We start from the raw sequence: 65,000 nt of genomic DNA on the forward strand, positions 1-65,000 counted from the left end.
CTCTGAATTTGCTCATTGCTATTTTTATGTTTTTGTGCATTATTTGTTGCCGTCATCGTTAAACGAACAGGTTACTCATCAGTTACTCAGTACTTGAGTAGTTTTTTCACAACATACTTTTTACTTTTACTCAAGTAAATATTTGGGTGACTACTCCTTACTTTTACTTGAGTAATAAAACTCTAAAGTAACAGTACTCTTACTTGAGTACAATTTCTGGCTACTCTACCCACCTCTGATTGTGTGTGTAACAATGCAGACTTCTAAGTATAGGTCTCACTGGACTTCTGCTCGCAATCATAGCAGAGCATTCATGTCGTCAACTAGAAGTTTGGTTGCTGGCATAAAATATCTTTGGTGTTGAGTTGAAATTGAAAAAAGTTAATGAATTTTTTTTTATTTAAAAAAAAAATAATATTTATTTATTCATTTGATAGGGAAATCATAATACATGTACTGAGAAAACAGAAACTTTTCCCCCCCTGCCCCCCAATTTTTTTTTTACAAAAAAAAAAAAAAAAAATACAAGTAAAATAATAACACCCCCTCCGACCCCCCATCCTACATTTCAGTCACAGTAGGTGGCATTTTTACCACTGTGTTACATGGCCTTTCCTTTTAACAACACTCAGTAAACGTTTGGGAACTGAGGAGACACATTTTTTAAGCTTTTCTGGTGGAATTCTTTCCCATTCCTGCTTGATGTTAAGTTGTTCAACAGTCCGGGGGTCTCCGTTGTGGTATTTTAGGCTTCATATTGCGCCACACATTTTCAATGGGAGACAAGTCTGGACTACAGGCAGGCCAGTCTAGTACCCGCACCCTTTTACTACGAAGCCACGCTGTTGTAAAACGTGCAGAATGTTTCTGGGTGTTGTTGATAAATGGCTTTCGCTTTGCATAGTAGAGTTTTAACTTGCACTCACAGATGTAGCGACAAGATTTAGTTACTGACATTGGTTTTCTGAAGTGTTACTGAGCCCTTGTGGTGATATCCTTTACACACTTATGTTGCTTTTTGATGCAGTACCGCCTGAGGTATCGAAGGTCACTGGCATTCAGTGTTGGTTTTCAGCCTTGCCGCTTACGTGCAGTGATTTCTCCAGATTCTCTGAACCTGTTGATGATATTACAGACCTTAGCAGGTGAAATCCATAAATTCCTTGCCTGTTCACCTGTGGGATGTTCCAAATAAGTGTTTGATGAGCATTCCTCAACTTTCTCCGTCTTTTTTGCCACTTGTGCCAGCTTTTTTTTAAACATGTTGCAGGCATCAAATTCCAAATGAACTAATATTTGCCAAAAATAACAAAGCTTTTCCAGTTCGAACGTAAATATCTTGTCTTTGCGGTCTATTCAATTGAATATAAGTTGAAAAGGATTTGCAAATCATTGTGTTATTATTTATTTTTTTACCATTTACACAACGTGCCAACTTTACTGGTTTTGGGTTTTGTACTTGCAACGTTTAGTATTTCCCATTGGAGTATTATCTTGATATTATTTGTATTTCTTAAACACAAGTTTGCTACGAGTGTTTCGAAAACCACTAAATCGGCCAGTCTGAATAAAAGAAAGCAAATGTGAGTAAAAGTATTTACCAAAGGCAGCAATTATAAATGAATCTTTCAACGCATACACAATGTTGACATCTTCAGTTGTATTTTGATAAAGAGGGGGGGAAACAGGCATACTCGTAAACGGTGCGTACGACAACAACAACAACAAGGCAACAAACATGGCAGTAGACGCGAAGTTAAATCATGAAATGCAACCTTACCCAAGTAAAAACTATGTATATTTTTCCGGGAGAGTCTTGATACCAATTTCTTATAAACCTCCATGCTTTTCCAAGTTTTCATCTGTTTTGTCGTGTAGAATGATGTCTGGAGCACACGATAGTAATCCTTTATCACGTGACAAATCCATTTTTTGATTAAGTATAGGGATGGATTCTATGGCATGGTTTGCATTTTAGCGGTAAGATCTAGGCCCCTTGCGTACTCGGATAGTTTGCACTCTGTTTGCTGTAGCTCAGTACCCACTTCCATTCAAATGTCACATGTCCATATTAGGGTTGTACGGTACACCGGTATTAAAAAGTACCAATGATTGTCACACACACACTAAGTGTGGTGGGATTATCCTCTGCATTTGGCCCATCACCCTCACCCCCTGGGAGGTGAATCACAGAGTACTTACATGCAGACACAGTGTGTAGACAGAAAAGGGAGAATGGATACATTTTGTCTTAAAAACTGACGATAAAGGTGAAGTTATAACACTGAAACACCCTCAGGAAGAGGTGCTTTAAGACATGGCTAACTAGCAAGCAGCTAACATCCATCTGCAGTCTGCAGTGTTTTAGCTACTTTTAAATCACTAATCCTCATCTCCATGGCGACAAATAAAGTAGGTTTCTTACAAGTATCATCCCTGCAGGACGAGGAATAGCTAAACATGCTTCACTACACACCGTAGGAGGATACAATAGCTCACCGGCGTCACAATGTAAACAAATGCAATGAGTGGATCTACACCTGACATCCACTGTAATGATACCAAGTACAGGAGCATATTTAGTCGATACTACTATGGTTACATCAATATGTTTTAACATCACAAAATCTTTTTTCTTTTTTAAAAAATTCATATGTTTATAAACTCAGGAAATATGTCCCTGGACAAATGAGGACTTAAATTATGACCAATGTATGATCCTGTAACTACTTGGTATCGGATTGATACCCAAATTTAACATGCTTCACTACACACCGTAGGAGGATACAATAGCTCACCAGCGTCACAATGTAAACAAAGGCAATGAGTGGATCTACACCTGACATCCACTGTAATGATAACAAGTAAAAGAGCGTATCTAGTCGATACTACTATGATTACATCGATATTTTTTAGCATCACAAAATCTTCTCTCTTTTTTTTCAAATTCATATTATGTTTATAAACTCAGGAAATATGTCCCTGGACACATAAGGACTTAAATTATGATGAATGTTTGATCCTGTAACTACCGTATTTTCCGCACTATAAGGCGCACCTTCAATGAATGGCCTATTTTAAAACTTTGTTCATATACACACTACCGTTCAAAAGTTTGGGGTCACTCAAAAAATTTTGTGGAATAGCCTTCATTTCTAAGAACAAGAATAAACTGTCAAGTTTCTGATGAAAGTTCTCTTTTTCTGGCCATTTTGAGCGTTTAATTGACCCCACAAATGTGATGCTCCAGAAACTCAATCTGCTCAAAGGAAGGTCAGTTTTGTAGCTTCTGTAACGAGCTAAACTGTTTTCAGATGTGTGAACATGATTGCACAAGGGTTTTCTAATCATCAATTAGCCTTCTGAGCCAATGAGCAAACACATTGTACCATTAGAACACTGGAGTGATAGTTGCTGGAAATGGGCCTCTATACACCTATGTAGATATTGCACCAAAAACCAGACATTTGCGGCTAGAATAGTCATTTACCACATTAGCAATGTATAGAGTGTATTTCTTTAAAGTTAAGACTAGTTTAAAGTTATCTTCATTGAAAAGTACAGTGTTTTTCCATTTAAAAATAAGGACATTTCAATGTGACCCCAAACTTTTGAACGGTAGTGTATAAGGCGCACCGCATTATAAGGCGCATAGAATAGACGCTACAGTAGAGGCTGGGGTTACGTTGTGCATCCATTAGATGGAGCTGCACTTAAGGGAATGTCAACAAAACAGTCAGATAAGTCAGTCAAACTTTATTAATAGATTACAAACCAGCGTTCTGACAACTCCGTTCACTCCTAAAATGAATAAATAGCTGTTTTATTATTTTCCCCGATGTAAAGTCAGTGACGTGGTATTTTGTCTATCTTTAACAACAGCGAGGTATAACATGTAGTGCAACATTTATATCACATAGTGGAGGGGAACTTTTCCTCCATTCAATAAACACGTAAAAAACAGTCTGATACTGTTACGGTAAATCAAACGTTAGTGCAATCACAATATAGTAACACTCGAAATAGTGCAGAGCAATAACAATATATCAATAACTCAACGTTGCTCAAATGTTAATGTCACACAACACAACACACAAAATAAACATGTAAAGCTCACTTTATGAAGTTATTCCTCATCCACGAATCCCTCAAATTGTTCTTCTTCAGTGTCCGAATTAAACAGTTGGGCGAATACGGCATCGTATTCGAAGTCGTCATTAATGGAGTCAGTGTCGCTGCTGTTGTCTAGCAGTTCTGTGACAATTCCTGCCTTCCTGAAAGCTCGGACCACAGTTGAGACTGATACATCAGCCCAGGCATTTACGATCCACTGCTCTTTACATAAACACACAAATGGAAATGAAACGGCACGCCTCGCGCAGTCATATGTCCCAACATGCACCGCGCGCTTCGTCTTCTACGGGGGAAAATGAAGTCGGCGGCTGCTTACCGTAGTTGCAAGACCAGTTGTGGCTCAATATTGGTCCATATATAAGGCGCACTGGATTATAAGGCGCACTGTCAGCTTTTAGGTGCGCCTTATAGTGCGGAAAATACGGTACTTGGTATCGGATTGATACCCAAATTTGTGGTATCATCCAAAACTAATGTAAAGTATCAAACAACAGAAGAATAAGTGATTATTACATTTTAACAGAAGTGTGGATAGAACATGTTAAAAGAGTTGGTAAGCAGATATTAACAGTTAATGAACAAGTAGATTAATAATTCATTTTCTACCACTTGTCCTTAATAATGTTGACAAAATAATAGAATGATAAATGACACAATATGTTACTGCATATGTCAGCAGCTAAATTAGCAGCCTTTGTTTGTTTACTTACTACTAAAAGACAAGTTGTCTAGTATGTTCACTATTTTATTTAAGGACAAACTTGCAATAATAAACATATGTTTAATGTATCGTAAGATTTTTTGTTAAAATAAAGCCAATAATGCAATTTTTTGTGGTCCCCTTTGTGGTAACGAAAAGTATCGAAAGACATTTTGGTACCGGTATCGGTACCAAAGTATTGGTATTGGTAGTGTCACACCGCGGTGAGGGATGTCTTGTCTTGGTTTCTTCTGTCTTGTGAATTGCATGTTTTACTTTGAAAAGTAACTCCTCTCGTGTCAGATCACTTGCCTTTCCTTTTGTGTCATCAGTCTGACGTCATCCCTGACCTCTGATTGTTTCCACCTGTTTCCCATTACCCTCATGTGTTTTATAAGCCCATGCCTCCCCTTGTTCTGTGCCAGATTGTCTCGTGTATTCGTGCGTCTCTAGCCTCCATGTCCATGTCCATGCCTTGCCTTGCCTCGTCTTGTGTTTATATTCCTTGATCCTGAATTCCTCCGTTGCTATTTTGAGTTTTCCTTTTTTCCTCCTCAGCAGAGTGAATTTTTGTTATTTAGTTTATTCAGCCGAAGTGGTGAGTTATCAGTTTTTTCTTTCATTCTTTCCTCAAATTTTGGAGTGACATTTTTTGTTAAACTTTATTAGATTAGATAAGTGTAGAATTTTTCATAGCCATTGTTTCTTCCTCCTGTTGGAGCGTTTTTGTGTTAATAAATGTTATAGCATTTACGGCGCCAATCATAGTTCGTCTTTGTTTTTGTGTTTTCCTCCTTCCGGAGTGATTTTCGGTTCTTCCTATTTTTTGGAACCTTTTTCGCCGACTAGTTTTTTGTTAAATAGATATTGTATTGCCTTGACTCTGGAGGTGAAAGGAAGCTGTCAAAATAAAAGCCTGTCGAAGTATTCCCTACTCTGCATCCTTTTTACCAAGCCTGACAGGTAGTCCAAATACAACCTATTAGAGGGCATCCAGATGTTAAATGGCTGTCCAGCTTTGAACAAGTAAAATGCACTGCAGGACCGCTTGTATTAAAGCTTACATTGGAGACTTATTTGTTTTTTTTACTGATATCTGATATCAATACCGGATCGGGACACCCTTAGTAATCATGCAATTTGCAGTGACAGTAAAGCCATGGCTATACAAGCGGGGTAAGAAAGCCACAATCCAGAACCTCTAGTCCACTATATGTTCTCTGTGTAACGTTTCCTTTTTTTTCCTTTGTTCCAAGTTATTGCAAAAATGGAGAAGGTGTTTGGTGAAAGACGTGACAAAGTGAATCATTGTGTGTTTGTACGTCGAGTGAGCCTGGCAAAGAGAAGTCGGACACACACTGACAGTTGATCGGAGCGTCTAATCAGCATGAAAGCCGTCCCTGCCTTTAGAAAATGAAGCTCTATTAATCTGTATTAATGTGGGGCGGCTCTCAGTTTATGATCTCCATTAAATGACCGCTTGAGAACACTGCAGACAGAACGGGCCGACCAGATTTGTGTGTGCGTGTGTGTGTGTGTGTGTGTGTGTGCGTGTATGTGTGTGTGTTTGCATGCATGTGTGTGTGTGAATGTGTGTATGTGTGTGTGTTGGAGCTGCTTAAGTGTTTTTGAGGATGTGCAGAGGGAGGGAGTCTCTTGTCACACACAAAGAAGATAAACCGACTAATGGCCAGAGCTTTCTCTAATGGAACGCTGTGTGTGTGTGTGTGTGTGTGTGTGTGTGTGTGTGTGTGTGTGTGTGTGTGTGTGTGTGTGTGTGTGTGTGTGTGTGTGTGTGTGTGTGTGTGTGTGTGTGTGTGTGTGTGTGCATGTATGTGTGTGTGTGTGTGTGTGTGTGTGTGTGTGTGTTCTTGTATTTGTACCCTTCTTGAGACATCAACAAAGAAAAGTACCTTCCATATGAGGACCGGTGTGACAAGTTAAGACATAAATCATGGTCCCAATACGGAAAACCATTGCATCTAATAGAGAATGTCTCATTTGCACCCCTGGTGGTGAAATCTATCAAAATTAGGGTGATCCCAAAAAGGAGGGATTTTTCAAATTGACTGTGTGTCGGTTTTAAAAGTGCTCCCCCTCTGGTCAACATATGAAATAACAAGTGTGTGTAAAAAAATGGCAGTGCTCCCCCTCTGGTCAACATATGTAATAACACCTACTCAGTGGCCTAGTGCAGTGGTCCCCAACCACCGGGCCGCGGCCCGGTACCGGTCCGCGGACCGATTGGTACCGGGCCGCACAAGAAATTAAAAAAAATAAATAAATAAATGTTTTTTTTATTTTTTTATTTATTAAATCAACATAAAAAACACAATATATACATTATATATGAATATAGATCAATACAGTCTGCAGGGATACAGTCCGTAAGCACACATGATTGTATTTCTTAATGAAAAAAAACACCCTCCACCCCCCCGCCCCCCCGGTCCGTGGGACACATTTTCAAGCGTTGACCGGTCCGCAGCTACAAAAAGGTTGGAGACCACTGGCCTAGTGGACCTACTCAGTGGCCTAGTGGTTAGAGTGTCCGCCCTGAGATTGGTAGGTTGTGAGTTCAAACTCTTCAAACAAAAGGCTATAAAAATGGGACCCATTACCTACCTGCTTGGAACTCATCATTAAGGGTTGGAATTGGGGGTTAAATCACCAAAAATGATTCCCGGGCGCGGCCACCGCTGCTGCTCACTGCTCCCCTCATCTCCCAGTGGGTGATCAAGGGTGATGGGCCAAATGCACAGAATATTTTCGCCACACCTAGTGTGTGTGTGACAATCAGTGGTACTTTAACTTTAACTTTAACAAGTGTTTGTAAAAATTTGAAGTGCTCCCCCTCTGGTCAACATACACTACCGTTCAAAAGTTTGGGGTCACATTGAAATGTCCTTATTTTTGAAGGAAAAGCACTGTACTTTTCAATGAAGATAACTTTAAACCAGTCTTAACTTTAAAGAAATACACTCTATACATTGCTAATGTGGTAAATGACTATTCTAGCTGCAAATGTCCGGTTTTTGGTGCAATATCTACATAGGTGTATAGAGGCCCATTTCCAGCAACTATCACTCCAGTGTTCTAATGGTACAATGTGTTTGCTCATTGGCTCAGAAGGCTAATTGATGATTAGAAAACCCTTGTGCAATCATGTTCACACATCTGAAAACAGTTTAGCTCGTTACAGAAGTTACAAAACTAACCTTCCTTTGAGCAGATTGAGTTTCTGGAGCATCACATTTGTGGAATCAATTAAACGCTCAAAATGGCCAGAAAAAGAGAACTTTCATCTGAAACTCGACAGTCTATTCTTGTTCTTAGAACTGAAGGCTCAAACACAAAATTGTTTGGGTGACCCCAAACTTTTGAACGGTAGTGTATGTAATAACAAAATTTGTAAAAAACATAAAATAAATATGTATATAGAGACATACTGTAATAACTAAGTAAATAATGAAGATTAAAAACCAATTACAAACAAAACATTTTTTTTAAAGTAGTCTTTTGTCTTATAAAATTGGGAACAATTTCTCATATTCTTTCTGCTTCTGTAATATTGCAATATTTTCTCGTAAAATGATTACTTTTTAATGTAATATTATTACTTTTTAATGCAAAATGGTGACATTTGTCGTATAAAATTCTGACTTTTATCACAATGTTGCCAATTTTTTTGTTGTTCTTGTAAAATAGTGAATTTTTTTGGTAAAATTATGACTTTTGTCATCATTTTGCCAAGTAAATTATTATTGTAATATTGGCAAAATGTTAATGGTTTTCTTATAAAATTGTAACTTTTGTCGAGTAAAATTACAACTCTTTTCATAAAGTCGCCAACATTTTAAGCTTTTATTGTGAAATCGCGACTGTTATTGAGTAAAATTCCAACTTTTATCATAATATTGCACAAATGTTCAGTTTTTCTTGTAAAATTTTGACTTGCGTTGGGTAAAATTCCAACTTTTATTATAATACTGCCAAAGTTTTTCTCGTGAAATTGTGACCTTTTTCTTGTGAAATTCAAACTAATTTTTCACAACAAGCTTTTTTATATGTGCATAGTATGTATATATTATTAATGTTGTAAATACACATCTTTATATATCTAGAAAGGGTGGTCCTAAAGAGGTAGGCATTTTTCGGAGGTCTCAAGAAGCTAATAAATACAAGATTGTATGTGTGTGTGTCAACAAAGCTGCATTCAATACATCTCTTATTCATGGATGCATGACAGCATTCAGCCCTCACTGTTCAGCTTGTCTATTTACGGCAGGTTTTTCTCCGTCTGCACACATGGAAATCTCCTCACACGCTCTTACTCTTTCTTTTGTGTGTAACCGATAAAAGTGACGACTGCTGTTTCTCCCTTCGTACGACACATCGTCACATGAATATAGTGCATTTCTCAAAATACATATTTTTGCGTAACACCGTGGCCTAATACTTAACAATGGATATTATATTTCAGGGCTGAAAATAGTTACAGTTGATTTACGAACCTCTCTATTTGCTAACTTTTTGGTTTACGAACTTTTCGATCGTGCCAATTATGCCTCTGTGTGAACCACGTCTCTTTGTATGAACACTTCATTCGCTGATTGAGGAAGCCAGCAAGTTTTTAATGGTGATGAGAACTAACTTTTCTGGTGAAAGATGCCAAAGCAAACTTATTTCACAGTGCAGGAGAAGACACCTCCCTCCGTCTGTTCCTTTCTCTTGTCCCGACGTTAATTTACTCTAAGTGTGTTTTACTGTACTTGAGAACTTTCAGTTTTGCTTGATTTTGGCGGCGCCAGTGGCAGAAAGCGGTAGTGTTTTACCAGAAGAAGACCACATTTCCCATGAGGACTAGCGCATATAGCATCAAACTGACATGTCCGCTATAATATTGGCACAAATATTAGGTCTCTAGAGGCTACGCAGATGTTAAATAGCAGACACTATCAATAAATAATCTTGGATTGCGCTACAAACATGACGCTACTACCAAGAATGAAAGGAAAAGCAAAGAAAGAAAAAAAAAGTTTTTTCCAAGGAAGTAGTGTGGAACTGCAAACTATCAAGCTGGTGGCGAATGGTTGCTACCAAGCAAATTTCCGATTATTAGCATTATTATTTTGATTTGAACATCAAAAGTTACTTACTAGTTCAGCAGGAAAATCCCTCCTCATCTTTGAGGTCACGTCAGCGAGTGAAAGCCGAGACAATGTTGATCCATCACTGCCCTTTTATCCGGGTAGGCTCCGTTTGTCTTTTTTTGTCTCCTCTGACAAAACTTTTCATTTCTTTGGAACTCTGAAGAAACTTTGATCCTTTTTGCGGTTTGAATGGTTCCAACAGTCTAAAAACAACACGAGCATATGGCGTTTTTCTTTGAGAAAGGCAAAATGCAGCTTAGAACGCTTGAACAACGGACGCTCGGTGGCCCACCACTTCGAGTTCCACATTTTTACAAAGCCGGACGTGACGTCAGGTGAATACAACCTATTTCCTGTCCAGCGCTCTTATATTTCGTTCCACTTCCTGTATGCCTGCATTTACCGCCACTCCTCTGGTCCGAGTGCTGGCTCCCTCACCTGTCCCTGGTTCATACTTGCCAACCTTGAGACCTCCGAAATCGGGAGATGGGAGGGGGGAAGAGGTTGAGGTGGGCGGGGTTGAGGTGGGGGGTGGTGGGGGGGGTAGCGGGGGTGTATATTGTAGTGTCCCGGAAGAGTTAGTGCTGCAAGGGGTTCTGGGTATTTGTTCTGTTGTGTTTATGTTGTGTTACGGTGCGGATGTTCTCCCGAAATGTGTTTGTCATTCTTGTTTGGTGTGGGTTCACAGTGTGGCACATATTTGTAACAGTGTTAAAGTTGATTATACGGCCACCCTCAGTGTGACCTGTATGGCTGTTGACCAAGTATGCCTTGCATTCACTTGTGTGTGTGAAAAGCCGTTGATATTATGTGACTGGTTCGGCACTCAAAGGCAGTGCCTTTAAAGCACGCCCCCAATATTGTTGTCTGGGTGGAAATCGGGAGAAATTCGGGAGAATGGTTGCCCCGGGAGATTTTCGGGAGGGGCAACTGAAATTCGGGAGTCTCCCGAGAAAATCGGGAGAGTTGGCAAGTATGCCCTGGTTGCCAATCAGGAGGCTTTTTGGATCATTTTTGCATTGTTTTCTTTGCGCTTTATAGAACTATTTACTCTTTGTGCACTTCCCGGCTGCACATCTTTAGTTTTTTTGAGTTACCTGCGTTTTCCCTAATGAAAAGGGCTTTTTAATGCACTCACCTCCGTAGAAGCATTTAAGTCCCATCTTAAAACTCATTTGTATACGCTAGCCTTTAAGTAGACCCCTCTTGGGACGGCGTGGCGAAGTTGGTAGAGTGGCCGTGCCAGCAATCGGAGGGTTGATGGTTACTGGGGTTCAATCCCCACCTTCTACCATCCTAGTCACGTCCGTTGTGTCCTTGGGCAAGACACTTCACCCTTGCTCCTGATGGCTGCTGGTTAGCGCCTTGCATGGCAGCTCCCGCCATCAGCGCTATACAAGTATAACCCATTTATCATTTATTACCAGTTGATCTGCCGTCTCTTTTCTGCTCTGCCCCCCTCTCCTGCGTGGAATGGTTATTAGGTGACCACAGATGAGGCGCTAGCTGTACAAAGTCGGGACCCGGGGTGGACCACTCATCTGTGCATCAGTTGGGGACGCCTCTGCGCTGCTGACTTGTCTCCACTCAAGATGATCCCCTGCTGGCCCCACTATGGACTGGACTCTCACACTATCAACTAGATCCACTCGACATCTCATTGTATCTCAATGTATTCCATGGATGTTGTTGTGGCTTGTGCAGCCCTTCAACCTGTAAGACCCAAATATAGAAAAACCTAAAAAAGAAAATATTTTACCTTTCAGATGTTGTTGTAGGAGGCATTTGATGCAGAAATTGAAGAGTTAAAAAAAAGGTTTATGTATGTTTGGACAAATGTGTCCAAATTCCATCAATGTAAATGTAAATGGGTTAAAGGCTCTAATTATCATATTATAGGAAAACATGCATACCCCCATTACATCCACACATTCAGGAACATTCCTTTCCCCAGAACTGAATTGTCTGTTGATATCCTCTTTGTGGACAAAGTCATGGAACTTTAGGTCAGGCTGATCAATTAACTACATTTTTTAGAGATACAACTTTTAAATCAGTCAAATTTGACCAGAACACAACACAAGGGTAGAATGTACGCTATCCATGTATAGAGAAAATACTTCAGGCAGTGATGTAGTGGAGGGAATACAACCTGTTTGAGACCACTGCAACAAGCCAGCTATTACTACCACATTCACCCAGTGTTGTATAATTGCAACAATTATATAACCAGCTCTAAATGAAATTTGATGCATCTGTTCCACAATAACTACATATCAACATGCTCTAGACCAGTGGTTCTCAAATGGGGGTACGCGTACCCCTGGGGGTACTTGAAGGTATGCCAAGGGGTACGTGAGATTTTTTTTAAATACTCTAAAAATAGCAACAATTCAAAAATCCTTTATAAATATATTTATTGAATAATACTTTAACAAAATATGAATGTAAGTTCATAAACTGAACATCAAATCAAGTAGGCTATTCCATTCAGTACAATGCAACAATGCAATATTCAGTGTTGACAGCTAGATTTTTTGTGGACATGTTCCATAAAAATTGATTTTAAAGATTTCTTTTTTTGTGAAGAAATGTTTAGAATTAAGTTTATGAATCCAGATGGATCTCTATTACAATCCCCAAAGAGGGCACTTTAAGTTGATGATTACTTCCATGTGTAGACATCTTTATTTATAATTGAATCACTTGTTTATTTTTCAACAAGTTTTTAGTTATTTTTATATACTTTTTTCCAAATAGTTCAAGAAAGACCACTACAAATGAGCAATATTTTGCACTGTTATACAATTTAATAAATCAGAAACTGATGACATAGTGCTGTATTTTACTTCTTTATCTCTTTTTTTCAACGAAAAATGCTTTGCTCTGATTAGGGGGTACTTGAAAAAAAAAATTGTTCACAGGGGGTACATCACTGAAAAAAGGTTGAGAACCACTGCTCTAGACCAGCGGTTCTTAACCTGGGTTCGGTCGAACCCTAGGGGTTCGGTGAGTCTGCTTCAGGGGTTCGGCGGAGGTCAAAACACACCCGACTCATCGTGTAAATACAAACTTCTCCCTATCGGCGTATTACGGATACGACAACAGCTGACTGGTTTGCAGGTGTGTGATTTGTTGTGAGTTCATGCACTGTGTTGGTTTTGTTGTTTGAACAAGGTGATGTTCATGCACGGTTCATTTTATGCACCAGTAAAAAAACATGGTAACACTTTAGTATGAGGAACATATTCACCATTAATTAGTTGCTTATTAACATGCAAATTAGTAACATATTGGCTCTTAACTTGTCATTATTAAGTACTTATTAATGCCTTATTCGGCATGGCCTTATTATAACCCTAACCCTCTAACCCAGACCCTAACCCTAACCAAATAACTCTAAATTAAGTCTTTGTTACTTAGAATATGTTCCCCATACTAAAGTGTTACCAAAAACATATAACTTTGTCTTGAATTTGAAAAAAAAAAACATTTTATTTTATATGAAACTGGTGGGGTTCAGTACCTCCAACAAGGTTAAGAACCACTGCACTAGACATTGTAATAACAACCAAAAAAAATATAAAAGACATTTTACTTACTTGAATCTGATGAATCCAGTCCAATGAAACAAATAGATGTTGTTCGAAGGAAAACATGAGAGGTTGTGTGAGTTCATGGCCAGAAGGCGTGACTTATAAACAAATGTACGATCCAATAGCCTTGTGAGACTGAACAATAAGACCCAATGACTATGTAAATGTGGTAAAATAAAAATAAAAATTATAACAGATTGTTTTTTAGGATGGTTACAGGTAACGATGTACTTTTACAACAAGGGGTGTTACAGGGTTAAGACACTTGTGATTTAGGGCTATATAAATAAACTTTGATTTGATTTGATTTGATTTGATTTGATGACCTGCCTTCTCTACATCCCGGGGTCCAGACATACACCTGCACATTACAAAATGATTGTTATACTGTATAAATGTGTTTGGGTTTTAATGCTGGTTCTGATTAAGCATAGTAATGATTAGATGATGTCTTCACACAAATCTTAATGCCGCAGTGCAGTGAAAATAATAATAACAATTATTATTATTATTAATATTATCATTAATAGTAGTCGTACTGTAGTATTGTGCCTCTGTCCTCTAACATGTGCTATAGCTTAATTGTGCTAAATTTGTTTTTAATTTAATAAAGACTGATTCAATCCATACCGGTTTAGTATATTATAATATTGTTTTATGTTAGCTTAATGTGATTAAAATGTGTCCTATTGGTCTCAGAGACCCCATATTTAAAGGTGTCGTTCCATTCACTGTATTACAGTGCAGTGGTGGGTACATGTATTGTAGATAAACAGCGACCTCTGGTGGTACATTTGTGAAAATGTAATTATCCATAGCTACATTTTAGTGCAGCAGGAAGTGCTTTTATGTTTGTGTAAAACTTGAATGCGTGTGAGCTACAGTTCATAAAGTACACAAAAATGCAATCACTTCAGTTGGTGAGTGCAATTAGTGCATGCATTTATTGAAAAATGTATGCAACAGTTCATTTAAAATTAGAGATGCCGATAAATGCTTTAAAATGTAATATTGGAAATTATTGGTATCGTTTTTTTTATTATCGTATCGTTTTTGTTTAGTTTTTGTTTTTAATTAAATCAACATAAAAAACACAAGATACACTTACAATTAGTGCACCAACCCAAAAAAGCTCCCTCCCCCATTCACACTCATTCACACAAAAGGGTTGTTTCTTTCTGTTATTAATATTCAGGTTCCTACATTATATATCAATATATATCAATACAGTCTGCAAGGAATACAGTCCGTAAGCACACATGATTATGCGTGCTGCTGGTCCACTAATAGTACTAACCTTTAACAGTTAATTTTACTCATTTTCATTCATTACTAGTTTCTATGTAACTGTTTTTATATTGTTTTACTTTCTTTTTTTATTCAAGAAAATGTTTTTAATTTATTCATCTTATTTTATTTTATGAATTTTTAAAAAAAAAAGTACCTTACCATACCTGGTTGTCCAAATCAGGCATAATAATGTGTTAATTCCACGACAAACCTCTCAATTTCACAAAGCCAAATACCAAAAGATTTTAAGATAGCAAGAGTAACTCCCCTCTTTAAAAAAGGAAGCAAATTGGAACCTGGCAACTACCGACCTGTTTCTATTCTCAGTTCCATTTCGAAAGTAATGGAAAAAATAGTTTATGAACAGGTTGATAGTTACCTTGCCACTAATAAACTCGTGTACAAATTCCAATCCGGCTTCAGAACTAACCACTCCACTGACACATGCCTTCTCTATCTGACCGACCACATCAAACATGAGGTGGACGCGGGCAAATACTGCGGCATGGTCATGCTGGACCTTCAGAAGGCCTTTGACACCGTTAACCACGCTATACTGTTGGATAAGCTCAGAGCAATCGGATTTAACAAAACCTCATGGAGCTGGATGCAATCTTACTTGGAGGGGAGGGAGCAGGTGGTAGAGGTGAACGGCACCGTGTCCCCCCCCCCCCCCCCCCCTCAGTAAGCTGTGGAGTCCCCCAAGGCAGTATATTAGGGCCTTTTACTGTTCCTAATATACATAAACGACATGTCATCAGCATGCGACTGTTAATTGTTCTTGTTTGAGGATGACACTGCCTTGCTGGTATCAGACAGGGACAAGTCACAAGTGGAGAAAATCCTCAGTGCTGACTCTGTAGAAACATGCACCTGGCTCGCTGACAACAAGCTATACATACACTTGGGTAAAACGGAAATCCATCCTGTTTGGGTCCCACATCAACCTTAAGAAAGTCAGTGACTTCACTATAAAAGTGGGTGACATTGTTTTCACCAGGAAAGATGAGGTCACCTACCTACGTTCCATTCTAGAGGCTAATCTTTCCTGTGATAAAATGGCAACCAAGGTAATCAAAAAGGTCAACCAACGAACGAGATTTCTCTACAGAATCTCCTCTCTGGTCAACAAAAGCACCATGAGGATTCTGGCGGGAACTCTCGTTCAACCCTTTTCGATTACGCATGCACCTCCTGGTACCTAGCACCTCCAAAACCCTCAAATCTAAACTCCAAACATCCCAGAACAAGCTAGTCAGATTACTTCTAGACCTCCACCCCAGATCACACCTCACTCCTACCCACTTCTCCAAAGTGGGCTGGCTCAGGGTGGAGGACAGAGTAAAACAACTTGCACTGAGCCTAGTCTATAAAATCCGCTACACCTCCCTGATACCGAATTACATGTCAAACTACTTCCTTAACGTAAATGACCGCCATAACCACAACACCAGGGGGAGCTCCACTAACCACGTTAAACCCAGATTCCGAACTAACAAAGGTCTTAACTCAATCTCTTTCTATGCCACATCAATGTGGAATGCGCTCCCAACAGGTGTAAAAGAAAGGGCATCTCTATCCTCCTTCAAAACCGCAATAAAAGTTCACCTCCAGGCAGCTTCAACCCTAAACTAACACTCTCCCCGGATTGTTAATATTCAAATGTAAACAATCAAATGCAGATACTTTTTCTTATGCCTTCTGATCTCTCTCTCTCTCTCTCTCTCCTCTCTCTCTCTCTCTCTCTCTCTCTCTCTTCTTCTCTCTCATCTCTCTCTCTCTCTCTCTCTCTCTCTCTCTCTCTCTCTCTCTCTCTCTCTCTCCCTCTCTCTCTCTCTATGTCCACTACTTGCTGTCCATATCCTACCAAGTCAGACCTACACTGTTCCAATATCCATTTCTCTGTTCTCAATTGTTGATGACTGATGATAACAACCAAACCTAACCCCTCCCCCCCCCACTCCACACCCCGATTGTAAATAATGTAAATAATTCAATGTGATTATCTTGTGTGATGACTGTATTATGATGATAGTAATATACCTGATAGTATATATCTGTATCATGAATCAATTTAAGTGGACCGCGACTTAAACAAGTTGAAAAACTTATTCGGGTGTTACCATTTAGTGGTCAATTGTACGGAATATGTACTTCACTGTGCAACCTACTAATAAAAGTCTCAATCAAATCAATCAATCAAAGACTGTATATATCGGTATCGGTTGATATCGGTATCGGTAATTAAGAGTTGGACAATATCGGAATATCGGATATTGGCAAAAAAAAAGCCATTATCGGACATCCCTATTTAAAATGCACATTTTTATTTCTGAGCAAGACAGCAACATTTGAGACGCACGAATCAGAACAGAAACGCCTTATTTTTGTTATATATATATAACATTGTAATATTTTGTGTGTTTTAAACGATGTATTTTGGTATGTGTCGCTTTACGGAATTTACTGACAGCACAGATTCCACAAGCCGCACCGGGAAGTATGGGTAATGTAGTCCGAGAAGTGAAAGGAGGCCACAGCGCAACAACCAGTCGCGTGTGTCACACTACATATCCCGCCATGCATTGCTGCATTCGCCAGTGTGTGCGTGAGGTTGAGCGAAAGAGAGAGAGCGAGAGGTGGAAGAGGAATTTAGGAATTTTTTTCGTCTGCAAACTTGGAACTGCGCGGTTGCTCAAACAATGGTACGTCCACACATTAAAAACCAGGCTCTTTGGAAAACATTATCTCGCTGGCCGGGGGAAAAGCGTCGACCATCAGTCGGCAGCGAGGAGCCCGTGTCAAGAGGCGGCTTTTGGTTGTGATTGCTACTAGAAAACACGAGCTAACTTAAGCTAGCAAAGCAGCTAGCTTTAGCCACTTGGTTATGTGTGTTTATAGATGGTTCCCGGGCGAGATGACAGCGGGTGAGAGCGAGTAGTTGATGCTTGATGAAGACGGACCACTTCACGCCATCACACATCTGCGCCGTTTGATCAATTTGGGCTCGCTGTCAGGGTTCAACTTTGCTCCGTATCCGCCCCCCCTTTTCTCGTGCGAAGTTCCCCATTTACGGGAATCTCGTGGCGAGTTGCGCGAACGCGTCGTTGCGCAGGTCGAGCGATTAATCGAAAGGTCGCCGATGGTGTTTTCTGACCAATTCTGCAGACCTTTGTTATGTCAGCTGACTCTGCATAGTGCACAGCCTGGGCGAGTTGTTAGGGTCACTAAATGTTGGCTGTCACTTCCTCCCCTCCCCTTTTTGTCTGTGCCTTTACAGTCTCTGTCTGCCTTTCAACGGGGCTTTTAGTTTTCCCTCATTATTTTCAGAGTTGGGTAGAGTAGCCAGAAATTGTACTCAAGTAAGAGTACTGTTACTTTAGAGATGTATTACTCAAGTAAAAGTAAGGAGTAGTCACCCGAATATTTACTTGAGTAAAAGTAAAAAGTATGTTGTGAAAAAACGACTCAAGTACTGAGTAGGGTTGGGTATCGTTTGAATTCGAACGATTCCGATTCCTGACAATTCTCGATTCCGATTCTTTTAAGAGGCAGGGTCAAAAAAAAGTTTAGGATATTTTAAATGAGCTAGCTAACCTACAGTCTTTCTGAATGAAATAGTCTGACATTCTCCATCAATTTTAATTCTATTAACTTTTTATGAACTTTACTATAAATTCCTCACAGGGCTGTTTTCAACTAGAATATAAATATCAAATCTATGAACTTGAATATAAATATTATAAATTATGAATACATTTTCCCAGGGGTACACTTTCCTCAAGAGAGCTTTATTTTTGAAAACCTCATGAAAACACATTTACACATAAGTGTATGATGCTGCAGGAAACCTCATGAAAACACATTTACACATAAGTGTATGATGCTGCAGGAAACCTCATGAAAACACATTTACACACACAAGTGTATGATGCTGCAGGTACTTAAAAATGTTACCATGCTCCCACTGATGGGCTAACCTGGTGCAGAAAAGCAAATAAACAATAAGAAACAACTTGCAAAACCCAGTCCAGATTAGCAGCAGGTACAGTATAAAATCAGAGACAGTTCTTGTTTAGGAAAATGACCATATCTGCCTTCTCAGGCAGGATGCGTGAGCGTTCTGGACAGATAGTGTCTCCTGCTGTGGAAAATACACGTTCGCTGGGTGTGGAAGAAGCTTGAACGCATAAATAGGAGAAAGCGAGATCTGACAGCAAAGGATAAGTCTTTTGTTGGTTCCACCGGACCACCACCATGCAGCAGGGTCGTCAGACATAAGTATCGGTGGAACGTCCTGGTACATCTGCAGCTCTCTCTCCACTCGTTTCTTGATGGACATGGAGCTCTGTTATTTCGCGGTTATTTAATTTTTTTTTGTAAAGTAAAGCCACACTTTCGACCGCCGACGCCCGCTATCCATGCTTGAGCTTGACTGACTCGCTCGACTATGCTAACACTTCCGGCGGTGGGCGCTTCTTCGTTGGTGTTCAGCGACTTCTTCTTCCGGTTCGGCGGACATATTTTTTTCCGGTCGGCGGACTGGTATCGAAAATAGGAATCGAAATTTAAACTTTTGAACGATTCCGGGAGAATCGGAAAGTTAGTCCCGGTTCCAATCGATACTCGATACCCAACCCTAGTACTGAGTATCTGATGAGTAGCCTGTTCGTTTAATGATGACGGCAACAAATAATGCACAAAAACATAAAAATAGCAATGAGCAAATTCAGAGCCAGGAATATCTCTTAAGCAACTAAAACAATAATTTATATTAAACAATAATACATTAACATAAAAAAAATTAAGGCAAATTGAGCCACAATAACTTAACAGCACCATAGGCTCAGTAGGCAGAGATTACAAAGGAAAATAACAAGTTAGCCTTTACACGAACCATAAACTGATAGGTGTGGGCTGCACCTGGGAACACACTGTGCACTTCTGATTGGTGTTTGTATGCATGTGTGTGTGTGTGTGTGTGTGTATTTTTGTCTGTCTGTCTATGAGGCTGCAGTGCGTTAATAAATGTCCCCACACGATGTACATTTGACAGTGATTCATAGCAGGGAAGCTAGCATCAGCCTACGGTGACAGCCAAAATATCTACTAACGTTACTTACCGCGACGTGCTTCCTCAAATTTTACGTGAGTTCATGTAAGCTTAAAGGCCTACTGAAACCCACTACTACCAACCACGCAGTCTGATAGTTTATACATCAATGATGAAATCTTAACATTGCAACACATGCCAATACGGGTTAACTTATAAAGTGCAATTTTAAATTTCCCGGGAAATATCCGGCTGAAAACGTCTAGGTATGATGACGTTTACGTGTGACGTCACGGATTGTAGCAGACATTTTGGAACAGCACGGTGGCCAGCTTAAGTCGTCTGTTGTCATCGCAAAATTCCACAGTATTCTGGACATCTGTGTTGGTGAATCTTTTGCAATTTGTTTAATGAACAATGAAGACAGCAAAGAAGAAAGCTGTAGGTGGGATCGGTGTATTAGCGGCTGGCTACAGCAACACAACGCCGTCCGCCGCCGCGCCGCTGTCCTCACCGGTGTCTGGGTTGACTTCCTCCGTCTCCGGGCCGCCGACCGCACAGATGATCGTGGTGAAGTCCTCCGTCGCGCCGTCGAACGCTGGAACGCAGGTGAGCACGGGTGGTGATGAGCAGATGAGGGCTGGCGTAGGTGGAGAGCTAATGTTTTTGCATAGCTCTGTCGAGGTCCCGTTGCTAAGTTAGCTTCAATGGCGTCATTAGCAACAGCATTGCTAGGCTTCGCCAGGCGGGACAGCATTAACCGTGTGGTTACAGGTCCAGGGTTTAGTTCAGTGTCTCCTGATAGTAGAAGTAATAGTAGTATTGTTGATCTTCGGTCTATCCTTCCAGTCAGGGGCATGTTTCTTCTGTTTCTATCTGCAGTTAAGCACGATGCTATCACGTTAGCTCCGAAGCTAAAGTGTTTCGCCGATGTATTGTCGTGGAGATAAAAGTCACTGTGAATGTCCATTTCGCGTTCTCGACTCACATTTTCAAGAGGATATAGTATCCGAGGTGGTTTAAAATACAAATCCGTGATCCACAATAGAAAAAGGAGAAAGTGTGGAATCCAATGAGCCCTTGTACCTAAGTTACGGTCAGAGCGAAAAAAGATACATCCTGGCATCCTGCACTGCACTCTAAGCCTTCACTCTCACTTTCCTCATCCACAAATCTTTCATCCTCGCTCAAATTAATGGGGTAATCGTCGCTTTCTCGGTCCGAATCGCTCTCGCTGCTGGTGTAAACAATGTGCAGATGTGAGGAGCTCTTCAACCTGTGACGTCACGCTACTTCCTGTACAGGCAAGGCTTTTTTATCAATGACCAAAAGTTGCGAACTTTATCGTCGTTGTTCTCTACTAAATCCTTTCAGCAAAAATATGGCAATATCGCGAAATGATCAAGTATGACACATAGAATGGACCTGCTATCCCCGTTTAAATAAGAAATTTTAATTTCAGTAGGCCTTTAAACTTGTTGTTTTGCCGCTGAAAGGTGGTGTGCTGGCTCTGATTGGTGAAACGGAGTTAAACGTCACCAGTGACTGCATTTGATTGGCGAAACGGAGTCAAACGTCACCAGTGACTGCATATGATTGGTGAAACACAGGCATGCGATAGATCCTACTTTGAAGGTCTGTCTGACAAACCAAAACAAACAAAGCGTGCATTAACAGATCGATAAAAATCAGTAGCGAGTAGCGAGCTGAATGTAGATAAATGGAGCGGAGTAAAAGTAGCGTTTCTTCTTTATAAATATACTCAAGTAAAAGTAAAAGTATGTTGCATTAAAACTACTCTAAAAAGTACAATTTATCCCAAAAGTTACTCAAGTAGATGTAACGGAGTAAATGTAGTGCGTTACTACCCACCTCTGATTATTTTGTGACTCAGTTGCAAATTGAACGTCTCCCAAAGGGCTGCACAAAAACAATCGAGTAAATAAAAGATTTTTCAAGAGTTTCTGCGTGACGAAACATTGTATTACTTAAAGGGGAACTGCACTTTTTAAAAAACGTTGTCTATCGTTCACAATCCCTATCTAAGACAGGCATATATGTTTTTCTTTTATATGCATTCTAACCTAAAATAAATGCCATCAAAAGTTTATTCCTGCCTATAAGGCACTTAAAAACCATTCAAACACCTCTATCAATGTTGTATAAACACTAGGGGTGTAACGGTACGTGTATTTGTATTGAACCGTTTCGGTACGGGGGTTTCGGTTCGGTTCGGAGGTGTACCGAACGAGTTTCCACACGAACATATTAAGTAGCCGCCTCCGCTTCCTTCTGCCTTTGTTTCTGTCAGTCCTCTACACAGCACCCAGCGTTGTCCCACCCACACAACCATCTGATTGGTTACAAACAGCGGTAACAGCCAACCAGCAGTGCGTATTCAGAGCGGTAACAGCCAATCAGCAGTGCGTATTCAGAGCGCATATAGTCAGTGCTTAGCGTTTAGCAGGTAAGCATCAGGCTGCGGACTCTCCCCAAATTATAATAAACACCTCCCAGTCAACTACTAGTAACATCACTATGAGCCCGTTGACCTTCTAGAAATATAAAAGGCAGCTCAGCTCGCTCGCAGTCCTGGCTTGAGGTGAAGACTAATTCGCTTTTAGCGTAACGTTAGCTCATCTTGTGTGCGTGTGTGTGTGTGTGTCTTACGGACAGCAAAGCCCTATCGGTCTGTTATTTCACTTTACCTTTTTCTGTGTTGATTGAGCTGTGTTGAAGCAGCAAAAAAGGACATTATGTTAAATGAAGAGTTTCTGTCTCTGATAGTTGATATAATAATGTAACTGCATCATTAAGCCTACATGAACTCCATGGTGTTCAGGGATGAATAGTCACTCCTATTGCTATTGTACTATTTTTTCAGATATAGTTACATTAATCATTAGTAATGGAGCAGCCTAGTTTTGAATGGCAGGGTCCCAGCTATCACATGTTGATAAAAATATAACATTTACAAAAATGTACAAATTTAGCTAAACTGCACCAATTTTGTCAAGAGGAGTGGTCCAAAAACTCAACCAGAAGCTTACCAGAAGCTTGTGGAGGGCTACCAAAAGCGCCTTATTGCAGTGAACCTTGCCAAGGGACATGTAACCAAATATTAACATTGCTGTATGTATACTTTTGACCCAGCAGATTTGGTCACATTTTCAGTAGACCCATTCATAAAAGAACCAAACTTCATGAATGTTTTTTGTGACCAACAAGTATGTGCTCAAATCACTCTATAACACAAAAATAAGAGTTGTAGAAATTATTGGAAACTCCAGACAGCCATGACATTATGTTCTTTACAAGTGTGTGTAAACTTTTGATCGTGACTGTTTTCCCATTTCTATCGTTCACAATCTTTATGTAAGACAAGCACACATGTTTGTCTTTTATATGCATTCTAACTTACAATAAATGCCATCAAAAGTTTATTCTGCCTATAAAGCGCTTAAATAAACATCCAAACACCTCTATCAATGTTTTATAAACACACTGTAAGTGTATATAAGTAATGCAGTAACAGACACATTCTTAATAACACGTATTTATCTCAATCTAAGCATACTGCGGCGCATTAATTTCATAAACGTGTCACGTTCGCTTTTTCCTTCAGCATCATCACTGATTACTACTCACTGCAGACTTCATAAGTCAACAAACATAATTCAACATCACTTACTGTACAATATCTGCTTTCCCTGGGATGCCGACTGTTAAGATGTTGATATATTCCCATTTTGATGAATGACTCATAATCCTTTTTCCTGTATTTTTTGCTATTTCCGCATCTGAAGGCTCTTTTCCATTAAAAGTTCCTTCCTGGATTCTCTAGTTCCTGGAAATATAGGTTCCTGTAGAAGTGTGTGGTTTGTGTTTCCACCGCATTTCACAGTTCAGGGTAGTTTACACAAATCAGGCTAAGGATGTCTGGAGGGGTGGTTTACTATATTTCTACACTGATACCATGTAAATAAACAGACACTGTTATGTCACAGTTATTTTACTAAAAAGTAAGTAAATTAAGTGACATACTGTATGTGTTCTTCTCTCTCATCAGGATTGTGAATTATAGGCAAAAGTCAAAAGGTTTGTACACTTTGAGCACATTATAAAGTGCTATACAGTACTATATCAAACAAAACAACGAGGTGAATAATTAACTGTCTCTTTATCAACATGCATAAAAAACAATGGCAAGCTGAACTGTCCTGTATGCGCTGCTCTGCCAACACACGCACACACACACAAAGAAGTCCCTTTGGTGTCCTCACAAATTATCAGAAATCACAAAAATCCCTAACTTTAACAATCACAGTGCTACAATAACAAACATTTCAAAAAGTTAAATGCACTTACAGTAAATTAACATTGGCAAAGAGGGAAACAAGCAAACGGGGAGAGAAGGGAAGGGACGGGGGGAGGTGTCGTGTGTCTGTGCACTTGAAAATGGGGCTGCTCTTCTCCGCCGCTGTGAAATAAGTCCACTCAGAAAAGGCTTCCTCAATCTCTTCAATACGAGCAATCACAAAATGGCTGCCAGCGGGAAACAAAATGAATGAATGAAGCGTTTGTACACAGAGACATGCTTCCCACACAGAGGCGTTATTTCTGCCATCTAAAAGTTCATAAACCAAAAAGTTCGCAATTATAGGGGTTCATAAATAAAGGTTCCACTTTATCTGTTAGGTGACAATATGCATATTTCACAACTTCATATGCAACTGGTCTGCCAGAGAATAAGAAGATATAGCAAGAAGGATACATTTTTTTTCCCTTGCCTTTTAATAAAAATTATATGCACGTGTCCTGGCCAATTATTTAAATTAGACCCTAACCACATCAATCTCAAGTGTGCTGTACATCATCCATCTTAAAAAAATATTAACTTGTGTCCCGTAAAAGCCCACTAATAAGGTTGTTTTTTATAAAACTATTTAGACTGTTATAGCCTACCTAAAATGTCTGATGCTGATAGATTGGAATGTTTGGTTAGGTCAGGTTAGGTTACTTTAGTAGTACCCGAAGGCAAACTTGTTTTGCAGCCAACAAGATCAGGACATCCATTAAATATACAGAAAAAAGTAAAATCTTAGACATGCAATACAAAGACCTACCACATAACAAGCAGTACAAACATTTGTAAGATTACAATATTTATAAAAAATATTCGGACGACGTGGTGCAGTTGGGAGAGTGGCCGTGCCAGCAACCTGAGGGTTCCTGGTTCAATCCCCACCTTCTACCAACCTCATCACGTTCGTTGTGTCCTTGAGCAAGACACTTCACCCTTGCTCCTGATGGGTCGTGGTTAGGGCCTTGCATGAAAGCTCCCACCATCAGTGTGTGAATGTGTGTGTGAATGTGGAAATAGTGTCAAAGCGCTTTGAGTACCTTGAAGGTAGAAAAGCGCTATACAAGTATAACCCATTTACCATTTACCATAAAAGTGTACATGTACTCAAAGTTCCCATGATTTTGCATATGACACATCACCCTGAATCTTCTGTAGATACAGGTGTCAAAGTACAATAACACTCTAGGTTCACTTACACGGTCAATAGAAATGCGTTAAAATTCTCCCTTGACAAACATAATAATCTTCAGTTTCAATCAAAAGTTGCTGATTTTATTCTAAAACCATTAGAGGCACAACATACTAGAAACACCACTGCCTATCATAGCCATCATTCTCTTGGTAAAGACAGAAATGTTCATATCATTGTTATTAAGTTTTATTATCTGTTGTTTCCCAGGCCTAGAAGACTCCCCGGCTGCTCGCGTGTCCTTTCTGTGTTTGTATCGTCAGCTTATGAGCGGGACCAAGTCACTACAACAGATACGCCGGTGGAACAGCAGAAATCACAGCCATCATTCCCTGCAGCCCCTCCACTCCCACAGCTGACCCAGCTAACGGGGTAAGAAACTGGAAGCATAGGTTCAGTACTTCTGAGGAACACATTTGATACAGCTTTACAATTGCTGGGTTGCAAATGACGTCACATGCGTTTTTCGTCTTGGCGACTTAATTGACACGATGGTCAAGCAGCTTGAGCGTAGCATTAAAACGTGAGAATGAGTGGAGAGTTTGAGCAGCAAATGCCGTATTGCTGTTCTGTTCTTGGGTGTTCCAATCCTTCAAATAGGGGGATAGGAAATAACTTTCATAGATTCCCAAAAGAAGTGGTTCATAAAGGTAATAAAGTCAGGAAAAAACAAAAGTGCGTCGAAGGAAATGGCTCCTAAAAATATACATTTCATCATCCTCTGGAACAGTCGGACCATGCTTGTGTCTGCAGCGATTACTTTGTAAAATGTTTGTTTGAACATTTGATTTGTTTGCAAAACTTTCTGTGATCCAATCGAGTTTATTCTCTGCTGTATTAGTAGTGTTTGAGAGCAGAACTAAATGGACAAGAGACCAGATTAGTTTGTGTTCTTTTGTGGTTGCTATGCCTAAATATAACTATGAAGGCCTGATTTTGCAAATAAACTAACGTCATGTTTAGTCCTAGTAATACATATTGTGAATGTTGGTCCAATCGACTGTATTTTCATTGGTCATTTTCATAATAGTAAAATAAAAGCTTAGTTGTTGTTATTCTGCAGGAAAGCCAAGTGCTGTATTCGACACGGATGACCACATTATAACGTCTTTGGTGTTATACGTTAGCATCAAGAAAATATCCTTAGAGGTATTAATAAATTGGATGAAGGCTCAACCGCATATACCGAATCTTGATATTGCTAGCAAACATTGCTGAACAACAGGGACATCTACAGCTAAATAATGAGACAAAATATGAACTTCACAGCATAAAAAACTGCAGACATGAATTGTAGACAAGACTAATATTTGTAGCAGGAAATGAACTCCAAACAAACTTATCCTTTTTGTCATTAGCGTCACGATCACAGCAGCATGGCGCTCGTTATGTCAACCAAATGTGTTACTTAGCGTATAAGTCCAACTTTGTCTTTCACGCATTCATGTTTGATTTGTGGACCCCTCAGTTGTAAAGACATGATGTGCCCCAATCTTTTCTTCTATAAATCCTTGTGAGTGTCTAAAGAAGTGAGGTTGTAGCAAGCAGTAACGTCTTGGTGATGATGAATGGTTCAAATCTTTCAAAAAATATTTTTCTTAAGAGTGTGTAAGGCCACTCCATCCCATTTTTTTTTTTTAAATGTCATGATCGCTTGTATATTTGCCTCTAAACCTTTCAAAATACGCCCAAATTTGCACTGATGCAGGTAAATAAACATTAGCCTTATGGGACTCTAGACCATCGCCTGAAACCCGGAAGTGCCTTTAGGTCACGTGATTGCAACCCAGCAATCAAATGACATGAAAGTCACCGTCCGTCTTAAAATATGTATTTGCTGCGCCATACTGAGTCACATGGATTATTATCCATGTTGTTACAAAAGTTTATTCGATAATAATATAATCTTCCTTTGCTACAGAGCAGGATGGAGACTACATTTGGTCCAACCTTCTCAGCTGTGGCTGCTGGAGCTAAAGGTGAAAATCTATTTTTCTTCTTTAAGCAACTATACTTTGTCGTTTTAGGTAGGTTGTCACCGACTTTTAAATCAATTTGTATTTTGTTGTCAGCAGAAGCATCAAGTTCCTATAAGCAGCACAGAAGAACTCCCTCTTCCTCCAGCACGCTGACATATTCCCCTCGGGATGACGACGACGGAATGGTACGCATTTACGCACTTTTTACGTTACACGTAGCAAAGCTCAATGCCTGATGCCCCATCCGTTTCTTCACCTCAGCCACCCATTGGTACTCCGAGGAGGTCAGATTCAGCCATCTCAGTGCGATCTCTGCATTCGGAGTCCACCATGTCTCTGCGGTCTACTTACTCTCTGCAAGAAGAGGAGGAAGACATGGTGGGTCTAACATCCTGCGCTTAATATACATATAAAACATGTGCATCATCGTATTTGAATACATTTGTGTTTAGGAGCCACAGGTATTTGCTGAACAGCCCTCCGTAAAATTGTGCTGCCAGTTGTGCTGTAACGTTTTCAAGGACCCAGTCATCACCACATGTGGGGTAAGTTTACATCTGTACAGCTTTTTGACCGGTTGTAAATCTCACATGATTTAGCTGGACTTCAGAAATGTATGGAGAGAAAAATTCAAGCTTATCTTGCTTGCTACACACTATTAAAGAGAGCTGCGTCAGTATTGGCCGATTTCCATGGTGGCGCAATGGCAAGGACCTTTCCTTGCCACCCATGACTTAGGTGTTCTGCGGTCTCCAACACTTCACCGTCCTCCTCAACCACAAGTTGCCTCAAAGCACTGGCACACATCATCTACGGCAGTGGTCCCCAACCACCAGGCCGCGGCCCGGTACGGTCCGCGCAAGAAAAAAAAAAAAAAAATGTTTTAATTTTTTTATTTTTTATTAAATCAACATAAAAACACAATATATACATTATATATCAATATAGATCAATACAGTCTGCAGGGATACAGTCCGGAAGCACACATGATTGTATTTCTTAATGGGGGAAAAAAAAAAAATCCAACAAACAAACTGTTGTTTAAACGAATCGTTACATTCCTAGTAGGGCATTCAATCGATCGCAACTAGACTGTTTGGTTTGTCTGAGAAGACGTTTTGCCTCTCATCCGAGTAGACTTCATCAGTTTGTGCTCATAGACTTAGATTGGTCAGATCTAGTCTGACTAGTTATGAAGCCTACTCGGATGAGATGCGAAACGTCTTCTAAAACAAACCAAACAATCCAGTCGCTATCGATTGAATGCCCTACTAGGAATGTAACGATTCGTTTTAACAACAATTTGTTTCAATTTAGATTTTGTCGCTGCTGATACTATTCAGGGACAATATAATTTCTTTAGAACGATCCGATTCGAAACGATTCAGTGAGTTGAAATCGATTCAGTAACTCTTCAGCAAAACAAATCAAGCATTGTGACTGTGAAATAAATACAGCATACTGGACACTGCAGGTGAAGTTTCTTCTCTTCCTGTTATTTCTTGTAAGGAAATTAGGTTTGAATGAATTATGGAAACAACCAACCAAGTAATTACCGGTAACAATTAATGGCCAATGCATTCACATCTTGTTTGAATGAAGCGGTGCGCCACGTTCAGTTAAATTAAGGGGAAAGCCTGCAATAACATGAAGCCACAATACACGTTTGCAAAAGCCACAACAAATACAAACGCCACAACCCAACAACATAAAGCCATAACACAACAACTATTAGCCAAAACAAAGACAATACAAAGACAGAATGGAAGCTACAGCGGAAGAGTTTCTGCGACTCACTGACTTCCTGAGATGGAAAGTTGAAAAACGGTATAATGAAGGAAAGTTGGAAAAAGTAAGTGAAGTGTGACCACCTTTTCAGTCATAACTTGTTTTACTTTTTCAATAATACTATGTTCATTACACTGTTATTAAAAGTGGAGGAAGTAAATCTGTCGCCATAACTAACTGACATCCGTTGTGTCTGTCATGTCCTTTGTGGCTTATAGTTGCGTTGCAACTTTATATTATTGTGTTAAGGCGTTTAACTGTTGCGGCTTTTGAAATCGTGCTGTAGCTGAAAGTTGTTGTGTTGTGGCTATAAATATTCTCCAATCACGACTTCTGTTTCTGGGTTAAGGGTGAACATTATGTAAACAACACAGTGCTAATCCTGGTGCTACTCTATCTTCACCGATCTTAATTTGACCACCTTTTAGCAGAACCGGTTGTTGATAGACTTCATCTTCAACTTCTGCCTCATCAATAGCACATCTCCACTTTGACCATTGACCTTTGACATGAGCGTTGTTGAACGACAACAGTTGGACGTAGCATCGGAGTCGGCGCAACAATTCAGGCAACCAAAACTGCAATAAACTATCAGCTATCAGCAGCTTTCTGGCCAAAATGGAGATGAATTGTTTGGACGCACTTCATTTTCAACATCAATAAAACAGCTTCGCCTTGAGTGATATGGAATGACAATGCAGAAACGCAATGCTAACATGGACTGCTAACATCAGAGCTAATGGTCGTAACTGCGAGTGTCAAGTTGACCAAGTTTTTGCAAAACAACACACGCAGGTGGTTTCAGGGCATGGAATCCTAGTTTCTAACAGAGGACTTACCCAGGACTTATTTTCACGTCGTGGCAGTGTTTTAGTGGTTGGGTGACAGCCATAGCGATGAGGCTTAGAAGATCCGCCGAGTTAAAGCTGAGGTCTAGTATGTGCCGCTCCATCGGTCACCAATTGGTATTGGCCAATTTTTGGGAAAAAGTATGTGATTGGCAATTGCCGATTAATGCATTTCGATGCACAAACGCTGATCCTCTCTGGCTGACAAGCAGCTTGCAGAATTATGTGTCTCCGTACACAGTGTGGAACCACTCCCCTAAACTAATAACAATCACCTCCATTACGCCAAATGTGTACTATTGAAATTGCTTTGCTCAAACAATTGTGTGGTACAAAATAGAATAGGGAACTAAGGAATATTGTGTTGTTATTGTTAAACTGTCAGTAGCACTCACCATAAATAAATAAAAAAATGTACAGGTGAAGTAATACATGTAATTGATATCGGCCGATCTCACTAATGGATGATCGATATTGGAATCGGCAATATAAAACCTTGATCGGAACATCCCTAGTGAGGACTTTAATCCACAGTAGAACAAACTCAAGGCTACTGTATTGGGTGACTATATGGGTGTTATTTTCATGTTTAGAGGGGCTCTAGTAATGTTAAAGAAATATATTTAGAAGGTTGTAAACAATTTAATTATGCTGTAACTATGAAAATATTTTATTTACTAACCGCCCCGAGCTATGGGGTGGTATAGCTCGGTTGGTAAAGTGGCCGTGCCAGCAATTTGAGGGTTCCAGGTTCGATCCCCGCTTCTGCCAACCTAGTAACTTCCGTTGTGTCCTTGGGCAAGACACTTCACCCACCTGCTCCCAGTGCCACCCACACTGGTTTAAATGTAACTTAGATATTGGGTTTCACAATGTAAAGCGCTTTGAGTCACTAGAGAAAAGCGCTATATATATATAATTCACTTCACTATAAATATACACTACCGTTCAAAAGTTTGGGGTCACATTGAAATGTCCTTATTTTTGAAGGAAAAGCACTGTACTTTTCAATGAAGATAACTTTAAACTAGTCTTAACTTTAAAGAAATACACTCTATACATTGCTAATGTGGTAAATGACTATTCTAGCTGCAAATGTCTGGTTTTTGGTGCAATATCTACATAGGTGTATAGAGGCCCATTTCCAGCAACTATCACTCCAGTGTTCTAATGGTACAATGTGTTTGCTCATTGGCTCAGAAGGCTAATTGATGATTAGAAAACCCTTGTGCAATCATGTTCACACATCTGAAAACAGTTTAGCTCGTTACAGAAGCTACAAAACTGACCTTCTTTTGAGCAGATTGAGTTTTTGGAACATCACATTTGTGGGGTCAATTAAATGATCAAAATGGCCAGAAAAAGAGAATCTGAATCTGAAACTCGACATTCTGTTCTTGTTTTTAGAAATGAAGGCTATTCCACAAAATTGTTTGGGTGACCCCAAACTTTTGAACGGTAGTGTAATTCACTTCATTTGTTAATAATCTTACTTTTTGGAAATCCGTTTATGGTGGTCATGTCCAGTCGCTATTAACCGCAATAAACTAGGAACCAGTGTACTTCTGAGAAGCCTGTAATCAGCGCCAACCACTTTTTGATAATGAAGTTGGCCAGTCTATCTATCTTGCCATGCTGCCACACCGTGGTGACGTCCTGATTGGAGAAAGTATCCACTTACATAGTTTTTGATGAAGTCTGGGATGCGAAAAAAAGTCAGAGGCAAATGTGATTGATTAGTTGTTGGAGGGCTGACTCATAGGCGTTGACAACATTCGGATTGTCTTTTTCCCTCTGACTTATGAATATGTTCCCATATGTTCCACACACCTCAGAAAGCCTGGCACACCTGCCTTCTGACATCTGGTATTGATAAACATGTTACTTGTGAGGTAATTGGTCATCTTCTTGGCCATGAAGTAGAAGAAAAACTTCCATTCAAGAATTGCCTGTTCTCTCCTTCTCCAGTTTTTAGTAGAGGTTCTGAGGGAAGCGCACCTCCTTTCTGTACTGACTACCTCCTCCTTAGCAGTAATGATTACCGGTACTCATCACTGTGATTTGCAACCTGGATTTGTGCTCAGAATATTTCCTGTTGAGCTAAAAAAAACATGTGTATATTTGAACTAATAAAATCTCTTTATGTTCCTCAGCACACCTTCTGCAGACGATGTGCCTTGACTTCAGGTGAGTTGAAATAAACATATACTTACTGTATGTTATTTGTCCAAAAATGTTGAAAATAGACCATTCATGCTTGGACCTTTTACAGACAAGTGCCCTGTTGATGCGGCGAAGTTAACGGTTGTGGTCAACAACATCGCCGTAGCCGAACAAATCGGCGAGTTGTTCATTCACTGTAAATACGGCTGCAGGGCCACAGTCAGCGGTGCAAGTGTCGGTGCGGCCTCCAATGCCAATGTGGCGGGGAAGCCGGGAGCGCATGAAGTGGATCCACTGGGCTGCCCGTTCACTATTAAACTATCCGTGCGCAAGTAAGGGATAGAAAAATACTTTGATGGATGTGTGTTCCACCATGAAAACCAAGCAATTGTTGTCTTGATAATATGCAGAGAACACGAGGCCAGTTGTGACTACAGGCCGGTACGGTGCCCCAACAACCCCTCTTGCCCCCCGCTCCTCACCATGAACCTGGAGGCTCATCTGAAAGAATGCGAGCACATTAAGTGTCCCCATTCAAAATACGGGTAAGCCTTAAAACTTAACTTAATACCTTGCTATCTTATCATTGTCATTTCCAAAACCACTTCATTTCTACAGGTGCGCTTTTATTGGCAACCAGGACACATATGAAACACATCTGGAGGTGTGTAAATTTGAAGGACTGAAGGAATTTCTGCAGCAGACTGACGACAGGTGAGCACTGCAGTTGCACACAACAACTTGATACCATTTCCATCAAGCAGTCTTTATAGAGATTCTTGAAAGCAAATGACTGCCACGTGTTATATTTCTAATAGAACAGTCAAAGTTAACTCGATAATAACGTGTTAACTGACTCCTTTTTGAACCTTGGACTATTTCGTAGCTTAGGGAAATGTAATGGCGTCCAGTTATTCTGGAGCAAAAAGCAAGAAAATAACGAGTAGAAATGCACAAAGAAAGCGGGACATTATAGAAGTCTCAGGTCCAACGCCATGGCAAGTCATTTTAAGGACAAGAGGAGACAATTTTATCTTCAAAGGCCGTGAGACAACATCGTAGGAGCAAACGCTGCTCGCGCGATTTGCCGCTTGTTGAGAGGAGCGTCATGTCCGTGTTTACATTACAGTTAAGTGCATTTATGACATAAAACTTCTTTTTTAAAATGAAATAAAAGCTCAGCAGAAAAAGACGGTAGAGAGGAATTCTAAGTTTACTTTAATCGGAGACTTTCGTCAAAATATGTCAAGTCTTTTTTCATTCCAATCATAAACGTCCAGCTTCACAATAATAGTGCCACGCTTCACATCAGGTCTAATCAACAAAACAACGAAAAATTGTCTTACAATACAATCATGCTTTGTCAGAGATGTTTGTAATGTTATTCTGTGATATTTCTACCTAAATAAATGTTTTCTGGCAGATTTAAATAAAGTGCATTGTAACGGCAGCGACGATATGAAGGAGGTAGACTGATATTGAACAAGTCAGCCGTTTATTTATGTTTACAAATAGTACTGTCGAACTGAAAAGGCAGAAGCGCGACACAGATACACACACACACTCACACACATACACTTGACTGCTCGTCTCCTTCTTTGCTGCCACTGAGACTAGGTGTAATACTGCATGCATGCCTGCCACTGCCCTCTGCAGCCCACATCGGGTAATTACAGTTCACTACATGATATTCCCATGGCTCCAGTATATTCTTTGATAACCTGTGCTGATTGATAGTCCGCAATTACAGAATGTTTACCAGGCTGAATTTTGCATGTTATTAATAAGTATAGAAGGTTAAAACATTGTCATGCAAAGATATGAAGACAATTAACTTGTTCAATAAGTAATGTACAGAATATTTAGAAGCATCTATTGAGGTACAGATATCACATTTTACATTACCAAACATTTTTGACAATCAAAGCATGATCTTAACAATCCACATTTTGTGTTATTAATTTGTGAAACTGGAAACATTAAAGTGCAGCTCCTCCTCTGAATGCAAGTGCTCCTATTGCAGAAATACAAATTCTCTATTCCTACTAAATACAAACTCTGGCAAGACAACAACACACTGCAGATATTTTTTTTAATTCTCTTTAAAAGCGTGTTTATGTCCTTTTTGTATTGAGCTGTTCAAAAAATATTTCATCAAAGTTAACTAATTGTCCAGTCATTGTATTAAAACTTGAAAATGATCTGTCTAGGGTACACCTATTAATGATGAAAAATCATATTTATCTTCAATATATCGTGATTAATTTTGAGTTAATTATGAGCAAACTCAGCTTAATCGCGATTAAATATTTTGATTGTTTGACAGCCCTATTTTCTGAACATCAATACACAAAAAAGGCTGCCAAAGTACAGCTTCTGTTGAGAATCACGAAAACAGCGATGTAAACTAAGATATTTATGGTATGCTTCCCTCGTCATTAGTTGTGATCTCACTACTACTAGGTTCCACGAGATGCAGTTGACTTTAGCCCAGAAGGACCAAGATATTGCTTTTCTGCGCTCCATGTTGGGAAAACTATCAGAGAAATTAGATCAGCTAGAGAAGAACCTGGAGCTCAAATTAGGTAAGGTTAAATATTGTGTTTTTCCACATGGTTTGTCTTTGGTACAGACTCTTTGGAACTGTTTTTGTTGTGATACAAAAGTTGTGTTTATGTGTGCTTCAGATTTGTTGGATGAGAATCAGAGTAAACTGGGTGAGGACCTTATGGAATTTCGTCGAGATGCCTCTATGCTCAACGTAAGTAATTTAATATAAGTTAACTATTATTATTATTATTATTATTAAATGTTTGGTATAATAAAACATACCAAAAATAAGTACCCCCTCTTACCTGTATTAGGGCATAAGGTCTTTATTAAATTCCAATGACATATGACATGTCATTATTTCAATAAAACAAATTAATTAATTTATTTCAGTAGCTTGCAGACATTCATTGACATGTATCAAGTGATTTGCTGTCATAAGCTACTTTTTTGGTTTCATATTTAAATCTGACTGACGGAATTAGTGCCTTACTAGTGGTGAACCTCAGCCGTCAATTTACCTTGGTCTTTTAGTTGTCTAATTTGACTATCAAAATGCTCCTGTACCCCTGAGAGTGTTTGAAGCTCACTTTTCTATTTGACATCACCTTGAAAGTGTTGGGAGTCTTTGACCTTACGTCACTTTTAAGTTTTTGTATTTTATCACATTTTATTTACATGGTTAGTGTACATCAATACTTTTATTTAGTCTTGACACAAATCTTCAGCCTTTCACCACCATGCTTGACATCTGACAATAAGGGTTGGAATAATTTTTTTTCAAAAAAGTGTTTTTGTGCATTATGGCTAAACACTTCACTCAATAATAATCTGTATATAAAGATATTTTTCCTGAAGTCATGTTCCCTTTCAAGCATATGCTTTTGCCTTTCCTGCCCCCTGTGAATTTGTACCACCACAAATAGATAAACACGGATTAGTGTTGCCAACTAAGCGAGTAAGTGGACCCCTCTAAATATGCGGCTGTGGGCCCTTCCCCATAGTTCTAAACATTTTATTTTCGCTTTTCTTGTTTTATACCTTTTTGCAAATGCCTCGTTGTCAACTCTGCAAATTTGACAATTACGTAATTGAGATAATGTCATAAATAACGGGTGAAGACTAGTTGATTTAATTGTGACATGTTGCATAAAACCTCAGGATAGCAATAGGGTCTAGTTTATTTTGAATAAAAAGTCACAACTGTGTGTTTCTACAGGATGAGCTGTCCCATATCAATGCTAGACTCAACATGGGGATCCTGGGATGTAAGAATACTATTGTTTCTTACATTTTTGTGTAATTCTTCCTGTACATTTATCCTTCTATATCGTTCCATCATCAACTTGCTTCTTGGTTCCTTCTGTTTGTTTACTCTCCTAACTCCTTCATTCCGTTCTTTGTCTCTGTGTAGCATACGATCCCCAGCAGATCTTCAAGTGCAAAGGCACATTTGTTGGCCACCAGGGGCCTGTATGGTGTCTGTGTGTCTACTCCACTGGAGACCTGCTTTTCTCTGGTTCCTCAGACAAGACTATCAAGGTGATGTAAAAACTTCACTACAGTGTTTATGCTGTGAGGTTATTTATGTTTGCTAATGACTGAAGCACATTTCTTTTGTTAAATAGAGGCGTTAATTAAAGCAGCCAATAACGTAATTTCATACTGGAAAACAACAAACTGTGTGTGAGTTTAGCACACGCAGCTGAACAGCGCAACCAATATTTTAAATTCAGTCGTCTCCTGCTACTGTGCTTCAAATATTATGGCTTCACCACATTATGACTTTTTTATTTAAAGGCATACTGAAATGATTTTTTTTAATTTTAAACGGGGATAGCAGATCCATTCTATGTGTCATACTTTATCATTTTGCGATATTGCAATATTTTTGCTGAAAGGATTTAGTAGAGAACATCGACGATAAAGTTCGCAACTTTTGGTCGCTGATAAAAAAAGCCTTGCCTGTACCGGAATTAGCGTGACGTCGCAGGTTGAAGGGCTCCTCACATTTCCCCATTGTTTACACCAGCAGCGAGAGCGATTCGGACCGAGAAAGCGACGATTACCCCATTAATTTGAGCCAGGATGAAAGATTCGTGGATGAGGAACGTGAGAGTGAAGGACTAGAGTGCAGTGCAGAACGTATCTTTTTTCGCTCTGACCGTAACTTAGGTACAGGGGTTCATTGGATTCCACACTTTCTCCTTTTTCTATTGTGGATCACGGATTTGTATTTTAAACCACCTCGGATACTATATCCTCTTGAAAATGAGAGTCGAGAACGTGAAATGGACATTCACAGTGACTTTTATCTCCACGACAATACATCGGTGAAGCACTTTAGCTACGGAGCTAACGTGATAGCATCGTGCTTAAATGCAGATAGAAACAAAAGAAATAAGCCCCTGACTGGAAGGATAGTCAGAAGATCAATAATACTACTATCAGGAGACACCGAACCAAACACTGGACCTGTAAATACACGGTTAATGCTGTGCCGCCTGTCGAAGCCTAGCAATGCTGTTGCTAACGACGCCATTGAAGGTAACTTAGCTACCGGATCTCTTCAGAGCTATGATAAAAACATTAGCGCTCCACCTACGCCAGCCCTCATCTGCTCATCAACACCCGTGCTCACCAGCGATCGACGGCGCGACGAAGGACTTCACCCGATCATCGATGCGGTCGGCGGCTAGCGTCGGATAGCGCCTCTGCTATCCAACTCAAAGTCCTCCTGGTTGTGTTGCTGCAGCCAGCCGCTAATACACCGATCCCACCTACAGCTTTCTTTGCAGTCTTCATTGTTCATTAAACAAATTGCAAATGATTCACCAACACAGATGTCCAGAATACTGTGGAATTTTGCGATGAAAACAGAGCTGTTTGTATTGTGGTACAATGTGTCCGAATACTTCCGCTTCAACCCTTGACGTCACGCGCAAACGTCATCATACATAGACGTTTTCAAGCGGAAGTTTCCCGGGAAATTTAAAATTGCACTTTATAAGTTAACCCGGCCGTATTGGCATGTGTTGCAATGTTAAGATTTCATCATTGATATATAAACTATCAGACTGCGTGGTCGGTAGTAGTGGGTTTCAGTAGGCCTTTAAACTTTTTTTTAAGCATATTTAAACATTTTTAGCTCTCAAATTAAGCATTTTCAAGCATGTTTGGTTGAATTAACTAGAAATATCCATACTACAGTATTATTGGCCTCTACAGGAGACCAAACCAATCAAAGCTTAAAAACTAACAATAAAGGTAAAGCCACACTGAAACGCCCTCAGGAAGAGGTGCTTTAAAACATGGCTAGTTAGCTAGTGGCTGATGTCCATCCGCAATCGGGAGTGTTTTAGCTTCTTCTAAATCACTAATCCTCGCCTCCATGGCGACAAATAAAGTACGGTTCTTACAAGTATCATCCCTGCAGAATGAGAAATAGCTAAACATGCTTCACTACACACCGTAGAAGGATACGATAGCTCACCGGCGTCACAATGTAAACAAATGCCACGGGTGGATTTACACCTGACATCCACTGTAATCATACCAAGTACAAGAGCGTATCTAGTCGATACTACTATGATCAATATTTTTTATCGTCACAAAATGTTTCTTCTTTTTTTTTTAATTCATATTATATTCATAAACTCGGGAACTTAAATTATGACCAATGTATGAGCCTGTAACTACTTGGTATCGGATCGATACCTTAATTTGTTGTATCATCCAAAACTAATGTAAAGTATCAAACAACAGAAGAATAAGTGATTATTACATTTTAACAGAAGTGTAGATAGAACATGTTGAAACGGAAAATAACCAGATATTAACAGTAAATGAACAAGGAGACATTTTGACAGCTTGTCCTTTATCATTTTGACAAAATAATAGAATGGTAAATGACACAATATGTTACTGCATACGCCAGCAACCAAATTAGGAGCCTTTGTTTGTTTACTTCCTACTAAAAGACTAGTTGTCTAGTATGTTCACTATTTTATTGAAGGACACAATTGTTCTTCGATTGCAATAACAAACATATGTTTAATGTACCTTAAGATTAAAAAAAAAAAAAAATGCCATTTTTGTGTGGTCCTCTTCATTTAGAAAAGTATCGGAATACATTTTGGTACCGGTACCAAAATATTGGTATCGAGACAAACCAAATAGGGCCTTACTATTAATCGGTTTAAAAATTGTAATCCATTAATCGGTTTAAAAATTGTAATCCAATAATCATGAAGATGTTAATAATTAGAACATCGTTAAATGGATATTCTTCTCTATCATGTCTTGCACCTCCAAGGTAGGCTCCTCCTCCTCGCGAGAGAACTTTCCAATTCAGTCTGCATAGACCAGATCACAACTATGATCAAAGCATAACAAGACACAGCTTAGAGACACTCTTTCGTCCTTTGGCAAGACTTTGCTCTTCTGGTGAAATCTGTCAACCAGTGATGTTCAAAGTGTAACTTGAGGGCCATTTGTGGAATGCATCTTTTTTTATAGAACATTGTAGGAACAAAATAAGATAACAAGAAACCCATAAAAATGAAAAAATAGAGCAAAAAGGCATAATGTAATGAGAAAGGGCTGAAATGTTGATGCAAACAATGAATAAAGACACAAATATTAATACCAAATAAAGTAACATATAATTAACGTGTTATTATTCACAAACAATCCCCAACTATGTCAAAATCTCCCCAAACTTGTCTCATTTGCTTGTGCTGGTTTGTGCCGCAAAAATGTTTGCCCTAACTATTATAGTTTTGATGTTATTAACGTTTTTTGATTGATAAGCAGCCCCCTCACATTGTCAAATATCCCCCAAACTTGTCCCAATCGTTTGAGCTGCAAAGATGGTGTTTGTGCTGCTTTCGTTACTGAGTTATTAAAGATTATTTTATAGGTCAAATTTTTAGGTACTCCCCTGTTCTCCAAATTAAGCCAAAATATTCCCATTCCTTTGTGATACGTTTGTGCAGTAAAAAGTATTAATTCGAATGCTTTCATTTTCGAGTTATAAATGTTTTGAATTTACAGAAATGATGTCATCGTGAACCTGGCCCCACCACACACGCAAAACTTCACAAAACTCTGTCAAAATGGTCTCATTCGTTTGTGCTACGTGCTGGTTTGTGCCGGTTAAATGATCGATTGTGCTGCTATACTTTTTGAGTTATTGAAGATGAACATTTCAAAAGCGCATCATGAAGTACGCTTCACTGCCTCTGGGGATCGATAGACATTAGCCTGGAACACCCGTGAAATTAAAAGTTTTAACAGCTTTTGCAAGTTTTACTTTTTTACCACAGTAAATATGACCCTCCAAATAACATCATTGGCCAATGTAAGCATGTTTAAGCACTTAAGTTGTATATAAAGCTGTCTGCATCTCTGCATTAGCAGATGCAAGGGTTAAATTTGTCTTCTAATTAATGCTAACATTTCACATTTACTTATTTTCAAACGCAAAACACACCTAGATATAAATTAGTTTGCAAATAAATGAACATTGGTAAGCTTTACCTACTTATGCATGTAAAACATAGTAGACAAGTGTTTTTTAATTTACTGTAAGGTTTGTAGACACTAAGCCAACCCAATTTTCTAATGATTTGATTAAGCACAAACGATTGGGACTGGTTTGGGGAGGTTTTGACAAGGAATTATAAATCACTAAAATGTTAGTAACAAAAATTATAATAGTTAGTGCAAAACATTTTGCAGCACAAACAAATGAGACACGTTTGGGGAGATTTTGACATGGTTGGGGACTGTTAATGAATAATATGTTAATTACGCATTAATAGCATAAAATCCATACAACGTTAATAACTTAAACTATAATAGTTAGAACCAACATTTTTGCAGCACGAACGAAAGACTATTTTGGCTTAATTTAGACTTAACTTGGAGAATGGTGGGTCTGGCTTACCTTTTGATTAACCTATAAAAGAATACTTAATAACTTAGAAACGAAAACCGCACAAACCACCATTTCAACTGCACAAACCAGCACAAACAAATTAGACCAGGGATGTCAAACTGGTTTTCATTGAGGGCCACATCGCAGTTATGGCTGTCATCAGAGGGCCGCTTGTAACAGAGAATAATGTATGAATTTGCCTCTGAATTTTATTATTAATTATATAAGTTCTTTTAAGTAGACTGTCGATTTTACAGTAAAAACTTAACATTTACAAAATGTTGTTGTAAAATAGTGTTTTGAGGTTTTTTTAACTACATTTTCCGGTAAATGGAAAAACAGTACCACTGTTTTTGGGGGGTGTTTTACGGAAAAAGCTGGCAGTTACGTAGCCAGAATTTTTGTGTTAAATTTACATTGTATTTTACAACATTATATTGTGAATTTTTTTATTCTGGCAACTTAGCTGCCAGTTTTTCTACCATAAAAACAAATGTACCGTCTTTCCATTTACAGTAACACACCATTAAAAACAACAACCGTAGATTTTACAGTCAAAAACTGGCAGCTCAGTCAACAGAATTTTAACGCAAAAACAGTATTAGTTTTTTTCAATTTACAGTAAAATGCTGTAAAGAACAACGTAAAATGTATTGCCTTTTTTATTAATTTGATGGGTAGTTTGCTGTAAAGTTAAGTATTTTTATTTAGACAAAAACAAATATTTTTTGCAATAATGGATACTATTAAAGTTTCAAAGGTATGCAATTTCAAGAAGTACATATATTTTTTCTGTCAAAATGAAAAAAATCCAATACATTTAGTGAGAAAATGTATTGACACATATCATTTGCAGGTGTTTGCGGGCCAGATAAAATGATTTTGCGGGCCATATCTGGTCCCCGGGCCTTGAGTTTGACACCTGTCAATTAGACTATTTCAACAGTTTTGGGAGAAGCAGCAGCCAACTTCACACAGGTCTACATTAAGGGTTTGCCTGCAGCCACAGCTTTGTTCAACCTGTGTTTTTTGGCCTGGCGTTAGAGACTCCAGGGGTTATTTGAGACCTGACAACAATAGAAAGTATACGGTACATTCACAAAATCGCCTCAAAAGCAGGTATTGTGTTCAGATTAAACACAAAGCAAGTACAAAATACAGTATATTCACCATTGAGCACACAATTGGTCTAATCACATCACTAGAAACACATTTCAATTGTGAGTTGTTGTGAAAGATGACAGCTGCAGGGCGTTGTTGTGTTCACGTTTTGCTGCCAGTGTTTCCAAGTTCGCAACACATGTGCATGAGTGTGAAATGTGTTTTGTGACTGGTAATGTGTTGTGAGAGAGTTTTGCAAATTTTGTCTAGGTGCCTGGACATTGTTTAAGGTTTGGCCAAAAGAGTGTTAGATAATGAAAAAATGTGTGTAGGCCACTGAGAATTTGGCTCTGAAAATGGTTTTAAGCATTTTAGTAATTTTGAAAAAACTGCAATGTCCATAGCTGGTACGCATGGAAGTGTTGCTCCTACTGAGCTCATTCACTCATTTTATAAAAAAAACCACATCTGGAATCACAAAACACTCACACAGATGCAACCCAGGGTCTTTTTTTAACCACTTCTATTTTAGGTCTGAACATGGTTTTTAACCACTCACTTTTAGTGTGAGTTTTCCACCCACACCACTGTTTTATATGCAAAGTTGGCAGTATTAATTTAACTCTTATGAAAAGCTTTTGAGTGTATTCAGGTTCTCTACTTAGTGTCATATAAACGGGCACACACAAAAATCATATTTTGTATCTGCATCCCCTTAGGTTTGGGACACGTGCACCACCTACAAGTGTCAGAAAACCCTGGAGGGACACGACGGCATCGTGCTGGCGCTCTGCATCCAGGGGTAATACAGTGCACATGTTCACATAAACACAATTTGCAATTGCTAGCCGGTTATAAAAAAAGTCCTTCCCCCAAAGCATGATTTGACCACATAACGATTTTGTTCCCATAGAAACCGCCTCTACAGTGGCTCTGCAGACTGCACCATCATTGTAAGGGACAATCGCCTCTCTTTGCTCTTAAAGGGGTCCTTTTATGCAAAACCCACTTTCTTTACCCGTCTGTACTTGTTTTTGTGTATTTGAGATTAGGGGTGCAACAATTCGCAGACATTGTCGACAATAAAATTTGTGGCACAAATGAATTTGTTGACAATAGTCATCATGCGGACAACGTGGCGGGTGAAAATATGTAAAGTTTGGGAACATTTCCTCTTATTTTTGTTAAAGACATGAATAACTTGCTCATTTTGCAAAGTATATCTCGTTTTAATGACAACACATCTGTGATACGAGAGCATTTCAAGCAGGGAAATGTCCGACATCTGTAGGATGCCGTCTCAACTCTAAGATAGTTAGCTTGTTACCTTGCTAGCTAGCTAACAAGTGTGAGACAAAGTTGTCTAAAACATACAGTACAGGCCAAAAGTTTAGACACACTTTCTCATTCAATGTGTTTTCTTTATTTTCATGACTATTTACATTGTAGATTGTCACTGAAGGCATCAAAACTATGACACCTGTGAAGTGAAAACCATTTCAGGTGACTACCTCTTGAAGCTCATCGAGAGAATGCCAAGAGTGTGCAAAGCAGTAATCAGAGTAAAGGGTGGCTATAGAAACTACAATATAAAACATGTTTTCAGTTATTTCACCTTTTTTTGTTAAGTACATAACTCCACATGTGTTCATTCATAGTTGTGATGCCTTCAGTGACAATCTACAATGTTACGGATGTTTTGCGAGATCTCGCAAAAGGTTTTTTTCCTATGTCAGTGAACCGGAAGTAAAACAGACACAGCGATGGTGAACCGGAAGTGAAAGAGACAAAGCGATGGAGGAGCCTACCTATCATCCGTGGGAGAAGTTTATTGATTTCTATTTTAGTATTGGCCTAACATATAAAGACATCGAATCGTATCATGGTCCCACAACAGAGCACAGATGATGGGTAGGCTCCCGCATGCTCCCGCACCTCCATCGCTGTGTCTGTTTTACTTCCGGTTCACTGACATAGGAAAAAAAACTTTTGCGAGATCTTGCAATACATCCATGTCCCTTTAGGGGCTCTGTACAATGTAAATAGTCATGAAAATAAAGAAAACGCATTGAATGAGAAGGTGTGTCCAAACTTTTGGCCTGTACTGTATATTTAACTATCATTGTAGCCAAAGTCTGCCAGCTAAACATTGTCTAAATCCATTAAATTACTTTTCTCTGTCAATTTTCAGTGCAATGAAAAAAGGCACAGTAACAATCTCACACACACAAACACAAAACATTAGGCACCAATGCAATGCAGTGTGAGAATCACTGTTCTAAACTTATATCTGATCAGTAGACTCGATTATGGAAGCTCTAAAAACTACAACATGGCCAACGGGGTGGAGACCCAGTCTAAGTGGGCTTGGCCTGGAGGAGTGCTCGGGCACATAAATAAGACCACCCACAAAACGCCGCATTCTGAAGAGACGGTCAGAAAGTGGCTTGAGGATGGTGTGTAAAACATAATCCATGCAAAATTTTGACCAAAACACCACCATTAAATGTTATGTAGACCAGTGTTTCTTAACCATTGGGCCAGGGCCCATTGTTGGGCCACGAGCGCCCCCTCGAGGGCCGCCAACAATATCTGTTTACTAGCTGTGGTCTGTATGGGCCGCAGCGGTAGTGTAATGACAATATCAAACAAACACAAAAAGTCTGGAGCTGAAGTCATTAAGAAGTTTCTTAAGCGCAAAAATTATGACTAAAGTGATAAAGCTCTATTTTCATTTTCATTTCATTGACAGTTTATTTAATAAGTACCGTATTTTTCGGAGTATAAATCCCCTCCATTCCCCCCAAAAACGGATTAACTCGCTGGAATATAAAGACAATATAACATACCGCATTTTTCGGAGTATAAGTCGCACCGGCCGAAAATGCACAACAAAGAAGGAAAAAAACATGTATAAGTCGCACTGGAGTATAAGTCGCATTTTTTGGGGAAGTTTATTTGATAAAACCCAACACCAAGAATAGACATTTGAAAGGCAATTTAAAATAAATAAAGAATAGTGAACAACAGGCTGAATAAGTGTACGTTATATGAGGCATAAATAACCAACTGAGAACGTGCCTGGTATGTTAACGTAACATATTATGGTAAGAGTCATTCAAATAACTATAACATATAGAACATTCTATACGTTTACCAAACAATCTGTCACTCCTAATCGCTAAATCCCATGAAATCTTATACGTCTAGTCTCTTATGTGAATGAGCTAAATAATATTATTTGATATTTTACGGTAAAGTGTTAATAATTTCACACATGTCGCTCCTGAGTATAATTACTATGAAAAAAAACTGCGACTTATAGTCCGAAAAATACGGTATATATATTAATATTAATTTAGTTAGAATGTGTTTATTTTACCACTGCATGTATGTATATTTATTTTTTTAATCAGTTTTTATAAGTCCCTTCTTTTGCAGTATGTTTGATTAGTATTCATTTTTGTAATCAGCCTGACCTAAGCCTTGATAATAATCTTTGTGATTAACCCATGCTTTCATATCATTTGACAAAGTTTATCCTGCTAAACTATAGGTAAGTTAGATATAATTATTGAATACGAATAAAATCAAGAGTAGGATTACTAATTCAGTGTTCATATTTGAGTGTCCCACGGGACCCTCCGTAGTGCAAATGTTGAGCCTCGTTGTCAAAAAGGTTAAGAACCCCTGTTGTTGACCATGTGGAAGTGTTTTAAAATGTTGGTGGGAAAAAAACAGAATATGACCCCTCGAAAGCAACGTTGTGCAAAATTTTAACTTTCTGGCTGCTTGTATAGATGATGTAATAGAAAGTGTGCCTTTGTGCGCTTTGTGTAGGTATGGGACATCCAGACTCTGCAAAAAGTCAACACCATCCGTGCCCATGACAACCCTGTTTGTACGCTCGTCTCCTCCCACAACATGTTGTTCAGCGGCTCCCTCAAGGCCATTAAGGTACAGCCATGGCTCATCCAGTGTATGTGCTTGAAACCACCTGTGGCCTCTGGAGCGTACACTGTATGGAGAGGGACGTAGCAATATCTGTTTCCATGGTTACGAGGAATGGGGAAAAAAAGGGGGAGGGTGTATTTCTGTCCTTTCTTATGCAACTCAAGCAATTATCTCTTCTCGCATTTTGTTTTTACTATTTCAGTTGATGTGTATTTGTTAGAGGGTTCACCGGCATTGTTTAATGAAATCTGGATGAGCCAAGATAATTACACAATAATACACATTGTTAAATGAGTATTAGACACTATTGTACTGTACTGTGAAAGTGTCCCTGATGTGGTGGTGTTTGCAGGTGTGGGATATCGTGGGCACAGAGCTGAAGCTGAAGAAGGAGCTGACTGGGTTAAATCACTGGGTCAGAGCATTGGTGGCCTCCCAGAACCACTTGTACAGCGGCTCATATCAGACCATTAAGGTAAGGGGAAGGGGCTTCATTACCAACACATGAATCAGACGTTTGTCCGTCAACAAAACACACATAATTATGAATCATTACACACTCTGCAATGAGCCTGGTGGTATATGTACTTAGCGTATTTACTCAAATAGTGGCCTATGTTCTAATAAACGCTGTGCCTAATTAATTGATGGGTGCGTCGCATACTCGAATGAAAAAGAAAGAAATTAGTGTAGACCTACCTTTGAGCGACATACCGAATACAATGTGGAATAGTATATCATCATTGTTGCATTACAATTGTGTATGACCCACAGTGAAATTTACAACTACAATCATACATCTACTGTTGTATACTCATTATTGTATAAACAATTGGTCTGAATTATTAGGGCAACACTTTTTAGGCATTTTTGTTCTTTGAACCAAAAGATTTTAAGATTAAATATTAAAGTACCAATGATTGTCACACACACACTAGATGTAGTGAAATTTGTCCTCTGCATTTGTCCCATCCCCTTGGGGAGCAGTGGGCAGCAGCGGCGCCGCGCCCGGGAATCTTTGATTGATTGGAGCTTTTATTAGCAGATTGTGGGGGAAGAGAATACCGCACTTTTCGGAGTATAAGTCGCACCGGCCGAAAATGCATAATAAAGAAGGAAAAAAACATATATAAGTCGCACTGGAGTATAATTCGCATTTTTTGGGGAAATTTATTTGATAAAACCCAACACCAAGAATAGACATTTGAAAGGCAATTTAAAATAAATAAAGAATAGTGAACAACAGGCTGAATAAGTGTACGTTATATGAGGCATAAATAAACAACTGAGAACGTGCCTGGTATGTTAACGTAACATATTATGGTAAGAGTCATTCAAATAACTATAACATATAGAACATGCTATACGTTTACCAAACAATCTGTCACTCCTAATCGCTAAATCCCATGAAATCTTATACGTCTAGTCTCTTACGTGAATGAGCTAAATAATATTATTTGATATTTTACGGTAATGTGTTAATAATTTCACACATAAGTCGCTCCTGAGTATAAGTCGCACCCCCGGCCAAACTATGAAAAAAACTGTGACTTATAGTCCGAAAAATACGGTATTTTTGTTCTCTCTATGCACCTACAATCTTCAATGATATAGAGCAGTGATTCTCAAACTGTGGTACCACTAGTGGTACGCGGGCTCCATTTAGTGGCACGCCAAAGAATCACTTAATTAAATATTCAAACACCGTGTTACTGTTCAAACTGTGTGTAATGCTACAGTGGCCAACATATTGAATATACTTGTTGAATAAAACAGCTGCCTTTTTTTTAATGAATACTTAAGCCAGGGTGCCCATTACGTCAAGCGCAAGCTAGCGGTCGATCGTGGAGGGTGTGTCAGTCAATCACCAGCCAGGCATTTAAAAAATAGACCTAAAAATTAGCGATCATCAATCTTCACTACGACGTCAATTTCGTCACTTGATTGACATTCACGGCACCCGAGGGTCTTGTGAGATGACGCTGGCTGCTGCGAGCTCATTATTAAGAAAAAATGACCGACAGGAAGGCGAGAAACACTTTTTATTTCAACAGACTCTCGCGCCGTACCTGCCGTCACAACTCTAAAGACCGACTGCACGGTTCCTACCTTCACAATAAAAGCGCTGCTTCATCCTGCCTGCACTAACAAAATAAGAGTCTCAAAGCTAGTGCACACAAACTAGCAAGCTACGGAGTTTGCCGCCAATGTATTTCTTGTAAAGTGTATAAAAACGAGTATGGAAGCTGGACAAATAAGATGCCAAAAACCAACCACTTTTATGTGGTATTGGACAGAAAGGAGGACTTTTTTTCTCCTCCGTTTGAAATTGTGGACGTTATCATCACTACTGTCTGATTCCAATCAATGCAAGTCATCAGAATCAAGTAATACACCAACTTATATTCTTGTCTTCATGAAAGAAAGGAATCTATGTGTGTTAAACATGCTTGTATTATCATTAAACACCTTTAACCTGTTAACAAAAAGGTGTCTTTCATAAATAAATAAATATAAATTATATATATATGAATGAGGCACCGTATTTTTCGGACTATAAGTCGCAGTTTTTTCTCATAGTTTGGCCGGGGGTGCGACTTATACTCAGGAGCGACTTATGTGTGAAATTATTAACACATTACCGTAAAATATCAAATAATATTATTTAGCTCATTCACGTAAGAGACTAGACGTATGAGATTTCATGGGATTTAGCGATTAGGAGTGACAGATTGTTTGGTAAACGTATAGCATGTTCTATATGTTATAGTTATTTGAATGACTCTTACCATAATATGTTACGTTAACATACCAGGCACGTTCTCAGTTGGTTATTTATGCCTCATATAACGTACACTTATTCAGCCTGTTGTTCACTATTCTTTATTTATTTTAAATTGCCTTTCAAATGTCTATTCTTGGTGTTGGGTTTTATCAAATAAATTTCCCCAAAAAATGCGACTTATACTCCAGTGCGATATATATATGTTTTTTCCCTTCTTTATTATGCATTTTCGGCCGGTGCGACTTATACTCCGGAGCGACTTATAGTCCGAAAAATACGGTAGATCTCCTCGATTTGGTCAATTGAAAAGTAGCTGGCCTGCAGATAAAGTGTGGGCACCCCTGACTTAAGCCTACTACACTACTGTATTTTAATGTTGGTCACTATGGTGGCACTTGGACAGCCAAATTTTTTTGTGAAGCGGTACTTGTGGAAAAAAGTTCGAGAACCACTGATATAGAGGACAATATTGAAGACACTTCCCTCTGTTCTTGCTGCTGGCTTCTTGTAGTTTACACCTCTTCTTCTGTTTACCTGGCAGATTTGGGACATCCGCTCCCTGGAATGTGTCCACGTCTTACAGACCAGCGGCGGGAGCGTCTATTCCATCGCTGTCACCACCCACCACATAGTCTGTGGCACCTATGAAAACCTCATCCACGTAAGTTCATTTCTTCGGTGGGTCCTCTAAATCCATTTAAATGTTTAAAAACATATCTCGTCCAGGTGTGGGATATCGAGTCCAAAGAGCAGGTGCGGACCCTGACCGGTCACGTGGGGACCGTTTATGCGCTCGCTGTCATCTCCACGCCTGACCAGACTAAAGTGTTCAGTGCCTCCTATGACCGTTCACTCAGGGTGAGGAAGGTGTTTCTGCGGATATTCTACTTCACTGCAGAGAATACATGTTTTTTTTTGTGCAGGTGTGGAGCATGGACAACATGATCTGCACCCAGACCCTGCTCAGACACCAGGGCAGTGTCACAGCTTTGGCTGTGTCCCGAGGTCGCCTTTTCTCTGGAGCGGTGGACAGTACGGTGAAGGTAGCGTGCTTAAATTTCACTTCCATTCTACATGCATCGCCTCCCGGTCTGCTCCATCCAGTCAAGGACCAGGATCTTGTGGCTTTTCTCTGTCAAAATAAAAGGACTGACTGCAAGAGCATTCGTAGAACACAACCAGCCTCATTTAAGTGCCTAATCATAATACAGGAAATTCAAATTATTCCAAGTCATTGACCAATTTTCCAGTCATGAAAAGCATTCGGAAAATGAGTAAAAGGTCCTGGAAACAGTTAAGTTATCCTAGAAAATAGTTAACCAAATGCAAACAGGTTAAAATGCATGCACAAGGTTGTCTGTTGTCACCTTATATTTTAGGCAACATTAAGGGGTTATTAGTTTACTTTTATTTTAAATATTTTTTTTGTATTCTAGTTTCTTCAAAACAGCCACCCTTTGCTCTGATTACTGCTTTGCACACTTTAGGCATTCTCTTGATGAGCTTCAAGAGGTAGTCACCTGAAATGGTTTTCACTTCACAGGTGTGCTTGAAGCTCATGGAGAGAATGCCAATAGTGTGCAAAGCAGTAATCAGAGCAAAGGGTGACTATTTTGAAGAAACTAGAATATAAACATGTTTTCAGTTATTTTACCTTTTGTTAAGTACATAACTCCAAAAATGTGTTCATTTATAGTTTTGATGCCTTCAGTGACAATCTACAATGTAAATAGTCATGAAAATAAAGAAAATGCATTGAATGAGAAGGTGTGTCCATATATATATATATATATGTATATATATATATATATATATATATATATATATATATACATATTTATACTGTGTATGTATATATATATATATATATATATATATATATACTGTTTATATACTGTGTGTGTGTATATATATATATATATGTACTGTGTATAATACATATACTGTATGTATATATATATACATATACTGTATGTATATATATACTGTGTGTATATATACTGTATATATATATATATACATATACTGTATGTATATATATACTGTGGGTATATATACTGTATATATATATATATATATATATATATATATATATATATATATATATATATATATATATATATATATATATATATATATATATATATATATATATACTGTGTATATATATATATATATATATATATATATGTATATATGATTAGAACATTTTAGCATTATGTTTGTATGCAATTACAGTGTGTTGATCTTCAACTTTTTTGCCACTTCATTTTATGCACTATGGCATTTAGTCGGCTTTTAACGAGGACATATACCACAATAATATCGTATCATGAGATTTTTTTACTTTTACATCTCCAATCAGCAATGAGTATCATTAGGCACATTTTCACAATTTAATAACTTCACAAAGATATTTATCTTGTTTTTTATTGGCCCTCTGCATACCGTAAAACTAAAAAGAATTCAATATTCAAGTGTGTGTTGTTTGATATTACTCTAATTTGCTCTGTCGCTTGTAACACAAAGTTGTCGTGTAAAAATACAATAGCTTCCAGCACAGTAGAGCAGGAGAAGTTATGGCCTCTATGTAGTCTACTACAGATGGAAAGTCCTATACACATTTGACTGTATTTGTTTTTTTGATTACTCCTTGATTGGACATTTGCGTGTGTTCCGCAGGTGTGGACATGCTGAACAAACCCCAGCGGTGTTGACATACTTGCGTGTGTCAGCGAGACCTCAAGACTCCATTTCCTTCTCGTTTGTTTGTCTTCACGGCCACAGTCCTAAAGACCGTGGAAGTGGTCATGCCTAACGGGTCCTCAGGGACCCCCTCATCACACCACGTGCATTATGGCGGACACAGACGTTGCCTGTAAATGCAGTCAGTAAGATTTTAGTGACCTGATGGACTGACGAAGGGTAACGCACACTGCTCGAAGAACTTGTCACGGCTGGTTTCACAAACAGTGTTCATGTTCAATGCAGCCTCTTGAATTTCCTATTTACAGTATTGTGTAAAGTGAGATTCCACTCCACAGTGACTGAGGGAAAAATGTCTCATTAACATCTCTCTGCTCCTGCTAAGCTTTGTGAAACCAGCCTTTAACGGAATAAGTTGCATCAAATGTATGTCATGCTGGTCAGTCCGGTACTTGTGTAAAAAAAGAAAGAAAAAAAATACAAATACGTTTTTATGAGTGCCATATATGTAAGGAGCTTGAGGACAATTGTCTAACTCGGTGTCACGCACATTAGTACCGAACCACGAGCTTTGTGTGCTAACGCAGGCGAAAGGTAGCGATGGTGGAACCAATAAACTCCAAAACAAAGTGCCACTGAGCACATGTGACGTGCAAGCACCCATATTGGGTTAAATATCGGTCCGTAGTCATAGCAACGTGTCGGCAACAGCCCACATCAAATTTGAGTCTGCCGCACCCACAGAACTTGTGACATAAACATTTGAAGACGTAAACATTAGAGGACTCTCACAGATGTTACTTTCATGTTAGTGCACATATGACCACTACGTCGATATTTCTTGTATACGTGTAATCATGTGAGCTTGACTTGATCATCGATCAATAAAACTGTTGTACTCTTTGGCAACGAGTTGTATTCAAACAATGGAACTCCATGTCATCTTCTCTCCTTTTATTGGTGAATTGCCACCACTCGATGGAGCAATAATGGCAACATTTGATCCAATTTGAAACCCCCTGCTTGAAAAAGATGCGTTTAGTAGTCCCACTCCTATGGTAGAGATGTGACGTTCACGAACGGGGAGAGTCTTTTGAGTGAACGGTAAGAGCCAATTCACAGTCATGAGCCGTTGTTTATGCACATGCAGATAACGCGGCAACTACACTAGAAAATGAGTCAAAGAAAACAGCATTTGGATTCATTTTTTAATGAATTTGAATTGTTTTCATTTATTTATTTTTATCCACTTTTTTGATTACCGAATTTTTCGGACTATAAGTCGCAGTTTTTTTTAAATTTATACTCAGGAGCGTCTTATGTGTGAAATTATTAACACATTACCGTAAAATATCAAATAATATTATTTAGCTCATTGACGTAAGAGACTAGACGTATAAGATTTCATGGGATTTAGCGATTAGGAGTGACAGATTGTTTGGTAAACGTATAGCATGTTCTATATGTTATACTTATTTGAATGACTCTTACCATAATATGTTACGTTAACATACCAGGCACGTTCTCAGTTGGTTATTTATGCCTCATATAACGTACACTTATTCAGCCTGTTGTTCACTATTCTTTATTTATTTTAAATTGCCTTTCAAATGTCTATTCTTGGTGTTGGGTTTTATCAAATACATTTCCCCCAAAAATGCGACTTATACTCCAGTGCGACATATGTTTTTTTCCTTCTTTATTATGCATTTTCGGCCGGTGTGACTTATACTCCGGAGAGACTTATACTCCGAAAAATACGGTATTTGTTCTACTGTATAAAGAAGTTCAAGCGTACACATGCCACATATTTTTTGTTAACATTTTCATTAGGTTTTAACTTGTATTCTAGTTTTATTTATACGTTTTATATACATTTTCTTCTTATTCATTATTTGTGTATATATTTTTTATCTATTGCTTAAATGCTCTAGAACTACGTTTTTTAAGGTGAGAAAAATTCAAAAATAATGACCACTCTAAGGAATGTTGACAAAGAAAACAAAAAATAAACAAAATAAAAAATTGTAGGCAACATTTTAGAATAATTGCCACCAATAAAAAACATATGTGTAAATTTACGATATTCAGTTCCACAAACCAGTGATTGTTTCCTTGATTAAAATAAACGGTAACAAAAAAAAACCTATAATAATGTATAATAATACCGTATTTTTCGGAGTATAAGTCGCTCCGGAGTATAAGTCGCACCGGCCGAAAATGCATAATAAAGAACGAAAAAAAACCTATATAAGTCGCTCTGGAGTATAAGTTGCATTTTTGGGGGAAATGTATTTGATAAAACCCAACACCAAGAATTGACATTTGAAAGGCAATTTAAAATAAATAAAGAATAGTGAACAACAGGCTGAATAAGTGTACGTTATATGAGGCATAAATAACCAACTGAGAACGTGCCTGGTATGTTAACGTAACATGTTATTATTAACTATAACATATAGAACATGCTATACGTTTACCAAACAATCTGTCACTCCTAATCGCTAAATCCCATGAAATCTTATACGTCTAGTCTCTTACGTGAATGAGCTAAATAATATTATTTGATATTTTACGGTAATGTGTTAATAATTTCACACATAAGTCGCTCCTGAGTATAAGTCGCACCCCCGGCCAAACTATGAAAAAAACTGCGACTTATAGTCCGAAAAATACGGTATCTAATATATATAATAATGTAATAATATAATAATGAGCCAGCTCCTTTCAAAGAGCTATAAATCAATTTTCTACAAAATGGTGAACATTGAGGGCTGTCAATACAACAACCAACTCACCATTATTGATGTGCGATACCACTGGTTTTCTTTCAGACCCGATACGGAGTTAGATTCAGACTGGTATCAGCGATACCAATACTCTGTGCAATTATACCTAAAGCGTCTGCTAAAATTTAAAAAGGTGTGTTTTTCCAATAATAACATGTCTCATAGCATAAAGAATACAATACAGAGTTATTTATTTATTGAAACTGAAATATATTGAGGCAGTAGCATGAATAACAATATAGCCAAGCTATTACAACAGAAAAAACAGAAGATAAAATCATTCAAAGTACAAAAAAATGGTGTTTCAAATCATAAAAAAAAGAAATATGTTAAATAATAGAAACATTAAAATAATTAATAAGATCTAATATTAGAATAAAAATTTAAAATACTAAACAGTAAAAATGTAAGAAAAAAAACCTGAAAAATGTAATGAGTAAAAAGCTGACCTTTTTATACTACTAATTAATAATGGTATACTTAATCACCTGAAACACAAAGTTTTGTGTTTAAATATGTATAATATCTGTTTATTGCATTTTGTTTAAAATTGAAAACTATCAAAATGGACCCCCATTCTTGACTTTTCAGTATGCGGCCTTTGGTGAAAAAAGTTTTTAAAATATTAGAGGCTCTCAAAATAAAAATACAATATACTTAACATACAAACAAAGTTTAGTTAGTTGTTTGATTAAAAAAGAAAATAATACTAACTTATGAATTGATTTATTTGAAAAATTACCACAACCTTTATAACCACTAGCTGAGCATTAATATTTTTGTAGAGGTAGAATTTTTGACACACAAGGTTTTGCAGTTTCACAATCATATTATTATTATAATTATTAATATTCTATTCCTACAGGGTAAAAAAAACATCAGTAACATTGTAAGAAAAAAAGAGCAAAACAATTTATATGTAATGAGAAAAAGCTGAAATGTTCTAACTAATAATTAATAATAATATTCTTAGTCACCTATAATACAAAGCTGACAAAATATTATTTAGCTTTTTTTCTATTATTAAAAAATAGATCAATATGGCCTCCGCATACTTTGATTTTTCAGTATGTGACCCCTAGTGGAAAAAGTTTGGACACCCACCTGAACTAAAGTATCAAAAATATCGATATTTTGATTTGAGGATCGATATTAGAGCGTAAAGATCTGGTATTGATATTTCAGTATCGATCCGCACATCATTCCTCATCGTGTTGGCCATAATGAAGGTTCTGTACATCGCTGATGTTACGACTGGGTCCCATGTTGCTGCGAGGTTCGTTCTCCCGGGATGCAAACGGACGACTCCGGACAGGACTTGCAGGTAGGAACATGATTTATTCTCATAATTCATAAAACGAAGACAGGAACAAACCAAACGAAGCGTGCCTGACACAAGGACAGCTAGCGGAATAGCTCATAAGGAAAACACTAAGACAGGGAACTAGAAAACATTGAATGTAGCAGTTGCGTAAAGCAAACAAAGAAGCCAGACCGACTGACTGGCAAAGGCAGGCTTAAATACTGTCTCTGATTACAAACAGGTGCGCGTGCCGAACAGAAAGAGGCAGGTGAAAATAATAAGTAGCTATGGTAACCAACTCAGAGGTGCACAAACAGGAACTAAAGGAGTCCAAAACTAACACAAGTGACTCGAAAGACTTAAACAGACTATTATCCGGGTAGCGGATCATAAGAGCTGAACGCACTCAGAATGTTCAAAGTAAACGTGTGGAAGTGTGCGAATTAAAACACTGCTCATGAGTAGTTACTAGGGATGTCCGATAATGGCTTTTTTGCCGATATCCGATATTGTCCAACTCTTAATTACCGATACCGATATCAACCGATACCGATATATACAGTCGTGGAATTAACACATTATTATGCCTAATTTGGACAACCAGGTATGGTGAAGATAAGGTCCTTTTAAAAAAAATTAATACAATAAAATAAGACAAATAAATTAAAAACATTTTCTTAAATAAAAAAGAAAGTAAAGCAATATAAAAACAGTTACATAGAAACCAGTCATTGATAAAATTGAGTAAAATTAACTGTTAAAGGTTAGTACTATTAGTGGACCAGCAGCACGCACAATCATGTGTGCTTACGGACTGTATCCCTTGCAGACTGTATTGGTATATATTGATATATAATGTAGGAACCAGTATATTAATAACAGAAAGAAACAACCCTTTTGTGTGAATGAGTGTAAATGGGGGAGGGAGTTTTTTTGGGTTGGTGCACTAATTGTAAGTGTATCTTGTGTTTTTTATGTTGATTTAAAAAAAAAAAATTTTTAATTTTTTTTAAAAACCGATACCGATCATTTCCGATATTACATTTTAAAGCATTTATCGGCCTGCCGATATTATCGGACATCCCTAGTAGTTAACTATGCTGCTAAGCTAACTGGACGTCGCGATGACCGTGCATTCGAGACCAGACTTCCTTATGAGTCAATTTTGTGGCCAATCGCTTTGACGTATTGACTTTTAGAAAGAAAAAAAAAACCCACCAAGGCTTTGGGGCACATTCCCGTGTTTTTAGGTTTCAAATAAGTGGAGAAATGGCCGAGTTTGAGTATTTTTGTGTTTTTAGGATTATCATTTTCGTCAATGAGAGATTTAGCTGACATTTCTGGCTCAAAGCGCCACCAAAAGAAAAATGGGGACATTTATCCGCCATAAAAGGGACATTTTCTGAAAGAAGACAAGTACAGTCGTGATCAAAAGTTTACATACACTTGTGAAGGACATAATGTCATGGCTGTCTTGAGTTTCCAATAATTTCTACAACTCTTTTTTTTTTTGTGATAGAGTGATTGGAGCACATTTTTATTGGTCACAAAAACATTCATGAAGTTTGGTTCTTTTATGAATTTATTATGGGTCTACTGAAAATGTGAGCAAATCTGCTGGGTCAAAAGTATACATACAGCAATGTTAATATTTGCTTACATGTCCCTTGGCAAGTTTCACTGCAATAAGGCACTTTTGGTAGCCCTCCACAAGCTTCTGGTTCAATTTTTGACCACTCCTCTTGACAAAATTGGTGCAGTTCAGTTAAATGTGTTGGTTTTCTGACATGGACTTGTTTCTTCAGCATTGTCCACACGTAAGTCAGGACTTTGGGAAGGCCATCCCGACTGCGCCCAAGACCCAACCTCCGGGCTGATGATTTTAGGTTGTCCTGAAGAATTTGGAGGTAATCCTCCTTTTTCATTGTCCCATTTACTCTCTGTAAAGCACCAGTTCCAAAAAAATAGTTGTAGAAATTATTGGTAACTCAAGACATCCATGACATTATGTTCTTTACAAGTGTATGTAAACTTTTGACCACGACTGTATGTAGACAACTCCATCTTGCATAAACTACATGCATCGCCCTTAATGGAAACATGGCCCCCACCCGAGATGGCTGCCATTTAGGCACGTTGCCCCCACCCAAGATGGCCACTTTAATGAGCTGCCCTACTAATTCCTGAAATAAAAAACAATACAAAATGAGGGAGGGCCATTGGGTCAATAAAATGTTAGTTTCATGAATAGGAATTGAAAAAACAATTGGTTTATTTAAATATTATTTTGAAATACAAAAAGATTTGGAAAATAAAGTGTTGTTTTTCAGTGTCAAAGCGCAAAACCTTGGTTAAAAAACAGTTTAATTTTAATTTTAGATGTCCTACGAACAAAAAAAAAAAGAGAATCATCAGTCAGCGGAAATGAAGAAACTGATTAAAAACATGTTGTTGTTTTTTATTCCAACACCAGTCTTGTCTTTAAATAGCAGCTATATGAAAAACTTTTTTTTTTGTTTTGCAAATGTTTTATTCCATTTATTCCAAAATGGAATAAATTAATTTTTGTCCGCAAAATTCTACACACAATACCCCATAATGAAAATATGATGGGTTTTTTTTTGCAAATGTATTATTCCATTTATTCCAAAATGGAATAAATTAATTTTTGTTCTCAAACTTCTACACACAATACCCCATAATGACAATATACCGGTATGTATATTTGCAAATGTATTATTCCATTAATTCCTAAATGGAATAAATTCATTTTTGTCCTCAAAATTCTACACAATAACCCATACTGAAAATATGACGGGTTTTTTTGTTGTTTTTTTTTGCAAATTTGTTATTCCATTTATTCCAAAATGGAATAAATTATTTTTGTTCTCAAAATTCTACACACAATGCCCCATAATAAAAATATATGACCTTAGTTTTGTTTTTTGTTTTTCAAATGTATTATTCCATTTATTCCAAAATGGAATAAATTCATTTTTGTTCTCAAAATTCTACACACAATACCCCATAATTTTTTGCAAATTTAGTAGAAAAACAAAAACACAGTGAATGCGCACCGTGCCGACTGCTGAGGGAAAGCCACAACTTCTGCACGCATGATAAGCTACCGTCACCCGGAAAAGATAAAGCCAGCAAAGCTAAACGTCAATTTGTGAGGTATTTACATTACCAAAAGTTAAAATGTGAGTTAGAATTTCTGAGAAACTGCATTTTCCAAACTGACATAAAAATATCCACTGTAGAGGCTTTGAGAGATAGTGGATGTTCCTGAACGATTCTTTGCAGTTAAAATGGAATAAATTCATTTTTGTCCTCAAAATTCTACACACAATACCCCATAATGACAATATGATGTTGTTGGGGTTTTTTTTTGCAATTGTATTATTGCATTAATTCCTAAATGGAATAAATTAATTTTTGTCCTCAAAATTCTACACAATAACCCATACTGAAAATATGACGGGTTTTTTTGTTGGGTTTTTTGCAAATTTATTATTCCATTTATTCTAAAATGGAATAAATTATTTTTGTCCTCAAAATTATACACACAATACCCCATAATGAAAATATATGACCTTATTTTTGTTTTTGTTTTCAAATGTATTATTCCATTTATTCCAAAATGGAATACATTCATTTTTGTCCTCAAAATTCTACACACAATAACCCAAAATGACAATATGATGTAATTTTTTATTTTATTTTTTGCAAATTTTAACATAAAAGTGTTTGATTGTGAGGCATTAAAAGCCACAAAATGCAGCGGGTCCATCAGACCCACAAACGCTGGCTGAGTAACAACAATATGAACATTACACAAGGGTTAAATGAAATAGCCAACATTTTAAGAAATATTAAAAGACATAATTCTACATAATGAGTCTATTAGAGTGCTAACACTGCCGAGAGTTAATCAGTAGTCAGCAGTTTTTAAACTTTTACAAAATGCTTTTCTTTTAGTGGAAGTTAGATTTTGTCTTTTGTTGTTCGTTTTTATTGCTGCTATTTTAACTTTTTTTAAATACATAAACAACGTTAATAGTTTGTTTTTTTTTGTTTTTTTTAGCAATTTGCCTTTCCTTTCTTTTAAATGGACAACATTTTAATATTTTTTTATTTTTGTAACAGCCGAATGAGCAGCACAGTTATTGTTGGGGTTGTCTCGATACCAATATTTTCGCACCGGTACCAAAATGTATTTCAATACTTTTCGATACTTTTCTAATTAAAGGGGACCGCAAAAAAATGGCATTATTGGCTTTATTTTAACAAAAAAATCTTAGAGTACATTAAACATATGTTTATTATTGCAATCGAAGAACAATTTAGTCCTTAAATAAAATAGTGAACATACAAGACAACTTGTCTTTTAGTAGTAAGTAAACAAACAAAGGCTCCTAATTAGTCTGCTGACGTATGCAGTAACATATTGTGTCATTTATCATTATATTATTTTGTCAACATTATGAGGGACAAACTGTAAAAATTGATTATTAATCCACTTGTTCATTTACTGTTAATATCTGCTTATTTTCTGTTTCAACATGTTCTATCTACACTTCTGTTAAAATGTAATAATCACTTATTCTTCTGTTGTTTTATACTTTACATTAGTTTTGGATGATACCACAAATTTAGGTATCAATCCGATACCAAGTAGTTACAGGATCACACATATTCAAAGTCCTCATGTGTCCAGGGACGTATTTCCTGAGTTTATAAACATATTATACATTTTAAAAAAAGGAAAAAAGATTTTGTGACGATAAAAAATGTAGACGTAATCATAGTAGTATCGACTAGATACGCTCTTGTACTTGGTATCATCACAGTGGATGTCAGGTGTAGATCCACCCATGACGTTTGTTTACATTGTGACGCGGGTGAGCTATTGTATCCTCCTACGGTGTGTAGTGAAGCATGTTTAGCTATTCCTCGTCCTGCAGGGATGATACTTGTAAGAAACTCACTTTATTTGTCGCCATGGAGACGAGGATTAGTGATTTAGAAGTAGCTAAAACACTGCAGACTGCGGATGGATGTTAGCTGCTAGCTAGCAATTGTTGCGTCTGACCAGTCTACCTCTCAGGGAATTAAAGTCACTGGTCAATCCCAAGTTATTTCTCATGACATATATGCAGAGTAAGAAGGACCATCAAGACAGAATAGGAATATTATCATGTTTTACTGAAGCTTCAGGAGACCAGCCCACATCAATACAGTCGTACCGTCATCTCGGGAAGGTCTAACATTCAAACAGGAAGAGACAACTTCTTGAATACGCAAACAGCCCCCACCCTCTCCAGAAAGGAATACAGGCTCATTGTTCTACTACAGATAAGATATAAGGGAGTACTCCAACTCCTACATTGCAAGCCTTCGAGGTAACACACACACGGACATATTCCTAAAAAAATAGAAACAGTACAAATGGAAAAACACGAACTGCTTTAAACATGACTATGAATAAAGAAAGAACTCTTAAACATATTTGCATTCTCCACACTAGCCATGTCTTAAAGCACCTCTTCCTGAGGGCGTTTCAGTGTTATAACTTCACCTTTATTGTCAGGTTCAAACACTGATGACATCTATTAAACAAGACAAGAAGCAAAGAATCAAACAGAGACAGAATTCAATTTGGCTCAATTGAGGAGAAACGTGTCGACCTGTAACCTCTTACAGTGTCACCCACGCTCTGACGAAAAAGGTTTACGTCTCCTCCTTTATTTGGACACTCCCTGTTTACATAACAACATCTGCTTCTAAAGGAATGGGGTGTATGTAAACAGTCATTGTTTTCGGTCACATTAACACAAAAGAAAAAGATGCCTCGGGCTTGGGCTAGTCCTGGATTCAGCTTGAGCAGGTCTTCGATGACAATAGATAACCCCCATCCCGTCTCCTCCCATCGTACACAATGGAATTTTCCAAGCCTTTGCTTGGTGTAACAAAGACAGCCTCTTGTCTGTTTATTGGGAACTCAGGGAATGGAAAGTTTTTTGGATAATTTACATACAATTTTTCTAGAGATGTCCGGGCGATATTATCGGCCGATAAATGCTTTAAAATGTACTATCGTAAATTATCGGTATTGTTTTTTTTTATTATCGATATCGGTTTTTTTTTTGGTTTTTTTTTATTTTTATTAAATCAACATAAAAAACACACGATACACTTACAATTAGTGCACCAACCCAAAAAACCTCCTCCCCCGTTTACACTCATTCGCACAAAAGGGTTGTTTCTTTCTGTTATTAATATTCTGGTTCCTACATTATATATCGATATATATCAATACAGTCTGCAAGGGATACAGTCCGTAAGCACACATGATTGTGCGTGCTGCTGGTCCACTAATAGTACTAACCTTTGACAGTTAATTTTACTCATTTTCATTCATTACTAGTTTCTATGTAACTGTTTCTATATTGTTTTACTTTCTTTTTTATTCAAGAAATTTTTTATTTATTTATCTTATTTTATAATTTTTTTTAAAAAGGACCTTATCTTCACCATACCTGGTTGTCCAAATTAGGCATAATAATGTGTTAATTCCACGACTGTATATATCGGTATCGGTTGATACCGGTATCGGTAATTAAGATTTGGACAATATCGGAAAATCGGATATCGGCAAAAAGCCATTATCGGACATCCCTAAATTTTTCTGACATTTATTGTTAGTTTTTAAGCCAAAATGCGTCCTTTCTCACTTTTCTGTCTACACACTGTGTCTGCTCGTAAGTACTCCGTGATTGTGTGCTGCCGAACATGCTCCTCTGCTCCTAAAACCAGCAATGTCATGACGTGTTGATGCGCCGTCATGCCCGGGAACCGGTACTTTTCAAACAGAGTATAGTACCCTTTTTGATTCATTAGTACCACGATACTATACTAGTACTATACTAGTACCTATACCGTACAACCCTACGTCCTATTTACTACACTGTTTATTTTTTAAATATAAATACTGGTATCATGTGTGTATGTACTGTATCTGCTGATGTAGTGCTGTTGCAGGCCGATACCAAAAAAAAAAAAAAGACAGATATACGTCAAAATGCCAAATATGGGCGCATCTCTGGTGTGAATGTGACAAAGAAGCAGGACGATGCACTTTGTATAGAACGTTTATTTCTTCAGAGCAAACGGTGGTAAGATGCAGTCGCTGCAAGCACACCAACCACACACTGCAACACACACTCGCACACGTTTCGCACAATCAAAAGCAGAGCAACACGAAACCCGCACGCGCACGCCGTCCGCCACACTCGCACACCGCAGCAGAAGTCTGGTATCTGCTCCTACAAGCACAGGCGGGGGGGAAAAAAAATCCATTGTTTCTAAATAAAATCCCATACCACGTAGTTTGTGTGTGTCTTCAGCCCGACCACACACACACATGACCTCGTCACGGACGACGACGCGGACGCAGGGAGGAGAAAAGGACGTGTTTTTAAAACGCCGTCTGACTGAGAGCTGTACGGTGACCTTTGACCTCTTCACGTCAGGGGGCGGTGGTTACAGTACCTTTTTTGTTTACCCTGCATTTAGAAAGCTGGCACACTGCGCAGCACGATTCCCGTACTTGGTCGGAATATCGTTTTCTCCCAGGGTGCGTTCGCACTTGTCGCTCGCCGCTGCAAAATACAATTTTTTCATGGCACGAGTAAAAATATACGCATAAATGCATACTAGTACCGTATTTTTCTGACTATAAGTCGCAGTTTTTTTCATAGTTTGGTGCGACTTATACTCAGGAGCGACTTATGTGTGAAATTATTAACACATTACCGTAAAATATCAAATAATATTATTTAGCTCATTTACGTAAGAGATTAAACCAGTGGTTCTTAACCTGGGTTCGATCAAACCCTAGGGGTTCGGTGAGTCGGCCTCAGGGGTTCGGCGGAGCCTCCGCCGCGGAGGTCAAGACACGCCCGACTCATCGTGCAAATAAAAACTTTTCCCTATCGGCGTTTTATGGATACCCCCAAACGATGTTCCCTCTAGTGTTCCATATGTGTGCAACAAAAACTCCTTGAGCATTCGGTGGAGCACATGTGAGCGACGTCAGACGTGCACATGCACTGTGGTCACACCTGCAGCACACCTGTCCCAAACCTGACTAAATAACAAGTTCAATGTTTTATTATTATAATCAAATGACAGCTGTTATTTCCATGAGATTATTTTCTAAAATAAGTGTTTTGGCTCACTTACAATGACTATAACATGTTGTTTTTCATGATTTGTGTACGATACTAGTATTATATGTCTGGGTGGGGGTCCTGCTACCCCTTTCAGATATCGCATTTAGTTCCCACTAAAACATTCACATGTTGCACAATGAGATGTAAACATGGGATCATGTGTACATTCCTGTAACTTTCTGTTTGTAAAATATATCTTTATTAGTATTTCTTTAATATAATAACATCATTTTATGATTACGGTTCGGGTTCGGTGAATGCGCATATAAAACTGGTGGGGTTCGGTACCTCCAACAAGGTTAAGAACCACTGGACTAGACGTATAAGATTTCATGGGATTTAGCGATTAGGAGTGACAGATTGTTTGGTAAACATATAGCATGTTCTATATGTTATAGTTATTTGAATGACTCTTACCATAATATGTTACGTTAACATACCAGGCACGTTCTCAGTTGGTTATTTATGCCTCATATAACGTACACTTATTCAGCCTGTTGTTCACTATTCTTTATTTATTTTAAATTGCCTTTCAAATGTCTATTCTTGGTGTTGGCTTTTATCAAATAAATTTCCCTCAAAAAATGCGACTTATACTCCAGTCCGACTTATATATGTTTTTTTCCTTCTTTATTATGCATTTTCGGCCGGTGCGACTTATACTCCGGAGCGATTTATACTCCGAAAAATACGGTACATACTGAAATATCGATACCACCAATACCAGATCTTTATGCTCTGATATTGATTCTCAAATCAAAATATCAATATTTTTGGTAGTTTAGTTTTTCCAGATAATGTACGTCATTAACAGGAACTCAGTGTAAAGTAACTAAACGTGATTGGTGGGAACTACTTTTTAAATACTTAATACTTAGTCATTCAGTCTGTCGTTATGTTTATAAAAAAAAAAAGACTGGCAATTAAAATGAGTCTCTCAGTATTGCAAAACATGTTGTATATTTTAGTTTCTTCAAAATAGCCACCCACTCCACCAGACAATTGAGGGACAGTGGAGTTCATACTCCAACAGGCTCAGTGTGCGATTGAAGAACTCCTTCATTCCGCACTCCATCCAGCTGTATAATCACTCGCCATACAGCAATAGATGATATCTGTCTATTACCTGACACCTTTATCTTTGTTTTTAATGTCTATTTTCTATTTTCTGCTGGATTTACTCTCTATTTGATGCTGCAGCTGTCACATATACTGTAATATTGTACATGGTAATTGTTATATATTGTATATATCATATAGACATAATATAATATATCAGTACATATAATATACTGTACATATATTATGTAAATATTACGCATATATGTTATGTTTTATATCGCTATATTTAGTCTATTTATACCTGCATTGTCCT

General features: G+C 38.2%; 1 protein-coding gene across 2 annotated transcripts; it reads left to right on the top strand.

The window, feature by feature from the left end:
• Positions 1-17,463: 17,463 nt before the first annotated feature.
• traf7 (TNF receptor-associated factor 7) lies at positions 17,464-52,199 on the top strand. Of its 2 annotated transcripts, none has more exons than XM_062037014.1 (22): positions 17,464-17,578; positions 25,692-25,853; positions 27,403-27,460; positions 27,554-27,645; positions 27,722-27,838; positions 27,913-28,005; positions 32,250-32,283; positions 32,369-32,591; positions 32,670-32,804; positions 32,878-32,973; positions 34,723-34,844; positions 34,947-35,020; positions 36,029-36,077; positions 36,224-36,351; positions 42,571-42,653; positions 42,765-42,804; positions 45,692-45,808; positions 46,158-46,280; positions 49,132-49,251; positions 49,317-49,448; positions 49,514-49,633; positions 51,273-52,199. In XM_062037014.1, exons 3-22 carry the CDS (start codon positions 27,409-27,411, stop codon positions 51,285-51,287), a joined length of 1,965 nt encoding a protein of 654 aa, XP_061892998.1. In that variant the 5' UTR covers positions 17,464-17,578; positions 25,692-25,853; positions 27,403-27,408; the 3' UTR covers positions 51,288-52,199. The 2 variants fall into 2 exon arrangements, with proteins under 2 accessions (XP_061892998.1, XP_061892999.1); XM_062037015.1 differs by having other exon boundaries at positions 27,557-27,645.
• The last annotated feature ends 12,801 nt before the right edge of the window (positions 52,200-65,000 follow it).

The sequence above is a fragment of the Entelurus aequoreus genome, linkage group LG25 (assembly GCF_033978785.1).
Source record: "Entelurus aequoreus isolate RoL-2023_Sb linkage group LG25, RoL_Eaeq_v1.1, whole genome shotgun sequence".
In the NCBI taxonomy this organism is placed as follows: Eukaryota; Metazoa; Chordata; class Actinopteri; order Syngnathiformes; family Syngnathidae; genus Entelurus; species Entelurus aequoreus.

Bases quoted from the DNA above. Each gene is read 5' to 3' on its own strand.
- traf7 (XM_062037014.1), top strand. From the start codon at position 27,409: ATGGAGACTACATTTGGTCCAACCTTCTCAGCTGTGGCTGCTGGAGCT. The intron at 27,839-27,912 runs GTGGGTCTAACA...ATTTGTGTTTAG, and splicing joins AAGAAGAGGAGGAAGACATG to GAGCCACAGGTATTTGCTGA. The intron at 42,805-45,691 runs GTAAGGGACAAT...CGCTTTGTGTAG, and splicing joins CTGCAGACTGCACCATCATT to GTATGGGACATCCAGACTCT.